Source organism: Pseudochaenichthys georgianus, chromosome 9, assembly GCF_902827115.2.
Source record: "Pseudochaenichthys georgianus chromosome 9, fPseGeo1.2, whole genome shotgun sequence".
NCBI lineage: Eukaryota > Metazoa > Chordata > Actinopteri > Perciformes > Channichthyidae > Pseudochaenichthys > Pseudochaenichthys georgianus.
The window spans coordinates 40,117,425-40,178,372 of NC_047511.1; the positions used below are offsets into that span (position 1 = coordinate 40,117,425).

Below are 60,948 nucleotides of genomic sequence, written 5' to 3' on the forward strand. Positions count from 1 at the left end.
CTTTAATCTTAATATAATTTAAATATATAGAGACAATTAAGATATACAGTGCAGTGGGAAATCATAAACCCCTTGTTTTAGGAAATGCATTTGAATTTGTTATATACAAGTCAAATAGTTCCACGCCAATGAAGTGGATGATCAAAACAAAAGCATTTAGCATTGTATTAAATAGGGATGCTCCGATCGATCGGCCGCCGATCGATATCGGCCGATACTCACTCCTATGAGGGCCTATGGGGGATCTTCCATTTAAAGCAGGGATGGGCAAATGGCGGCCCCCACCTCCTCTTTTTGCGGCCCTCAGATTAATTTCTAAACAACGTAATTAATTAAAAATAAATGTTTCTTTTTTTTACTTGTAGTACTGATACCGTCCACTAGACTCCTAGTTACGTCGCGAGCTGCGTACATGATTTCGTTCGGCAGCCAAATACCGCAAAATAATCTGACGCGTTTGTGTGTATTGTGTCTGTTTCCCGGGAAACACTCACAAGAAACACCAGCTGTTGTCATGCCTGGGCGAAACAAGTTTAATATTCTAAAAACCAAGACTTTGTTTATTTGAAATCAGATGAAAACAAACTGTCACGGACCCTGCCGTGTTATCTATGATTACTATACGCTTTTCATTCATAATGTCAGCGGGAGGGAGGGGGAGCGGCGCTGAGGAACAGCAGAGTGCGGGCTGACAGGTGTCTGTGTGGACATTCCCCTTGTTGTGCGTCAGCAGAGACAGGCTACAAGTGTCTTAGGTTCAAGTTAGACAACTAATGTCTGGGTTAGTGTTCATGACTTCATGCTTATGTCATCTTACTGGTTAATCACAATGCACACACATTTTCCGTGCTTTCCAATAGTTTAAAATAGTTTTATTCCACTGTTAAATAACCTGTTCAATACAAACATGCCACTTGTACAAATTAAATAACATTTCTGTGAACTGATATTTGTTTAGTGAGCTTATTAGAGGATGTTCCCTGAAAGATTTTCAAATGTCAATGAAGATGTCAGACTTAGTATATTTGTTAATAATTACATACAATACATGGAATTTGTGGCCAGTAAATACATTATGTGGCTCCCTCCACCATCCAAGTTGCCATCCCTGATTTAAAGTGATGTCTAAAACTCAGTTAACCTCTTAAGCCCTGAGCCTGTTTTTCAGGTTTCAGGCTCGAAAATGCCACTAACACAACAAAGACTATATCTTCACTTCTAAAAGGGGTAACTTAATAATCTTTTCTCTCAAAGCAAGGTTACATCTGTGAGTTGGATGTAGAAGTGTCAGAATCAATATATATGTTTTTATTTTAAAGTAAATTCAGATGGAACACAGTAAAAACATGTAAATTCTAATGTCCGCCTACAAAAAAAACATTACTTATAGTGAAAACCACCCTTGAATGGTGGGCTAGTAGACTAAAAGCGTTAGAAATCCAAACTATAACATATAATAAGTACCCTGTATCAAGATTGATGCAAAACAAGTGAAATTTGACCTTTTTAGAGAGGTTTAGAAAAATAAAGTCCAAGCGGACTCACTTCTGGGTAATTTGGGAACCATCAGTTCCATTTGAACTTTTTCACTGTAAAAATCATTTTATTACTTTGAATTATCACTATAGGTATTCATTCCATCCAAATACAACTGTTGTAAAAAAAACAGGCCTACTCTGTTATCCTCTTACAGTGAGCCTATCGTTTATGATCGTAAAGACACAGAATCTAACGGTGCCCACCTCAACACTGAAAGATACAAACTCGCGACGTTATCAACAAAAACGTACATCAAAACAAGTGGCGCTAGCGCTAACGCGCTACGCTAACATGGCTCACCTTCCTCTTTGTCTGGTCTAAACTGGTCTTCAATGGCATTAAAACGATAAAAATGATGATGTAGTTAATCCATAGGTTAATATCCAATGGGGCTGTGTCCCCTTTGAAATGTTCTGATAATCTATAAGCAATAAAACTGCAATTCCGTTATCTGCTGTCCGCTCTGTGCTCCGTGCGCTCTGGGTCCTGCAATTCCTGCTTCCTTACGTAGTAAACAATAAGTAAAGTCTGCTGTGTAATGTACTTAAACTGGCTGGCATTCTTTATACTTTACGCAGGACCATATCTCTGGAACCCATTGGTCGATTTGGGTGATTTACACCTTTTTCTTAACCATTACATCCAATAGAATCGATGGGCAGTTCCCAAATCCACGTAAACATTACCATTGCGGACGTAATAGAGAAGCAAACGAAACGTATCTGAAAGTACCAGCCTGGACGGCAAAACTTTATACCCAGTATATTGCCATACATATGATGATGGATTATTAGTAAACATTTCTACGTGACACAAAGACATTGGATTAACCTTGAGCGGCGTTTTTATTCCGTTGAACACAACTTTTGATCACAAATCAAAAAAGGTAAGACGTAATTATTGTAATATTTTTGAAACCGGATGTTGATTACTTTCTCTTTTCTGGCTGATAGCTCCAGGAATTCAAGGTCGTACAGTGATGACATTACATGTGTGGAATCTGTGGAGTCTCGGCTTTAAATCGTATATCTTGTTTGTGCAGTTACGATAGTAATAAGGGCATTTCTACCGTGAGTTCTATGTAAAAAAGCGTTCGCATTAGTTAGCATGTTTTCGCTCAATGCTAATTCAAAGGCTTGGTATTACTCTTGTGTTTTTTTTAGCTAACAATTGTTCTTATTGTCAGTTAGCGGAGTTTCTTACCTTTTTAAAAGGGTATGAAACATTAATAGTTTCATAAATGTTAAGAAGCCCTGAGACATAGTCTCGTAAAAACCGGTGGGAGGGGTCCACTGGGGGGACCTTCAGGCTTAAGAGGTTAATGGGGCTCATTCACTAGCGCTTCCACAACCAACATAATTATTACATTCAAATGAAGTACATTATTCAAGTTTACATTAACTTTGGAAAATAACACGGGAGAGATTAGCGGAAGTGCTCTCTTTTCCTCTCTCTCTCTCTCTCTGCCGATCGATCGGTGCTCTCTAAAAATGCAGATCGCATGACGTAAAATACACGACACTTTTCTCTGTGCGCGGCAAAACAAGCTCGCCAAAATGGCCTCACCAGTCTGGCAGATTTTAAGGTGTCCGAAAAGGACAGTAAAATAGCGGTATGCAACGTGTGTGAAGCAGAAATCCTGCAGCTCCGCCCGCTGTGACGGACCGGTGAGCGGAGCAACACACACTGAGTTAGACCTAACACACTTAGCTATTTCATCTACCTCTGGAACTAGCTAAACTAGTTATACATATATTTATTCTTCACTGTCGGGTCACTCATTACTGGATCAGTGAGCTGCATGAGACGATACTGACAGGCTGTCAAGAGAGAGAGAGAGAGAGAGAGAGAGGAAAAGAGAGCACTTCCGCTAATTTCTCCCGTGTTATTTTCCAAAGTTAATGTAAACTTGAATAATGTACTTCATTTGAATGTAATAATTATGTTGGTTGTGGAAGCGCTAGTGAATGAGCCCCATTAACCTCTTAAGCCTGAAGGTCCCCCCAGTGGACCCCTCCCACCGGTTTTTACGAGACTATGTCTCAGGGCTTCTTAACATTTATGAAACTATTAATGTTTCATACCCTTTTAAAAAGGTAAGAAACTCCGCTAACTGACAATAAGAACAATTGTTAGCTAAAAAAAACACAGAGTAATACCAAGCCTTTGAATTAGCATTGAGCGAAAACATGCTAACTAATGCGAACGCTTTTTTACATAGAACTCACGGTAGAAATGCCCTTATTACTATCGTAACTGCACAAACAAGATATACGATTTAAAGCCGAGACTCCACAGATTCCACACATGTAATGTCATCACTGTACGACCTTGAATTCCTGGAGCTATCAGCCAGAAAAGAGAAAGTAAACAACATCCGGTTTCAAAAATATTACAATAATTACGTCTTACCTTTTTTGATTTGTGATCAAAAGTTGTGTTCAACGGAATAAAAACGCCGCTCAAGGTTAATCCAATGTCTTTGTGTCACGTAGAAATGTTTACTAATAATCCATCATCATATGTATGGCAATATACTGGGTATAAAGTTTTGCCGTCCAGGCTGGTACTTTCAGATACGTTTCGTTTGCTTCTCTATTACGTCCGCAATGGTAATGTTTACGTGGATTTGGGAACTGCCCATCGATTCTATTGGATGTAATGGTTAAGAAAAAGGTGTAAATCACCCAAATCGACCAATGGGTTCCAGAGATATGGTCCTGCGTAAAGTATAAAGAATGCCAGCCAGTTTAAGTACATTACACAGCAGACTTTACTTATTGTTTACTACGTAAGGAAGCAGGAATTGCAGGACCCAGAGCGCACGGAGCACAGAGCGGACAGCAGATAACGGAATTGCAGTTTTATTGCTTATAGATTATCAGAACATTTCAAAGGGGACACAGCCCCATTGGATATTAACCTATGGATTAACTACATCATCATTTTTATCGTTTTAATGCCATTGAAGACCAGACAAAGAGGAAGGTGAGCCATGTTAGCGTAGCGCATTAGCGCTAGCGCCACTTGTTTTGATGTACGTTTTTGTTGATAACGTCGCGAGTTTGTATCTTTCAGTGTTGAGGTGGGCACCGTTAGATTCTGTGTCTTTACGATCATAAACGATAGGCTCACTGTAAGAGGATAACAGAGTAGGCCTGTTTTTTTTTTACAACAGTTGTATTTGGATGGAATGAATACCTATAGTGATAATTCAAAGTAATAAAATGATTTTTACAGTGAAAAAGTTCAAATGGAACTGATGGTTCCCAAATTACCCAGAAGTGAGTCCGCTTGGACTTTATTTTTCTAAACCTCTCTAAAAAGGTCAAATTTCACTTGTTTTGCATCAATCTTGATACAGGGTACTTATTATATGTTATAGTTTGGATTTCTAACGCTTTTAGTCTACTAGCCCACCATTCAAGGGTGGTTTTCACTACAAGTAATGTTTTTTTTGTAGGCGGACATTAGAATTTACATGTCTTTACTGTGTTCCATCTGAATTTACTTTAAAATAAAAACATATATATTGATTCTGACACTTCTACATCCAACTCACAGATGTAACCTTGCTTTGAGAGAAAAGATTATTAAGTTACCCCTTTTAGAAGTGAAGATATAGTCTTTGTTGTGTTAGTGGCATTTTCGAGCCTGAAACCTGAAAAACAGGCTCAGGGCTTAAGAGGTTAACTGAGTTTTAGACATCACTTTAAATCAGGGATGGCAACTTGGATGGTGGAGGGAGCCACATAATGTATTTACTGGCCACAAATTCCATGTATTGTATGTAATTATTAACAAATATACTAAGTCTGACATCTTCATTGACATTTGAAAATCTTTCAGGGAACATCCTCTAATAAGCTCACTAAACAAATATCAGTTCACAGAGATGTTATTTAATTTGTACAAGTGGCATGTTTGTATTGAACAGGTTATTTAACAGTGGAATAAAACTATTTTAAACTATTGGAAAGCACGGAAAATGTGTGTGCATTGTGATTAACCAGTAAGATGACATAAGCATGAAGTCATGAACACTAACCCAGACATTAGTTGTCTAACTTGAACCTAAGACACTTGTAGCCTGTCTCTGCTGACGCACAACAAGGGGAATGTCCACACAGACACCTGTCAGCCCGCACTCTGCTGTTCCTCAGCGCCGCTCCCCCTCCCTCCCGCTGACATTATGAATGAAAAGCGTATAGTAATCATAGATAACACGGCAGGGTCCGTGACAGTTTGTTTTCATCTGATTTCAAATAAACAAAGTCTTGGTTTTTAGAATATTAAACTTGTTTCGCCCAGGCATGACAACAGCCGGTGTTTCTTGTGAGTGTTTCCCGGGAAACAGACACAATACACACAAACGCGTCAGATTATTTTGCGGTATTTGGCTGCCGAACGAAATCATGTACGCAGCTCGCGACGTAACTAGGAGTCTAGTGGACGGTATCAGTACTACAAGTAAAAAAAAGAAACATTTATTTTTAATTAATTACGTTGTTTAGAAATTAATCTGAGGGCCGCAAAAAGAGGAGGTGGGGGCCGCCATTTGCCCATCCCTGCTTTAAATGGAAGATCCCCATAGGCCCCGCCCACTCGGTCGGCCCCAAAATTGGCGCTCGGAGCATCCCTAGTATTGAATATCTCTGAACATAATTAAAATGTTTCATAAAGTGATGTATAAATAAAACTGCAACACATTAAAGTTGAAATAATCCTTTTTGAATCCTGTCTACCGTTATTATTCCTTTCATTTACCTTCCTGTTTTCCAGAAATCACTTCCACATGAGAATCAGAGAAAAGGAAGTTGAAGTGGACCGGGATGTCAGTTCGCAGATCCTCAAGAAGTGCTTCTTGTTGACTGAGATTTAACAAAAGCACAAACTTTATTAGAGAAAAAGTGTGGTGTGTAAAACATCAAAGCGCTCACTTACATCACGTGTTATCGGAGGGTTAACATTATAAGGTGACGATCATTTAGCCCGACTGTACCTTTCAGGAAGGATTCTCATTCCAGCTGTGCACAGGATGTACAGGGGGGTCTCTTGGTGCTTATTTTTGGGAATGTGTTGGGCTGCAAAGCTCAGCAATGGGTAGATATAATCACTTGCTTTCTCGGGTGTTTTAGCCAATTCAGAGATACCTACAAAGACAAAAGATAACGAACAAACATATATTTAATCTGGGGTTTAGAATGAGCTAGCATGTTAGAATGTGTCTTCAAACAAACGGTGGTAACACTAAAGTCATTCTTACATATTCTACATAAAATATGGTTTAATATGGCACTAACCTGGTTTGATCTTCATGACCACTGGTTTGCGGTGTTGATCTCTCATTTGCTGAATGTCCAGCAGTTCATGGGGATTGCCATTATGCCGGGGCCAACAGTACACAAAAACCCTGGAGCCACTGCTGCCACAGTCCACCACCAGGCCGTAGTTTAGATCGGGATTACTTGTATCTGTTGCATCCACATCAGTCACCCTTGCCAAGTGCCTTTTGGACAAGAATTGTTAAGACGATACTGCCTGTGTTTAATGTAACAACAGATTTGGGGAGCAGCCATTAGTTTACCTGTGAAAGTGGTTTTCTTCTCTGAGAAAACTGGCGTGCCCCTTTGAGAGAAGCAGCAGGTAAAGCAGTCCAATGAGGCCGAGCAGCAGGCCGATGAAGAGCAGCTGTCTGAGGGAAGGTGTCAGGAGCCGAGGAAGAAACAGGGAAGACAGACTGAAATGCCATGAGGCTGGGAAAAGGCACGAAAAGCTGATCCTGCCAACAGATAAGAATCAGAAACAGAATTATTACCATGTAGGTTGACACGTACGAGGAATTCGACTTGGTGTGGTGATGCAAACATAAAAGTAAAACAAACATTTAAAAACACAGATAGAGAACTATTTTAAGAAAACTGTAAAAAAAAAATACAAAATATAGTAAACTATAGCAGTATTTTTACATGGAAATAGAATGGAGACCGTGAAAAAAGCATCCTTAAAAATGTCAGAGATATGAGAAAGTTCACAATCTATCCACATTCCCACAAATGACAGCTGACAGACCCACCTTCCCATGATGAGGATTGTCTTCCTCTTGTTAGTGTAGTTGGTTTGGAGATGTAATCAGTCAGCTGAAGATGTGAGATGTGGCTTGATCCACGGCTCCATCCCGTTTTCCTCACTTCTCACCATGACCTTTTTAGGGAGAAATGTCGATGGGTTAAATGAGAAGTACTCAGATAATGCACTTGAGTAAAAGTAGAAATACATCTAAATATACATGTATATAATGCAGATTGGCCCATTTCAAAAAAATATATAATATGTTTTGATTATAATGATTGATCATTGAAGTGTTCATCACAGCTGGTAAAGGTTGAGCTAGTTTGAATGACTTTCTATACTGCAGGGTAGCTTGTGAATGTTCTCCACGTGTAACTAAAGTCTTATTTAAATGTTGATTATATTTCACATTATTAATCCCAATGCTAAATTCCTTTACACCACTGTCTGAGGGTTTGTTATGAGAATGGCCTAAGGTCGCACAAAACTGTCAGACTAGTTCTCATAATTGGACAGAATGTTCTCACGTGGTTGGTATAGCTTGTTGCCTGTTGAATGACCCATTTTAACGAATTTAAACTGAAATCAACCCGATATAATGGAAGCTGGACAAACACTGTAAATATTAAGTACGTAGCGTCTGTGGAGAGTCACTATGCTAAGTGTTTGGCTGTAGCATCGAGCTAAAATAGCTAAAAGTACCACATTTCTACACATCGTCAGTGTCAAAACAGCACAGTGATATGTTCGAGGCATTTAAAAGATGTCATACTTACTAACTCATAAGTGAAAGTCCCTCCTTTATTGGAGAAATCGACATTTCTGGGCAGCCAGATGCTTGCTGCTGGCTAATGTTTTAGCGAGTATGTGGCAGGTCTCCGGTGAGTGACGTGGTTCTGATGCGGTGCGTTGGATTTTGTCTCCGCGTTGCCCGGATAACAAGCCGCAAAATCCCAAATCGCCCACCATTACTTCTTCGTATTTTCCATTTAATTTCGGGTAACAAACATGATTAAGATGCACTAGCCCCACCTAGGAGCTGGCATGTAGACCAGGAAAAAAAATAACTAAGAAATAAAAAAAACTGGAGATGCTGTTTTGTTAAACTTCAAAATGTAGGAAACACCCAATAACAACATTTACACTAGAAAAATTGTATTCTATCATTAAACAATTGAAATTGGGAATGGAACTTGGACTATTAGACTGGATAGCCTATGACAAAGAATTCAAACCAGGAAGCTATGACTGTAGATTCAAGTAATGGATAGAGAAGGGTTTAACAGCCATATTCACGGTTATCCAGAAGGGAGAAATTAGAAGCTTTCAAGACCTGAAAAACCTCTAGAAAACAAAGACTTATTCAGATATATGTAAATGAGTGACTACTATACAAACAATGTTAAGAAAAATTAAGATGACATACAACCTAAACGATTATTGCACGAGTTTACCATGATGATATTCCCAAAGTTGTGTCAACCCTGTATTTATGCTAGATGGAAGCCAACGATTCAACACTCTATGTAAAATCTAAATGGGGAAAATATCTAAACGAAAGGATCTCAGGTGAGATGTGGTATGATATGTGGAAAATGCACCAGACCACACAGTCACACGGATGGAGAGAATTTCTGTGGAAAAACCAAATTCGTTTCTTTTACAAACCCAAAATCACTAGTAAACAAACAAACACTCAATAATCATGCTGGAGACTTTGTAAACATCTGGAACCTCACCAGACACATGTGTTTTGGAACTGCAGTAAAATGCAACCTTTCTGGGACTGTGTACACTCTGTTATATGCAAGGTATTAGGCTATATATAATCCCTCAAACCTGTTTGATAATATACCTGGGACATATGGAAGGATCTGTAGGCTACATGTCGGAGATCAATACCAGGGCTGCAGTCGAATAGTCCAAAGATCAGCTCCTAAATTCTAACCCTATCGTCTATTCCTTGACCTCTGCGTGAAACGTCACGGGGTTAAGGGATAGTGGATAGGAGAATTCAAAAGGACTTAGGAGAAGAGACTGCGGTACTTTAGAGAATCCGAATGCACTTTCACTATCCGACGTGTTTATGATGCGCCAGCGGACGTCATGAATGTGCGTCTGCTGCTGTGGGGAAACGTAAGTAGAGGCTTCTCAATACTCAAATTTCCCCTCCTCGACTCCTCGACTCCTCGGTCCTCCGGTAGTGACCCGGAAATGAATTTCAGCGCGCCATTTTGAAGGACGTCTCATTTCTCTAAATGCACACCGAGGACCGAGGATCGAGCATCGAGGAGGCTCTCTGGAGGAGCTATAACCGAGGATACACTGATGGTTCCTCCACGGCTCCTCCGCGGATGCATTTCCGGGAACGGTGGAGGCGTGACGCACGGCCGGACTTATCTCAGCCAATGACAGCTCTGCATGCATCCCCTGGATATTATTTGAGAACCTGCTCTCATCGCAACGCGATGTTTACAGTGAGAACAGCTGTGAGGCCCGTGCAGAAAGCAGAGCAGTGTGTAAAATATATATCACTCAGTATAACAGACCTACTCTCTTTATTTGCTTTAGTTTAGTAGATATCTACAAAGAGTCCATATTTTTCTAAACCCATTTAGTGCTTCACAATAAAATACACAACGGCTGTAGCCTGATTATGCTTTAGCAGCTGTAGGTGTGTGTGGTACAGTATGTAGGTGTGTGTTGTACAGTGTGTAGGTGTGTAATGTGTAATGAATTTAACTTCTGTTGGACAGCTATATGCCATACATTTTTGCATACATTCACAGTAAATATTTATTCAGTATGATAGCTGTCTAACAGAAGTTAAATCCATTCCTCACTTATTCTGACAATGTACTTAACCCCAAATAAAAGAACCCAATAAAAAGAGTTGTTTAATAATAGTGAAGTCACGTTGTAATAACAATAACTCATCTCTCTCGGTTTTTTCTTTTTGAGCTTTGCTAAAAGCCACTGTGTCAAGTGTCCATCTGGTGTTGCCGTCCGGAGTTGTCCAACATGGCGGACCCTCTCGCACATGCGCAGAACCGATCGGGCAGGGTGACGGATCGGGTAGTCACACTATGGAAACTACAGTTTTCTATACAGCGGACTACAACATGGATGTTCAATGAGAACGAGGGACTACTGTAAACTCATCTAGAGACTCTGCACCGTGCTCTGATGCTGCTGCTTTGCTTTATGAACGTGGACAACAGAGAAGCATATTCTTCATGACCAAAGTTGGAATTGAAATAAAAAAGGAAAGTGAAACTTATGCTCGTCACCCTCTCCCTCCGGTCCACATTAATATCAATGATCCCAATACGTATGATTGTATGAACTAAAGATCTTAAAATCAATACGGATGTATTTATTATAAACGTTAGTCCTTAACATCTATCACTGTGTATATCACCATTCAAACATATTTTAAAAGTTGAACAAACTCCACACAGCTCAGTAAAGACTGAAATGTTGACTTTATTTGATAATTTCAGTAAAAACTAATGTTCATATTTCTCTTTTTGATTATAATACTGATGAACGTTCAAAACAAAGCACTTTGGCAACTTACCACCTATGTTTTAAAAAGCTTAATAAGCACCGTAACTTTCATGATATAATTTCTCGGTCATAATCGGTTGTTTCCGTGAACGGCCGACTGTTGAGTGACGGCAAATGCTGCGGCTGCAAGGCATTGTGGGGCAGCATTTTCGCTTCTCCTGTCGGTTAGGGAGGTCCAGCGGTTCCTAAGCTAAAGGAGGTTATAAAGGAAGTTTGAAACCTTTCAAACTTCCTTTATAACCTCCTTTCCTATCATTCTCATCATTCTAGAGAATTCGAACGGCACTTATCATGGCTGCCACTGAGGGACTTCCGGGTCATTTCACTCCCTTAGGAAGGTTCCTAAGCTAAATTGACTATTCGACTTCAGCCCCGATCAAGATCCTCCTAGCTGCTGGAAAGAATGCTATCACTAAAAACTGGCCGGCGGAAACACCAAGCTACAGACAATGGGTTAATATTATTGGTGATATCCTAATAATGGAGAAAATCACATACAAGTTGAAAGTAATGGAAGACACATTTCTTAAGGGCTGGGAAAAATGGTTACGGTACATAACAATAGTACATGTAGAACGTCTCCGTACAGGCACTGTTCTCTATGAAATATTTTTGTTTGTGTGTAATTTTACCTTTTGAAAAAAAATCAATAAAAGAAAGTTTAAAAAAACAAAAAATGCAGGAAACATAAACTCCGGTTGACTTCCCAGAAAACAAAAATAAATCCTAAATCTATATTCTGATCAGGCATTAAGCTGTCAAAGATAATGTGCCAAATAAAGCAAAAATACTGCGTAAAACATTGTTCTCGTCTATTTGGATTGACATCCCTCCTTCACCCAAAAAGGTCCCTTTATCAAAACATAATTATATAAGTAGATAACATAAGTATCTTTACTGTTCTAAGTTACACTGTTCTAAAGTAAATAACTGAACTACAGTAGGTGCCGTTAAATACATTTCCAAGACTTTGTACTTGAGGTCTTAGAAAAAGTGTCATATGAATGTATTTGTATTTCTTATGTGATGTTTGTGTACTGGATGGACATTGTTTTTCTGCATCAATTCATCATTAGCTATGAAAAACATAATACAAATATTTATTCAAAACAAAATGGAGAATTCCCGGTTTGTAATTAATTTAATGCACAATAAGAATGAACAGTTTTGACATGTATTGAGTGCATATTTAACATATTGCCAATTTACTGTCAAGGAAAAAGTTTTAAAGTACAGTTGAAGTGATACAAGTTGAAAGACAAATGTAATTTACACTACACTACAAAATGTGTGTATTTTTATTTGAATAATTTAAAGCATTATCCATCCCCCTTTAACACTGCTGCTCCATTATTGGAAGCTGACCATCTCTTCACTACAACCAGACAACTTTGACTTTACTGGACATCTTACAGTCCACCACCTCCAAGTTACTGATTTGCCAGCAGTAACTCACATCTACATTCTTAAGTCTCTTGCTTCGTTGCATAATGCTTTTCACTGTTATCATTTCCACATCAGTCCGCAGCATGTCAATGCGTTGTAACCGTGCGAGTGGCATGGGAGGTGAGTCTGTGGCTTCTGCAAAGAGGTTAAGGTCCAAGTCCAAAACGCTCAGTACATCCTGTAACACGCAGTTCAGAGGGCAGGGCAGGGACACCAGGGAGATCTTCTCCAGCAAAGGAGAACCAGCCAGGAGACACTTGAGCACTTTCTTCAGGGACATCCAGGACATGACGGGCTTCATTTGGCTGTGCTCGTAGGAGAAACTTGCGAAAAAATAGAGAGACACAAAGAAGAACAATTATTTGAACATGAAGTTATAGTACATTACTAAAAATGTAACATTAGTTCTTCATTGTTTTATGCTGCAACTTGATTGGATGCTGTCCGACTGGTTCAAACAAAGTGGATCGGGTGAATTGAGTGTGGGAATTATGTGATTTAAAAGCACTAAAGTTAGATTCAGGAGATTAAGGAAAATTCATCGATTTGTGGCAGGTTTTTATCCAACAGTTCATCCAACAACTCCCAAACAACAGTTTCTAGTGTACAACCTAGTGTAACTTAAACGTAGCCTTACTTGAGTGTGAGAGAGCAGAGGTGAGGCAGCTGAGGAAGATCCCGCTCTTCACGCTGATTCTCCTCCTCTTCTTCCTCTTCCTGTGGTGTGCTGGGAGGCTCTGCAGAGATGTGCAGGTCTCTGAGTCGGGGGCAGGCCTTGATGACCTCCAGCAGAGGAGTGTGAGGGCTGGTCTGCACCCCCTCCAGGGTGAGAGAGACCAAAGAGGAGCCTGCGACTTGCAAGGCAGGAAGGAGCTCCACCAGAGGGCCTGGGTAGTGCACTGTGAGGCTCTGCAGCTGGCCTGAACACGCCTGGAGGCCTGCAGCCAACAGAGAGCCCTGGCTTCTTCCTCTAGTATCTTCACCATCATCAATGTTCACAGATATGGAGCAGAGGTCGGGACATGCACGACTCAAACTGTCCAGAGAGTCACATGATAAGCCCTTGACGTCCTTCAGGCGTAGGATCAGGCGTTCATCACTTGACAAAACTCCTTCTCTGCTTTTTTCCTCTGCTTGAGAGCAACTCAGCCCTTCATCTCTACTTGTTTCTTCTTCGTTTTCACTACCATACCCTTCCCACAATGTCCTCTCCTCTTCATCTTCGTCGCCTGCTGCGGCTCCTTCCCTCTTTTTCCTCAAACTGTCCTTACTCTTCCTCTCCCTCCATAGATCCCACAGCTGGGGAACTCCTTCTCTGTTAGTGAACTCCTCTGTCTGTCCAAACTGTTTTTCCTGGATGAGACAGTAGGCCTGTGCAAGACCCTCCATGGCCACTCTCTCCAGGTAGGGCAGGGAGAGGAGGAGGTAGGCTGCTGCCGCCACAGGATCTCCTTCTTGTTCCCCAAAATCAATATCCAGAGCCAGCAGACTGCAGAGGGGGAGAGGAGACAGAGGTGCCGGGGGAGAAGAGGCACTAACAGATGGAGATGTAGAGGGGCAACCAGGTGACCTAGAGGGACAGCTAGAGGGTGAAAAGGAAACCCCACCACCAAGAGGAAGTAGTGCAGCCGGGGAGAGGAGATGACAGCGGGATATGTCCAGATGGCGCAGGAAACGACAGCGTTGGGCAATCGTCCTGATTACACATCTGTCACAAGGTGTACCGGCCAGGGAGAGTGAGCGCAGGACGGGAAGACAGCCGAGGGTCTCGGACAGGATCTTAGAGGACAGCTGCTGGGCTGCAGACAGGTCCAGACTCCACAGAGCCTGAGACAGAGAGAAGGACATTATAGGACAAATAATAGGTCAAGTGGATAATCCTGGGCTTACATTTTTCCGAAGCCAGGTGACATTATGTAAGGGAGAATGACACAATTCCCAAAAAGCAAAGATAATGTCTCAAAAAGAATGTGTCATAAGAAATGTGATAATATAATAATATAATATATTGGATAAATATGTAAGTCAAAGTATATCTGTTAGATATTCTCATAAATTAAAGGCTCTAAATGGCTCAAACAATGGCCCAGACACAAGATATCAAAGAAACAATATAAACTTTGACTTTACTGGTCAAATTCTGATAATGTGTCTACAGCTCTGTGGGTGAGGTTTTTTTATTAGCGGTGTATATATTTGTTTGATATAACCTACTGTCAAAATGCAAAATAAATCTGACCTGGCACCGTGCAGCAATGTGGGCGCAGAGGGCAGAGTTGACCAGGCCAGGACACTTCTCCAGAGAAAGGCCTCGGAGCTGGGGGACCAGAAGGAGGTGGAGGGCGGCCCGGGACATCTGCCTTCTGGAGCCCAGCAGCAGCGTCAGGTCCTCCACCAGCTCACCCGCTATACGGAGGGAAAAGCAAAGAAATAGAAACAGCCGGGGAAATATTTTAGCAGGAGTAGAAGTGATTAATAACCAGAGGTGGGAAGTAGTGGGGTACAAATACTTCGTTACTGTACTTAAGTACATTTTTCTGGTATCAGTAATTTACTCCACTACGACTTTTTACTTTTACTTCTTACATTTTTTTACACAAATACCTGTACTTTCTACTTTTCAAAACAGGCTGGTTACTTTAGTTTTTAATCCGCGTTGGGTGGCGTGATCAAGATTATTTAGAGTCATTGCGTGCCTATGGATTTTAACACGATCCGTGTATCCATCTTTTCCTGGTCTTCTCTAAAGAAGAGGGACCAATGCGAACTCGGCTCGAGTGAATTCGGTCTGAAGCAACTGCAGCGCCTTATTATCCCAAAGATGGATCTTTAATGTTCTATTAATATAAAGGGAGGTCAGGTACTCTTTAAAACAGCTGGTAGTTATGGGTACTTTTTACTGAAGTACATTTCGTAGCCCATACTTCTTTACTTGAGTAAAGAAGTTTAGTCAGTACTTCTACTTTTACCAGAGTATTTTTAAACACGAGTATCTGTACTTCTACTTGAGTAAAGGATGTGTGTACTTTTGCCCTCTCTGTTAATAACCCTGTAAATAACCTGCAATTAAGTAAAGCTGCAAAAAGCATGCATGTGAATTATAGTAATAACACCAGCCCTTATTCAACCTCTGATTCTGCACAAGAAAAAATTCCACCAGATTTTTATTTTCACTTAGCTTCAAAAATGTTCCTGATACAGGAAATCAGTATATTGCTCCACATTGGAAGAGTACGTAAAAGAGCAACATGTATCGTTGTCGGTTAAATGTTCCCCTCACACACTCACGCAGTAGGTTGAAAGGCCCCATGATGTATCTGAATGAGAAGTGATCCAGGTAGTTGTCGGCGTAGTCCTTCACCCACACTTCCTTCATGTTTTCTACCAGGCTGAGCAGACACAGCCGAGTCAACGACAGCACAGAGCCGTCTTCATCTGTTTTCCTGCAGCTCCCCATCCACTCTTTATTTCTCTTCCTCTGGGGCCTAGCTTTGACCCCGCCATGTTTACCTGGAGCTCGAAACAGAGGCATTTCCAGACAGGAATTGATGCTGTGTCTGTGTGATGAGGGGGCTTCCTCTGTCTGCTGGAGGGATGAGGGGGGAAAGAAAAGACAAGAGAAATTACATGTTTAGGGAAAAAACACGACTGTTTCAGATTTACAATTCCAATTTCTTGAAAATCCCAGAATGATTCTTACATTTAATAGCTTGTAAAAAAAAAAAGAATAAGGGGGAGGGGATCTTGTTTTGATTGAACATTGGATTATAGTCATCCATATTCAATCAGTGCTGACGAGTCAAAAGTATATAATAATCAGCAAGATCAATTGTGTAGTATTATATTGTAGACTTTATTGATCCAACATTGAAGTGACACATGAATGCATCACATTATAATCATTAACATAATACATATTATTCAGAAGTGGGCAAATCTGCATAACAATTAAACTACTTTGACTTTTGGTATATTAATTTGTTTATTTTTTTTTAAATGCAGGACTTTTAACAAATCATTTCTACCCTGTGGTATAAGTACATTTGTTACGGTAAGATCATTGTAGCTAATTTCCATCTCCACTGTTGTTCATAACTACTTCAATCAGCTGAGAAGAGAAATACAGTAGGCCTAGTAAGGTTAGTAGAGTGGAATGAAAGGAATATAACGGTAAATAAACTAAAGTGTATTATCCAATGAAGGACATATGTTGTATTGCATTAAGACCTACCTGTTGAATCACCTTAATGTCACTAATCCAATGCTAAGAAGCCAGGAGTGTAAAGAAAAAGCTGAGTGTTTGAAACAACCGTTGCTCAGCCTGATTTACAGCGGCACTTCCTGGTTACAGTCCAACGATAATACCACCCTGAGTTTTGTCTGTCAGGCACACTTTTTTATTCACATATTCGGACGACAGCCTTGACCCACAATCGTATTCATAATCCTAAATCAACTCCACAAAATCAGTCATTAATATTGAAAAATGTATATCTTTATCCTTAGGAATATCTATGCTGTTTTAAAAACGTCTTAAAAACAGATTATTTAATATTCATTGGCGGTTTTTTTCATGTCATTTTGACATACATTTACAAACATAAATAGTGTTGCATTTACAATCCGTGTATCTACCGTCCAATTGTTTTTCTTTATTAAACCCGTAAACGGAAGATTGTTTGAGAGGCCTTTTTGCTGTTTGCTTATTACCTTACTAAATGGTCTAATGGTCATTGGAGCGAGGGGCGGGGCCAAACTCACGGAAGTGATTTCAAAACAAAAGCCGTGATAATATTATAAACAAAGGGAAACAAGGTGAATTTAGCGATCACAACGAAAACGACCAAGACACATATTGAGTCCAGAAAATGGATGTTATTTAGGGCTGTAAATATAATAATCCTCTGTCTAAAATGGACAACATTGTTAGGAGATTTAAACTATACAGCTGTTCTGCACTGCGGTCAACTCCGCCGTCTCTCGCGTTTTTTTTCTTTCAAATCAGCTGCTCTTCATTCCTGCTATATTTGACGAGTGATACAAATATGTTTTACCACAAGTTCTTAAGGAAACTGACACTGTTGGACTCGGTTCTAGTTTGACTTCTACCAGAAATAGAAGTACTTTTGCTGTGTAGCTACTTTGTGAGTAATCCTCTGTCAGAGTCCCCTCCATAGCAGCTACATAATGCATGTAATCTGCTATCTTTGATGAATGATACTTGATATGATACACATATAATTTTACCATTAGTTCTTAATGAAATTGATACTGTTTGACTTTGTATTAGTTAGCCAACTACTTACAATCCATTGAAGTACTTTTACTGTGTATTGTTTGAGGAATACTCTGTCAAAGTCCCCTGCTGAGAACAAAATCAAGCCACTTCTGCTAAGTTTGATGAGGGAATTATTTTTTGTTGCCATTAGTTCTTCGTGAGATTGATCCCTATGGATTCTTCATCATCATCATCATCATCATCATCATCATCATCATCATCATCATCATTATTTAAAGAGACTCTTGGTCCATTATTACAAAACATACAACACTCAAATATAAATAAAAAAGGCAGTTATACCAATGTTTCCACAGAGGTGGTATCGTACAGCACTGAAACACGGATTTGAGAGCAGCATAATGACAGAGTTATGAGAAACATTCAATCGACAGATGAATTTGTACATCAGATTTCTCAAGAGAGCATGGAACGTGTTGACTCGTGCATTACAGAACATTTCACTTGCACTGCACCACCTTGGTTTTCTAAGCAGTATACGCAAACAGTCATTATATGCAACCTGGAGCTTCCGGAGGCTCGCCTTCTTATACTTGACCCACAAGGGGGCAGTATAGAGAGGATTGCAATAAGCTCTAAAGAGGTTCACCGTAACCTTATCTGAACACCAAGAGAGTTTTCAAGCCAACATGTTGGCTTGTAAATATAAGACACGCCGCTGTCTATACATGTCATCATCATCAGCCATTTCATCTGTGATGATGTGTCCCAGATACTTAGTGTTACAGCAAACAGACAGCACCTGTTGGACTCAGTACTAGTGAAACTACCCCCACAAGTACTATGAAGTACTTATGTGTACTTTTCCAGTACTCCTCTGTCAATGTCCCCTCCTGAGAACAAGAATGCATGTTTCTCTGCTATTTTGAATAAACGTTAAAACAAAAATTCTATCCTATCCTTCAGCACACTGACACGCAAAGACAGCAGCATCATAAGAGGCCAACAAGAGTGTCAGTCACTCTTGTTGGCCTCTTATAATGATGCTGTCTTTTAAAATATGATTATTTCTCTGCTCCTAGTTCATTCCTCGCAGATTCTTCCATCAGTCCCAGTCATTGCATGTCAGTCAGTATAGAGCTTTGAAAAATGTGTCCAATTCAACAAAATCTTTTTTTGTGAGTGAAGGCCAGAGCTAAATATCGATTGTTTGATTGTGTAATTACAAGGTGAGAGAAAATAAATCCACATCCTCCTATGAAATGTATTTTATTTCCTTTTCCATGTTATACTTATACTTACTTGCATTATAACATTTGCATGTTGAACTACATGATATCTTCCCCAGCCTCAAGGAAATACAATAAAATAAATGGATTCATAATTTTAAAAAATTGATAAATTAATAATGTTGTAATAAATAATAATAATGCATTACATTTTTTATTAGAGCGCTTTTACAGGTGCTCAAAGCGCTTTACAAGTACACATTACACATATTAGACATGTAAGAGTCATTACTGCGGCATGTTTTCCTCCTGGGTTCTTGTCTGGTCCTTTCCCCTGTGTTTTTCCTCCTGTCGTTAGTTTCCCTGGTGGCCCTTGTGTTTCTCCTCCCCTGCCCGGCTGTTTCTCGTCTTGTGATTACCCCTCTCTGTATTTAGTCTCTTCCTGTGTTCAGTGTTGGTGCTTCTTTTGTTTGTGACTAGTTCACCGTAGAGTGTTTTGTTTGTTCCAAGTTTACTCAAGACCTTGAAATAAAGGTATTATCAAGTGCTATCTGCGTTTGGGTCCTACCTGCTTCACTCTGCGTATCAACCAGCTTTGAGAACACTTTCATGATCAATCATTATAAAACATATCATATATTATTCTGAAATGGACCAATCTGCACAATGACTACTTTTACTGTCGCTACTTTCACTATATTTTGATGAGAATACTTTTCTACTTTTACTTGAGGAACATTTTGAATGCAGGACTTTTACTGTAACAGAGTATTCCTACACTCTGGTACTTCTACTTTTACTCAAGAACAAGATCTGAGTACTTCTACTTTTACTCAAGTACAAGATCTGAGTACTTCTACTTTCACTCAAGTACAAGATCTGAGTACTTCTACTTTTTTCTCAAGTACAAGATCTGAGTACTTTTACTCAAGTACAAGATCTGATTACTTCGACAACCTCTGATTAATGGTTGATTTCCAAATGTTCTGTTGGTGCGTGGATGATAAAATAATAGTGTTTGATTGTATTGCCTAACGCAGTGGTTCTCAAAGTGGGGTCCGCGACCCCCCGGGGGTCCGTGGCACTCTGCCAGGGGGTCCGTGAAAAGTTTTCAGATTCATTAATTTAAATTATCATGATATCATTTTTTTTTTTTCAACAAATAATATATATATTTTTTAATCTAAAATAGTTCATAGATTACGTTCTAATCTAACAAATAGATACATTTAAAAATCAAGCGCGTCACCCATTACCGTGGAAACAACAATAACTGTTACGTCAGTCAGAGAGCGCCGCTGCAAGCATCATAGAGATATAACACGGCTAGCATACTACGAAGATGGACAGATTTTTAAAACGACCGGTTACGGCTACAAATGAAGTAAATGAAAAACAAAAAACAAAAGTAAGGAAATACGATGAGGAGTATCTCCAATATGGATTTATTGAAGTGGAAGGGAAACCGAAATGTCTGATATGCCTGCGGTGTCTTGCCAATGAGGCGATGAAGCCTGCCAAATTGAAGAGACACCTCGAGACCAAGCATCCAGATTATGTAAAAAAAGACCGGGCTTTTTTTGAGAGGAAGGGTGAGGACTAACGCCAGCAACAACAACGGATGGTTAATGTTACGTCTGTTTCTGCTAAAGCGCAGCGGGCCTCCTACCTGGTAGCGCAGAGGATTGCTAACGGTACGTCCACACAGCAGCTTTACGGTACATCCACACAGCAGCTTTACGGTACGTCCACACAGCAGCTTTAGACGAATCTTCCACCGCTTCCAACGCTTCTCTGCCCATTGACTTTGAATGGGGATGACATCACTTTGCCTCGCTTTTCGCCGAATTGCATTGTGGGGGAGGGAAGCGAAGATTTCCAGGATTTCCAGGATTCAAAAGTTTAGCAATGTTCAACTTTTGAAGCTGAGCTGGAAGCGTCAGCCAATCAAATCACGTTTATCCAAATCTGACAGTAGAAGCGCTAGCCAATCAAACCACGTGTAAGCAGGGAGAACCAGACCGCAGTTCATTTCCTCATATTCCAAACGAGAAGTTACGGGAGCAAATCACCCGGTTCTTTACGACCAGAACTATTAACGGGATACAAACCGGAGGAACCAGGCATGGAGGGAGGTGGCAGAGACAGTGGGTGAACCTGGTAGGTTTCGCCTGTTTGGGGAGTTTATATATATATATATATATTGCTCGCATAAAATCCCCGGGGTTTTTGCTTTGTATGTCGGGGGCGGGACATTAATGTGATTGGTTGTTGGTCGCATTGCTCGCAAAAAATCCCCAAGCTGTCAGACACGCCCAGCTCCAAGATTTTCAAGATTTTTGAAAAGCTGCTGTGTGGACGTAACGTAAGGCGCGAAAGCCCCACACAATAGCGGAGGAACTGCTGCTCCCTGCTGTGGTGGATCTGTGTGAGGTGATGGTGGGGAAAGATGCGGCTGCCAAATTGAGAAGTGTACCTCTGTCAAATGACACCATCAGACGACGAATTGAGGACATGTCTGCTGATATCAAATCACAACTGCTGGAAAGATTGAGAGGGTCTAAATTCGCGGTTCAATTGGATGAGTCCACTGATGTGTCCGGCTCTGCGCAGCTCATCGCGCTGGTTCACTACCCGTGGGAAGGAAGGATTCAGGAAGATTTTTTATTTTGTCAAGAGTTGACGGGGCGAGCAACAGGTGAAGAGATTTTCAATGTTATAGATATGTTCATGGAGACTGGCAATGTGAGTTGGGAGAATTGCATTGCGATTTGCACGGATGGGGCAGCTGCCATGACCGGACGCAATAGTGGGGTGGTTGCTCGTGCCAAGGAGCGCAATCCAATGATGATAGCTACCCACTGCATGCTGCACAGGCAGGCTCTGGCGTCAAAATCGTTGAGTCCTGAGCTACACGACGTTCTCAGCATGGTGGTATCTGTGGTCAACCACATCAAGTGTAAGCCACTGTCCCGTTTATTCGGCCAGCTCTGCAGGGAGATGGGCGCAGGACAGGACACCCTGCTGTTCCATTCAGAGGTGCGTTGGCTCTCCCGTGGAAAAGTGCTACAGCGGGTGTACGAACTGCGCTCAGAGCTGTGTGAGTTCATCCGGAATGACAAGCCAACCACTGCAGCACTCTTCTCGGACCCCGAATGGATCGCACAGCTCGCCTACCTCGCAGATGTGTTCAACTTATTGAACGATCTCAGTTTGTCCGTTCAAGGCAGATATGTCTCTATCCTGGAGGTAAGCGACAAAATCCAGGCATTCTGTGCCAAAACAGCGATCTGGAGAAGGCAGGTGCAAAATGGCATTACAGACATGTTCCCCCAACTCACAGAGTTTCACATAACTAAGACTATAAAAGTGTAAAAAATAGGCTACGTCAGATTATTCCAAGGGACATACATGTCAAATCAAGTCAATTTTTATTTATATAGCCCAAAATTACAAATCAGAATGAGGGGGTCCTTGGTGTATTCTCTATCTTGTAAGGGGTCCTTGGCTGAAAAACAATTGAGAACCTCTGGCCTAACGTATGCAGCTATTTGCCTTGTGTTTAGAAACATAATTAAACATACCATGGACACACATTCAAACAATTTTCCATTTATTAAACATTGCAGATGAACAATTAACAAGTCATACAGCTGAAGAAAACTACAACAATAATTTTCTGTATGATGATATCATGGAACCTGGAATTTGAACACACACCACTTAACAATAAACAATAAACTTAACAATAAACAACTGAACTGCTGTCCACTTTAGGGTAGGGCCCTTAAAGCATCCAGTGCTGCAGACAGTCCAGCAACCTGGGTATACACTGGCTCCTGATCCCTGCACTTGCCTTTACACATATCTTCTTACAATGCCTATGAGATCCTTTATCCCGTTTTGGAATGGTGCTGCTATTGGTTTTTAAGCAGCTCGGACAGCTCTCCTCCGGCGCGTCACACCCCGCGGGGCGGTGACAGCCCTCTCTGTGATGCAGCTGTTAGGCATGATATCAGCTGGTCACGTGGTGATCCCCCTGGGTCTCCTTCACTTTTTATAAACGACAGGTAGCCCGAGTAAGCCTATACCTTCTTTCCCTGATGGAGAATATTCATTTTTTAATGCTATATTCCCTGGGAATGTGATGCTCCATTTACGCATGGCGAAATGGACATGGGTTATTAACTGAGTAGGTGTGTTTTGTGCTTCTGGTAACGGACGGAACCAGTGGGGCGTAGACTACATCCTGCTTCGAATTTAACCCAATAGCGATGGCCTTAGAGGGCGAAGCCTTATACGAAATAGAACTGGGGTTACGTACTGTAACCCAGCTTCTATGAGTATGGGCGAAGCCCTCTAAGGTTCGGGCCCCGCTGGCTCCGCGAATAGCTGAAGAAAAGCTGTTGGAGTGGATTGTAGGGCCTACTTCCTATTTATACGGAAGTGAGCCCGGAGGTGGGGCCCACGTCGTAGGTGGGCGTGGAATAAGTCAGTCAGTGCTGCACATGTGTAGTGGGGATTACCCAATAGCGATAGCCTTAGAGGGCTGCGCCTATACTCATAGAAGCTGGGTTACAGTACGTAACCCCAGTCGTCATACAATCTAAATGTAATGTTTTTTACCCCTCCTGTTGTTCATTGATGAGCCTGAAACATGCACTTGTCAAGGTTCAGAGACACATTGTGCAAATATGGCAGTAGCCATCGATCATCTTAAGTTAAGATATACTTTATTGATCCCAAGTTGGAAACATTTGCGTTACATCAGCATGTGTATAGTTGTAAATATGCAGTGGTGTTTATTTTTAAATCATTTAGTATAATCACACAAATTCTGTGTTTTATATTTAATAATTCTGTGTTCTTTATTTATTGATTGTTCAATACCTGACAAGGTCGGAGATGAAAAACTTTGGTCACAGGTTCCTCAACAGTGCATTACAAGACATCTATCAATATGTGTGTATACCTCCACCATGAAACTGTCATATTCTGCACATTTCTTATACTATCTACATACATCTTATAAGAGTATAATACATATGTATAATATCAGTTAAAATGAGTGCTTCAACATAGTTAACATTGCTGGAGGTATACACAAATATTGATAGATGTCTTGTAATGCACTGTTGAGGAACCTGTGACCCAAGTTTTTCATTCAGTGCATAACTACACCATAGTTGTGTAGGCCTATATGATATGTCAATAAACCTTAGAAAATCTTAGAATCTTGAAAGGGATGTGCAAAATAGTCATTATATAGAGTCTTTAATTAACAATTAGTAGAGAATAACGAGTAATGAACATACTTTATAGGGATTCTATTAATATCTAATAATAAAAATAATGAAATTCAATAACATGCTTTAACCACCAGGTGTCCCTTTATATCAGCTGTGCACCTTTATGGTGTAAATACAGCCTATCTACCAATTGGATCAAATATAAAAGTCAGCCGAATTAGTGTTGATACGGCAAAGAGACGTATTGTGTGAAAAGAAATGTAAGATGTTGTTTAATTGTTGATATATTTATGATCCACGTCACGTTTCCAGTGTTGGCGGCAGTTCCTCATGTTTGTCTAGAGGTCTTCTCATCAGGGCTCTATAAATACCGAACTACGGTAGATATGTAATATTTAATGCAGCCGAACCGTGTATTACAATGCCGTTATGTGATGACTTGCAAAGAGAAAAGCAAGCACACTCGGAATAAAGTGTTTTCGGTCTGTTCCCGGTATTTGTTAATGACGATGTGCTGTGAGATGTGAGACTGGAATTGTACAGGGGAAAATAACGTTTCTGCACCATTTTAGATGCGGATTTTGTTAAACTAATACATTTGCGCTGTGGACCAACACTATACTTTGACGGGGAAGGGGGTAGCAATAAAGATAACACCATTAAACAGTTACACAACAGAAATAATATCGATAGCAGCGTCCCTAGCAACCACCTTGGTAACAATGAAAACGTTGTATAGACACCATTTCCTGAAGTAATCTTTGTAATAACTAGCAAACTAAAGATCATGTACATCCACTGCACTAATCATCTGAAATAACAACTCATATTTCTCGCATCAAATGACATCAAAACGCATTTTAATGGCCAAAGTAACTTTAAATAGCCATTTTACACCGAGAATAAAACGAAGTTCGGCCATGTTTCTTTTTTCTGCAGGGAGAAATGTGAAGATCACGTGACATAGACGCCAGCCATTGGAATGAATGGGGAAAAAAACGTAGGGATCTTACAATTTCAGAGGCGTTTTTGTAGAAATACCACGTCCTACGTTGTGGACCAACATAGTTATTACACGTTTTTTTGTGAGATTGGGTTGGAAAGACACAACACATCGCGCAGAAAACCCTGAAGAAGTATCACTGCACCAGCCTGAGGAATGTTCTGATTATGGGAGACCTATGAGACACATGGAGGAGTCTCCAATGCCCGTCACCCCCTGTCAACGCCTTTGAGGATACTCTTCATTCATCCCCCAGCTCTCTCTACTCTCCGCTCACCCTTTCACCCTCGCCCACCCCCCTGGAGTTCGATGACCGCATGAAGGCAACACGCAGGGTTGGCAGCATGTCCTTTACCCCCGCCCCTCAACGACGCCCACCAAAATCACCGAAGCAGAGATGTGCACCATCTCCCCCGGCTTCATCACCATGCCTACCACAGTAACACGTAACTCTGGATTTGTTTTAATCTTTGAGGTGCAATAAACGACACAGCAGATTTTTGGCATGTTAAAACTATTATTTTCTGCCTCGCTCATGAGAGTAACAGCTGGCGAAATTACAGCCTCGCCTACTGATTTCAAATGTGTGCTCTAAAATGATATTTATAAATGACTATTATCATTATTATAAGCAAGACAATAAATGGCAAAGATATGTAGAAAATAAACGTATTTGAGATACGTTCATAAGAAACGTAACGTGGGAGAAAATACGTTTCTAGCTACACGTAACTGATAATGCAGTTTAGTTCTGTGGGAACGTAATTTTTAGGAGACAGGGTTGGAGAAAGTACAAAAGCACAGGCTAGTCAAGTTTGTAGACAAGGTAACTGTGGAGAAACAGACACAGACATTTGGGTCAGACCCAAATGATGACAAAGACAGCGTGAGGCAGCCTAGGGCTAGTAGGGTCACACAGGAGATACATGAGAGCACAGAGAATGCTAAAGAGACTAGTGCACAAAGTGACAGTCCAGTAACTATGTCTGACGACAGTAGCCAAACACAACCAAGTGGGACAGATGATGAATCTGAGGGTGGGAGATACACGACTAGAGACAGAAGGAAACCAAGTCACTTAAAGGACTTTGAAACTGAAGACAGTGATAGTGATGGGATTCATACTACCGTAGACTACTGCTACAGAGCAGTATGTGGCATTCCACAGACATTTAAGGAGGCTATGACGTCAATAGACTCAAGAGAGTGGGTCAAAGCCATGGATGACGAAATCCAATCATTAAACGACAACACATTTACCCTGACAAATCTGCCAAAAGGCAAAAAGACAGTGGGGGGCAAATGGGTTTACTCTATCAGAAGTGATATTGAGGGAATGGACAAGTAGAAAGCAAGGTTTGTGGCCAAAGGCTATAGCCAGAGGATGGGGATTGACTATGGAGAGACTTTTTCCCCCACGGCCAGCTTGACGAGTGTAAGAGTGTTGTTACAGAAAGCAGCACAGGAGGACTTGCTACTGCATCAGATGGATGTAAAAACAGCGTACTTACACGCTCCTATAGATTATGAAATCTATATCGAACAACCAGAGGGTTATGAAGAAAGAGGGAAAGGTCTAGTGTGTAAACTAGAAAAATCTCTTTATGGTCTAAAACAATCCGGTAGAAATTAGAACAGGATTTTGCACGATTGTTTAACTGAAGACGATTTTGCACAGACCCCAGCAGACCACTGTGTCTATGCCAAAGAGACCGAAGGTGGAAAGGTGATAATAATCATCTGGGTCGATGATCTGATCATTGCAGCTAAAATAATGAAGGAAGTGAAAGAGATGCTCTCTGCCAAATTTAAGATGAAAGATTTAGGCAGCCTAAAACATTTTCTGGGTATCGATTTCAAACAGTCGGATGGATGTGTAAAGATGTCCCAGGAACAAATATGTTAACAAGATACTGGAGAGGTTTAACATGCAAAACTGTAAACCCAGAGAAACACCCTGTGACCAAAAACTTGACTATACAGAAAAGGCAGTGAAAATGGATGATGTCAGGATGTACAGAGAGGCGGTAGGCAGCCTTATATACCTGACCACATGTACAAGGCCAGATTTAAGTTTAGTTGTGAGCAAACTATCACAATATTTAGCTGAGCCTACAAAGGAGCAGTGGGTAACTGTGAAACATGTGTTAAGATACCTTAGAGGCACTATAGAGAAAGAGTTGTGTTTCAGAAGAAACGATAGTGAGAAGCTAGGCTTACTAGCCTACAGTGATGCCGACTGGGCAGCTGATGTCACCAACAGGCGCAGTACCACAGGATACTGTGTAAGCCTCAGTAAGAACAGCTCTTTAGTCTCATGGAAGAGTAAGAAGCAGCCTACAGTGGCACTTTCCACCTGTGAGGCGGAATACATGGCTCTGGCCTCAAGAGTGTATATATCTAGACCAGTTACTGGAGGGGATCGATGATTACAAATATACACAAACAGTAGTGTATGAGGACAACCAGGGAACAATTGCCCTAGCCAAAAACCCTGTAAGCAGACAGAGGTGTAAGCACGTGGACATCACTTCATAAGATCAACTGTAAAGGATGGGAAACTAACTCTGGTGTACTGCCCTACTGAAGAGATGGTGGCAGACATAATGACAAAACCTGTAACTAAGCTGAAACTGAAGAAGTTTGCAGGAATCGTTTTTGGAGTTTAAAATGTGTGAGGAGGTCCACATTTTCATTTTGTTTACATTTTTGGAGTACAGCAACCTGAGAACAAGTGGGGGTGTTAAGGGAAATGTTTACATATGTCCTCAGTTATTGTATGTATAGACTAGAGATTGTGTCTATTCTGTACTATAGGGATGTAATACTGTTATTGTACCACTGTGAGGCACTGTAGTATTACGTGGTAATGACCAGTCTTGCGTTATGTAAATGAGGGTGCACGTGTACAGTCTATGTTTGTTCTCTTCTAAATTAGCTTGGCTGAGCGAAGGAATCACCTGTGAAGCAGAGGAATAAATCATGCTCAAGGGCTAAACAGTTCATCGTCTCCGTCTCCAATATTTCTCTCAGAGTTCAGCCTAAGAAGAAGCTGCCATCCTAAACCTCAACAAAGGCAGACATGGTTTACTCTCCTGTTTTGCCAATCCGGTGCTTAAACAATGGCAAGGCAAGTTTATTTATATAGCACTTTTCAACACAAGGCAATTCAAAGTGCTTTACAAAAAAATGAAAGACATTAAGAAAATGGCATTTAAAATCAGTCATTAAAAAGAAAAGCTAATAAAATAAACATATAGCTCTACACCCCTGGCCGACATGTCCTTAAAATGAAGTCCGAGTTTGAAATATATCTCAAATAATGTATGCACTGCCATTTCCCCACATAAACATAACAGTCTGCAACAACCTGATCTCACCAGAATGCGTGACTCCACCACGACTCCTTAACACCACAATGCGTGGTGGAGTCACGAACTTTGTTACATTTGCGTGTCGGCACCACGCAAACAACCCCAATGTAAAGTGAATGAGGCTCCTTTGTCGTGGTGCACACACGCATTTCTACAACATCCCGCAGTGAGCTTTTATTCTATACAACGTTTTAAATCTACTTTATAGCTTGTAGTAACTCACGGGAGGCTTCTTTTATTTTATTTGTTTCCATAATAATTTTAATTTTTCGTCAGAATGTAAAAATTACATTAGTTACGAATTTGTGTTCTCAAAAAACAGTGCATTGTGTGTAATGCAACTGTGATTTTTATTAAATTAGTTAGTTTTTAAGGAAGGCCAGAGCTTCAGCTGTGTCAAATAGATTGTTCCCTTTAGTTAACGTTATTTAAACGTTATGTCCCCTGTATTGTATTACGAGCGTCCATTCCCATTGGATAACGGAGAATTGTACACCCGGAAGTAAGTATTCTCCTTACTGTCGATTGATTTTACAGTGATATCTGCACTACTCATCGACTAAAAACACCAGATTATCCTTGGATAATCTGGTGTTGGATGGATGTTGTTTCTAAATTCAGGTGTTTAATAATCGTATAGCCTGTGGGATGAAGCTGTCTCTGTGTCTGGTGGTTTTAGTCCGGATGCTGTGGTACCGCCTGCCAGACGGCAGCAGACAGAACAGTTTGTGGCTGGGGTGATGGGGGTCTTTTATAATCCTGAGGGCTTTCTTTAAGGTTAACCTGGTATTTTTACTCCACTACATTTATTTTAGTTAATTTACAGATTTGGATTAATGATGTGAAATATAAACAAGTCTTAAATCAGACTTTAGTTACACCTGAGTGAAATTCAGTGAAGGTGATTGTCAAGTGCCAACAATCAGGCGAGATATTTGATAGTTGGTGCTTGAGAAGACTAAATATTTATCTGCAGATCCGTTTAAAGCATATTCATTACTCGTTATTCTCTAACAGTTAATTAAAAACTGTATATAATTGCTATTTTGCACATCCCTTTCAAGATTTCAAGATTTTCTAAGGTTTATTGACATATCATATACACAATAGTGTAGTTATGTAATGAATGAAAAACTTGGGTCACAGGTTCCTCAACAGTGCATTACAAGACATCTATCAATATGTGTGTATACCTCCACCATTACACTGTCGTATTCTGCACATTTATTATACTATCTACATATATAAGATTATAATTAATGTGTATAATATCAGTTAAAATAAGTGCTTCAACATAGTTAACATTGCAGGAAAGTTGATTGTCAAGTTCCAAAACAAACCATGCAATTTAGACTTTGTCAGGCTTAATATGTATCTGTAGATAGATACCCCCAAAGCTTTTTTCCTATTTAAAAGAAGACCTTAACCTAAAGTATTCTTTAATGTTTAAATAAAGCCTTATTAGTTAGCACATCCTCCTACATTTCCTTCCCCCTCTCCCCCGGAAGCACAGTGTCTCTACCGTCTCGGCCTCCTGACTGATCCAGAGTTCCTCCTGCTCCTCATTAATGTATGGAGGGGCTCTGGGTCCTCCTGGTCCAGACTGGAGCTCCACTCCTGCTGCTGAGGGGGAACCTCTTCTTTAACCACCACCAGCTGCTGGACGTCTGCTCTGTGGATCTGAAGCTGAGGCTGTAAAACAGCGTCCAGTAGTTTCCGGTGTCTCTCGTTCTCCTGTTTTGAACGAGACAGTTCCTCCTCGTACTCTGCTATCGTTCTTTCTTCTCCTGCTGCCTCCACAGCCGTGGCCCCCTGGTCCGTTCCAGGCATAGCCACCCCCAGCCGCGGTTCCTCTCTTCGGTCCCTCTTCTTTCCTCCGTAATTTTCACCTCCTTACTTGGTCGAATCCCACTTCTGACACCAAATGTGAAGCTGACCGTTGAGCGGCCCAGACCAAGCAAGGAGGCAGAGGCAGAACGTCCAAAAATATAACCCAGCGTGGGCATTTATTAAAATCATACACATGACACAGCCTCAATCTGCTGCTCCTGTGCACACATCCTGCAGCCACAAGGATCTCACACACACCCAGTCCTCCCAACAGACAGGGCAATAGAGCCTAAATACCCACACTCCCAATCATCACAACAAGACACAGATGAGGGGGGAGGAGACAACACAGGACACCAGGTGCACACAATCATCAGCCACAGACAACATATACTGTGCAAACACGCTAATAAAGTGCCCTATTACCCGGCCTGAAGCCGGCAGTCCATAGCAGAGTCCTGCACGGGTCTGATTTTCAAGACCCGCTCCCGCCCCGCACCCGCGACGTGCAATACCGAACCCGCCCCGCTACCCGCACATATTGCCAATTAGTTCCGCAACCCGACCCGACCCGTCGGCACAAGATCCGCAACCCGACCCGAACCCGCATAGCCTATATATGAGCAGTGAAAACGTGCAATTATTAACACATGCAGTTTCATATTTGTCTTAAAAAGCGTGGGATGTTGGTTATTTTCTCCATCTAGGAACCAAAAGCCCCCCAGGCGTTGGATTTCGCTCTTGAGGAAGTGTTATTGAAAATGCTGTATTCTCCTCTAGAGAGCTTTATATGGAGTCAGATTTGGGTCAATATTCTCGCGCGTAAAACAAGCTACTCATGAGCGGAAAATGTGCTTTTACACGCGCATAAAATGACCCTCGCGCGCAGATTAAACCCGAGAGACAGCTCTCTTGCTCGCTCGCGGGAGTGTCAGCCTCGCGGAGCCTGTCTACGCGCGCGTGAAAAGTTTCTGGCACTTTGGGGCGGAGCCACTGGACTTTGATTGACAGCTGCAAGGAAACCCGGGGTTGCCAGGTTTGATAAATGCCTGAACTACCAAGAGCCGAGGAGTGACGGCAGCAAAATCAGTTGGACTAGATTGAATGGTAAAGTTGTCCATAAAAAACTATTATATTCGTAAAGTGTACAGCTAATATATATATATATATATAAAAATGTATTTTATATAAAACAATATATTTTTGAGTGGGCTGTATCTGTCAAAAAATGCTAGCTACTGTCTGCTGTACGCACCTAGCCTACATTTATAAGCTAAGTAAAAATATTTCGGATCCTTAACAGCTATGCTGTGTGCCCATGTATGGAATCGTTGTACAGTACCAGGTCCATCCTCTGTTAGTGACTGACAGAATGACATCAGAAAATCAAGTAGAAAACAAGTTAACCTAGAGGCCGTAAAAAAAATATTTTAAAGCAATGAATCAATACACTAACAGGGCGTTGTGTAATGTAAAACTAAATACATATATATATATAGTTAGTTTTAAGATCATTGGTTGTCTTTGTAGTAGACATATTTGCATGTCCTCACTAAGCCAATTATACCAAAACGTTCCAGCTAATATATCTATATGCTTGTCTACTTTAACTGGAAAAGAAATCTGAAAAAATACATGAATTATCTATGAAATTGCAATATTAACACACGTCCCCCGGTTTGTTTCAACCCAGTCACGCCATACAAGCGATACCAAAAGGAAAGACGGGAAAAATGGCTCTGACACCTGAAGATATACATGTAAGTGATGATTTAAATGTTGTCTTTCTCAACAAAAGTGAGGTGTAGCGTTGGGCGTCTGCTCTCTGATTAAATAAATGATCTAAGCTAGCACTAAGTGAGTCTGTCGACTAAGATTTAATTATATGAAAATATGTTTATTTCTCTATGGTTACAGGGCATGCTCAGAAATGATTTCATTTCAAGACTGATAACTAAATTGGAGTCGGCTCTCTTAAGAAACCCTCTAGACCTGGACTTTCTTGATTTTGCGTGTCGCCAAGAGCTGTACCTCTGGGACGCACTCTCGAGACACGTTCACATTTCGCAAGAATGTATACAGGCCTTAAGGGAGTTTCATAGGCTGGTGAAAATCCATATTGAAGAGGCTGAGGATAGAAGCCATCACACTGAAATTGAATCTGGAGCAGGGTCCCAGGGACGTCCCAGGTACGATATTGAAAAAGAGAGACTGGAGCATCTGTTGGAACTGAATATGTCTGTGGAGAGCATCGCAAGGTTCCTATGTGTCTCAAGCAGTACAGTGAAGAGGCGGATGAGGGAATATCGTCTTTACAGCAGGCAAAGATACACTGATGCCACTGACCAGGAGCTGGACCAGGCAGTCCAAAGGATAAAAATTGAAATGCCAACAGCGGGCTATAGGATGGTGAAAGGCAGACTGCACGTCCAGTGGAGGAGAGTGATGGCATCAATGCACCGAGTTGACTCCCTGGGTATTCTATACAGGCTTGCAGGATTGAACTGCATTGTGAGAAGGACATACTCTGTCAGGGGCCCCCTTTCACTGTGGCATGTTGATACTAATCACAAGCTGATCAGGTTAGTACTTTTGGAGAGATCTTTTAAAATATCTTTGCTAAATTCTAAGTTGATATTTATATTTTCTGCAAAAAATCAATTAGACATTATTAACATAGGGCTGTACTATGTGTTGTTCACCAGGTACAACATTGTACTGTTTGGTGCAGTGGATGGCTACTCCAGGAAGGTAGGATTGCATGAGACACAAATGTTATTTTATGATTTGATATTCTCTTTCTAAGTAGGTTTTGCTTTCAGATGTACATTATATTTCACTGGTGTTCCAGTATCACAAAAACATTACAATATGCTCTTCCTTAAGATTTGCAGGGACCAGAATATAAGAAAGTGTTTTTATATATTGAAAACATTTCCTATAATTACATACATATAATTAATTTATTTTTGTATTGAGTTTTCAATTATACATTCATGGTAATCAACAGTTAAAAAGATACTGTTCAAATTATTTGTTTTAAAGTTCAATAAATGGATGTTTTCAAAGTCAATGAATAATCGTATTTAATAATCGTGATAGGCTATAAACTATTGACCAAAAATAATCGAGATTATGATTTTTGCCATAATCGAGCAGTCCTAGAGTGTGTGTGTGTGTGTGTGTGTGTGTGTGTGTGTGTGTGTGTGTGTGTGTGTGTGTGTGTGTGTGTGTGTGTGTGTGTGTGTGTGTGTGTGTGTGAGAGAGAGAGAGAGAGAGAGAGAGAGAGAGAGAGAGAGAGAGAGAGAGAGAGAGAAACACGAGCTATATTCAGAGCTCTGCTGCCTTGGCTACAATCTTTCATTGTTGTTGTTGTTGTTGTTGTAGTATGATTGGTGTTTAGCTACGGTATTTAGCGTCTACAGCACCTCCGCTTTTAGGGTTGTCGTAGACCCAAACTTCGCCCAGAGGTCCCCCGGTGTTGTTGTGGGAGCTGCTGCACTAGCTAACGCTCCACTAGCTAACGCTACATTAGCAAAACAAACGCTAATTTATTTTGCAAAAGGTGCAGCGTGCTTCAAACACGTTCCCTCCACTGGTTTCAACCAAGCACTACATTCGATGTTTTCCAACCAAATACGGTTGAACTGACACTTCCCCATATTTATTTGTAAGTAGATTCGAAGAGACATGAGTTTCTGACTGCCGCTAGCTGAAGCTTGGTTGCTAGGTTACTAGCTGGGTGTTCTCCGATAAGGGGCCGGAGGAAACAAAGTTAGTGCTTACTGGTTTCATGTTGATTTATTTCAATACAAATTGTTGGGGGGAACTGCACGCCTATTACCGTATTGGTTACTTTGCAGCCCGGACATTTCCCCCAAAACACATTTTAGACGCGATCGCAACACAGAAATACCTTTCAAATCCCATCATTTTTAAGACCTTCTAAATCATATTTAAGACCCTTCTTATTTTTTTGGGTCATATTTAAGACCTTTTTAATTCAGATTATCACATATAAGAGTTTTTAAAACGTTTTACGACCCTGCGGGAACCCTGTAGTTAGCTGTTCAACATTGGCAAAACATTTAATTAAGTAAAAACATATTTATTTAGACCCCTAGCTTGCTCACATTATGACAATATATCTGCTCACTGTGTTAAAAACGTTTTGTTTCTGTATAACTTACCTAGTGTTAAGACTCCTCCACTGACATCCATCCACCACAGCAGCCAGAGGTGAAATGGCAGTTGGGATATTTGATGGACAGTTGGACAGTTGAAAAATGATACATTTGAAATAACTCAACCGTGATTGGGCAGGACAGTGGATACACTAATGTGTTGACTATGTGCATTTTGTTTTTATACTAAGTCGAGCGAGGCCTGCGGTGGAAATGCGCCATTAAAGTCCTTGTAATTTTCAATTTCAAAGAAAAGAAAAAGAAAATTACAGAAGTATTTGACGAACTGCAAACTAATGGCATTCTTACGGAGAAGACCAGGCTTAAACTTGTCAAAGTTTGCATCTCTGACTTGGTGGAGAGGCATTGTATATGAATGTGAAATGTGTGTATATATAATTGTTGCATGTAAGTGATATATTGGTTGTAAAAATTGTTTTTTTATTTGCTTGATACAAAAGGACATTCTTTATAACCAATTGTTTTATTATCACACATTTGTAATATGTGTAGGCTATGCTAGAACCATAGACTGTATATATAAAGGCTAGAACCTTTTGTATTCTTTTTTTAAAATAAAAAATAAATAGCTCACTCATTCATTTTTATCCTTAATTATCCATCCAACACTGAAAAGGTGGTCCTTGTGAAGAATCTCATCACTATATTCCCTCAGCTGAAAGTCATTTACAACAATAGTTGGCTGAAGATTAAGTTTGTTTTATCCAAGGTATAAGTTTGTTTTAGGTGTGATTTTATGAATGATCTATTCTGTCAACATTTGATGAATTAGAAAAATATTAATGTTTTTAAATGTTAACAATTATTTTCTTAATGACATATTGTGCTAATGAAATCCTTGTAAATAAATGTCCAATGAATTTATTCTTGCATTCGATTTTTTGAATAAAAACCATATCCACCACCTGGTACTTCCAGTAATCATCATTGACACACAATGTGCAGATATAACACAATCAAATGTTAATTCTGGTTAAAGAAATATAACACAAAATGTGCAGAAATAACAAATGAGTGTGTTCATCTTGGTTACACATTTATGACACAATGTGTAAAATGTGCACATTTTGTGTGTAAAAATGATTTACACATAAATAAACACAACACGTGTTGTCCCTGAGCACACTCTGTAGGTGTGTTGAAATTCAACACATGTTGTGTCATCTTTGACACATCCCTTCTAAGAGTGTACAGCAGACAGTAGCTAGCAGTTTTCGACAGATACAGCCCACTCAAAAATATATTGTTTTATATAAAATAAATTTTTATATATATATATATATTAGCTGTACACTTTACGAATATAATAGTTTTTTATGGACAATTTTACCATTCAATCTCGTCCAACTGATTTTGCTGCCGTCACTCCTCGGCTCTTGGTAGTTCAGGCATTTATCAAACCTGGCAACTCCGGGTTTCCTTGCAGCTGTCAATCAAAGTCCAGTGGCTCCGCCCCAAAGTGCCAGAAACTTTTCACGCGCGCGTAGACAGGCTCCGCGAGGCTCCGCGAGGCTGACACTCCCGCGAGCGAGCAAGAGAGCTGTCTCTCTCGCGAGCGAGCGCAGAGCCGCTCGCGGGCGCAGAGCCGCTCGCGGGGGTTTAATCTGCGCGCGAGGGTCATTTTATGCGCGTGTAAAAGCACATTTTCCGCTCGTGAGTAGCTTGTTTTACGCGCGAGAATATTGACCCAAATCTGACTCCATAGCTTTAGCTCAGCCATTTCGAATGTGGCGCGCACAGCAGCAGATTGATGCGCTGCAGAGGTTATGATTATGCGCGGTCCCGCGGGGAGAGGTCTGAGGATTTAAACATTAAACTAAATTATTATTATTTTAATATATTTATTATGCAACACCCGCGACCCGACCCGCATCATCTTTGTTTTACCCAGAACCGAACCCGGAAAAAATCGTTTGAAAAAATACCACCTGCGAATCACTTTTTTTGCGGGTCACCCGGCGGGTACCCGACCCGATGCAGGACTCTGGTCCATATGAATAGCCCTAAAAGCCTGACCGTGTCCCTTCTGCCTGTAAAACTACATGGTGATTAAATAATGTTTCCTCTTAGGAAAGCGCGCACAGGACACACATGATGAGAACTTCTTTGCCACCATCGAGACTATGGAGGACAGGCGTGCCATGGCCAGCAAGGCGATGCACGAGGACCAGATGATGCTTTTACACAAGGCCCAGGAAACAGAGGACAGGGTGATTGCGATGATGGAGTGCCAGGATGAACGGGATGCAGTCTTGGCACAGCTAATGGAGCAACAAAAGGCTTTTCAGCAGGGGTTTCTGGGAGTGCTTTCAGAGCTAGTGAAGTCAAACGGGCCTTCCTCCCTGTAGTATTGTTTTAAATATTGACACACAGCGGTGTTTCCTGGACATGGAAACATTCAGGGCTTAGCCCACAGTTCAACTCTTACAGTGCTATTTTTATATATTTTTTATAAGTGTATTTTTTTTGTAAACATTCAGGGCTTAGCCCACAGTTCAACTCTTACAGTGCTATTTTTATATATTTGTTATAAGTGTTTTTTTTGGGTACATTTTATTTAAGTTGATTTTCTATTGTTATTATATATATATATTGCCACTGTTTTTTAATACTGACACCTAACTTGCACTAAGGCGTGTCTGTTACATTGTTTTGAACTTCATCTTGGTGAAGTTGATGCTGAATTCACTATTTAGTAGATAATCATGTGACACTTTAACTTTGCACTACGGTCTGTCTGCTGAGCCTACCTATTGTATTTGCCAGTGTTATGTTTTGATACTGACACTTATTGATCTGCTGCTGCTGATAAAAGATAACCTCCATGGCGATTTAACAGATAATGTATCTTGCTTATTTCTCCTCTGACACTATCTTTACAGTGACCTGTGTAGCATCCTATAAATCACATTTAAGTGATTATTCTGATACCATCATGTTTCATCGGTTATAAACTGGCGACGCTTTAGTTGTGTCCCACCCACAATGTGGCTTTGAAATAGATAATTTCATTGTATTTCAAAATGGCGTACATCAACACAAGCACTACTTATTTATTGAAAGAGAAATGGTTAAGTTTGTAATTACCAGTGTTGTGAGTTCAATATTTTAATTAATTATAGTAAGGGAACATCTTAGGAGTTAGTGTACCGAGTTCCTCTCAGGAGGAAATATAATAAAGGTGTGTTAACTGCTGAGCCTATTTAATGTGCATACGACACCTGGCAGTTTGTCATTATATTGCCACACTGTTTTGATACTGACATATTTTCTTTGCACAAAGATGTGTCTGCACTATTGTAATTGTGCCAGTCTTGAATGTGGTAAATAAAAGAGAGAACCAAATGCACTGTACAAAAGATCAAAAGATTTTATTGTCAATTTACAATATACAATTTAATCGATGTTGAGATGCCTCATAAGGGCTGTGCGCATTTCTTTCCCCCCAGCCTCGCCAATATTGGCTGGCACATCAAGCTGGGTCGCCGCTGGTAAGGCAGTCCATTCATCCCTGTATTCATCACCATTACTCTCACACAGGTTATGTAATATGCGACATGCTACCACCTGGGTTCTGATCTTGTCAATGTTGCGGTCGTTTCTTTTCATCAAGCAGCGCCACCTTCCCTTCAGTCTGCCAAAAGCATTCTCCACCACCACTCGTGCTCGGCTTGTTTTGAAGTTGTACACACGTTGCTCGGGTGTGAGCCTTCCATTGTCCTGGAAAGGTTTCATCAGCCATCTTTGCAGGGGGTAGGCTGAGTCACCAAGGATATAGTAACCCACATCATGTCCCCCAATATTCCTTGTTACATGAGGAAGTAGACCACCCCTATCCACAAAACTAACCAGTGAGGACATGCTGAACACTCAAAAACACTCCAAAAGAGGCCCCTAGCATCCACAACACCCTGCAGGACGAGCGAGTGCCAGCCTTTGCGGTTGAAATACTTGTTATGGTATTCCTCTGGTCTCATAATGGGGATGTGTGAACCATCTACTGCACCAACACACTGTGGCACACCCCATTTGCGCTCAAAAGTTAATGCCATCTCCTCTAACTTCTCAGAGTTCGGCCATGGCATAAACTCAGGAAGAAGTAGGCTCACAACAGAGGAGCAGAACTCCTGCACACAGCAACACACCGTAGAGATGCCGACTCCAAACAAATGAGAGATGGTCCTGTACTCTAAGTTGGTTGCAAGTTTCCAAGTTGCCATGGCGATTTCTTTTAGGCACAGGGACACACTCCCGGAAGTTGGTGTCGCTTCTCCCCAACGTTGCTCCCAGGCGACAAATTAGGTATTTGAAAGATTGCTTGGACATTCGGAAATCTTTCATCCACTGCTCATCGGTGTACGTTGGCACCACCGTCTCCCACCAGGCCGATGTTCTATTGTTCACCCAGAGAGAGCGCGGGACACGACGCGCTCCGTAGTATTGGCATATCTGGAACACATACAAAGGCACAAATTAGCTCTACATAACTCCATAAATCCTACGTAGTATTCATGTGATTTTACTGAACTTACCATCGCTGTTCTTAGGGCGTGAAAACGCTGATCGTCATCAGCCATCTTACGGCGAAACATGGCTATAGTGTGTGCCTTTCGTCGTCCAATCCTTTTACGAAAGCTTTTTAACCGCCTTCGATTCCGATCCAGCATTGCACTTACAGCATCCGACGAGTGGGTCAAATCCCTAGTTGGCTGCAATAACCCAGTTACAAAGCTGTATAACATGAGCACAAAGACAACAAGCTCATTGAACTCCATCATGTCTGAGGTCTGAAAGTAAACAAATGCCTCATACAGCGGGTGGGCTTTATACCCCCTCCCCCGTGTAGTTCTTCTTCTTCTCTCGTTTTTTTGTTGTACTCGCCGTGAAGTGGTTTTGCGGCCTGCCAGTAAACCCAGAGAAGAAGAAGACGAAGTGACGTCTTAGTAACAAAAGTAATATTTCTTATTTTTAAGTGGTATAATATTTTAAATGTTCGAAAATTTACAGTGCCATGTCTTCTACTTACATTAGTCTCAAAGATTGAGGGAAGAAGGGATGAGGAGACTGAGAGAAAGGAAAGTGAGGGTGAAGAAAGAGAGGATATGGCTAGTGAGGAGAGACAGGGAAGGCAGACACCACCCACTCAGCCAGCAGCCAGTCAGCATACGAGGGAACCAGCAGCCAGTCAGCATACGAGAGAACCAGCAGCCAGTCAGCATACGAGGGAACCAGCAGCCAGTCAAACAGATCTATTAAAACAATTAAAGAGAAAATTAAAGAGCCAAGAAGGAATCACCAAAAAAGCAAAGGCTGCACTAAGAAAAATCAGGAAGGAAAATGCAGCTCTCAAGACAACAAGGAAAATTAGGGACAAGAAATATAAGAAAACGTTTTCAAAATACCAACTTAAGGCATTTGGCAGACTCACCACAAAGGGGATGAAATGGAGCAATGAGACAATTAAGAAGGCTTTAAAAATTTGCTTTGGGTGCGGACCAACGGGTTACAAAACTCTGCAGGAATTGAAGATTCCCCTTCCAGGAATAAGGACACTGCAAAGAAGGATGCAATGTGTTATGTTTGAGCCTGGTGTGTTGACAGAGGTCTTTGATTTCCTAAAATTGAAGGCAGATATATTGACAGACCTTGAAAGGGAGTGTGTGTTGACCTTGGATGAAATGGCAATCACACCAAGTGTGGAGTTAGAAATGATTACAGGCAAACTGTACGGTGATGTGACTTTACCAGGTCACACAGGGGTGGCAACACATGCTTGTGTGTTTATGTTGGCTGGAAACACAACACGGTGGAAGCAAGTAGTGGCATATCATTACACTGGCAATTCTACCAATGGAGCAGAGTACAGGCCAATCATTATTGATATAATTCAGAGGGCAGCATCCATAGGGCTACATGTGCTTGATGTCACCACCGACATGGGTAGCCCTAACCGAGCCATGTGGAAATCCTTTGGGGTGGACCAAAATAAAACATCGGTGCCACATCCAGCAACACCAGACAGGCAGCTTTATTTCATGCCCGATGTCCCACATCTGGTAAAAATGGAGTAAGAGAGGGACTTGAAAAACCTTGGTGGCTCTCTACTCATGTTGTTACAGTTGTCTTGGTTACAGCTCTCAAGTTTTTTTTTTTGCCATTTCCACATCTTTAGAAAATATGAAATAAAAAATTGAAGTGAAATCAACCTCTTCTCTGGAGAACAAACTTTGATTTCTCTGTCTTGTGAGTTTGCAGTATTGCAGTTTTGCTCCTCCACCTGTAACATCACTGCCCCTCCACCTGCCATACAGTAGGTTACTAACAAGATTACTTATATAACACAGTGATAGAATACATGTTTAGTATGCTTACTTATATAAAACAGTAGTATTAAACTTACCTTGTGTTTTCACTCTCACTTAAGTCCCTCTCCCTTTGCCATCAATCCAGAATCAGCTGAGCTGCAACATTATACAGACAGGTAATAATCAACATAATCACAAGGACACAATATGGCTCTGCTAAAAACACTCACTCTTACACGCACCAAAGTTATATTTATCTAATATTTAACTCCCTCCACCCCCGCATACAATCCCGTTTAGAAGCCCCTCTTCTCTAATTCAACAACGTTGGACCAAATAGACATTAAGAGAACGGAATGTACAATTGAAAGGCTGTTCAACGTGTGTTGCTAACTTGCTTCGGTATCCTAGCTTAATCTGTTATCTGTAAACGTTCCCTAAATCTACTAATTTAGGGATAATCCACTGACATGCTTTAATACACATATATCTATATACAGATAATATCCGCAATATAAATCTTTAAACTTCTTCTTACCTTTAAAAGTCCGTCACGAACGGTCTATTATGCTGCAACTCTACAGCTCTGCTAGCCTGAGAGCCTGAGAGGCTCCACGATCCGCCATTGCTGTAAAAAAGTGGTCCATTGGAGTGAACGGAGATGTCATAACTCTTCTATTATATGGCTCTGGGTGATCATATCCAGAATTGCTTTGAACTACTAGTATCTTAGATAATAAGCAGAGTTGTGCAGCTCTGTTTATTGACCTTTCCAAAGCGTTTGACACCGTTGATCATCGCATCTTAAAGCAAAGGCTACTCAGTATTGGCATATCCAGCCTTGCAGTGGGGTGGTTTGTGAACTACCTCTCTGAAAGGTCCCAATGTGTTCATTTTGATGGACTGTCTTCTGAGTGGTTAAACATTTCTAATGGTGTACCACAAGGTTCTGTTTTAGGACCACTTTTATTCTCCATATATATTAACAGCGTAGGTGATAATGTGGATGAAGCTACTTTACATTTTTATGCGGATGATACTGTGATGTATTGTGCAGGTCCCTCCATTAAAGAGGCTGTTGTTAAATTACAGGCTGTTTTTAACACTATTCATACTCAGCTCTCTGAATTAAAGCTTCTTTTAAATGTGGATAAAACCAAGGTAATGCTCTTTTCAAAAGCAAAAAAGACACCAGAGCCTGTTTTAGATATTGTAACTACGCAAGGAACAAAACTTGAAGTTGTTGCCTGTTACAAATACCTTGGTATCTGGCTTGATGATTGTCTCTCTTTTAAACTTCATGTCAATAACCTGCTAAAAAAGCTGAGGGTTAGGCTAGGGTTCTTTTTCAGAAACAAGTCCTGTTTCTCGCTTGAGGCCAGGAAAAGGCTAGTCACTGTGACCTTTTTACCTGTGCTGGACTATGGGGATCTGGTCTATATGAATGCACCTGCCAATTGCCTGGTCAAGTTAGATGCTGCGTATCACAGTGCACTGAGATTTGTGACAAACTGTAAAGCATTAACCCATCACTGTACCCTGTATGCAAGGGCTGGTTTGCTTTCACTAACTGTACGGAGGCTCAGTCACTGGTACATTTTTATATACAAAGCCATGTTAGGGAAACTTCCATCTTATATCTGTTCCCTTATCTCACGGAGAATTGTAAGTGGCTACTGCCTGAGATCGAATGCTGTGGTTTTATTAAATGTGCCAACTGCTAGGACTGTCTTAGGGAAGACAGCTTTTAGATGCGCAGCTCCTCTGTCTTGGAATAATCTGCAAATTAAATGGAAACTGAACAATCTGGTTCCACTAAATGTTTTTAAAGCTCGGTTGGATGCTACTCAATCAGAAGCTATTGGTACCTGTTTATGTGGATGATTATGTAAATGATGCTGTATGATGTCCTTTTGTTGTTCTATTTATGTTTCATGTGGAACTACTTGAGCAGGTCTCCCTTGGAAAAGAGATCAATGATCTCAATGGGATTTTATCTGTATAAATAAAGGTTTGAAATGAAATGTAATGAACTCCAGGGACAACATTTGGCCGACTTGTCTGATCCTGGATCACAAAAAATGGGATTTCCAAATCTGATCGGATCTGATTGAGATTAAAAGTTTTGAACTCCTGGGCCCAGGAGACACCAACACTAACGGAGCGTCCACACTACAGCTTCAAAAAAAGCTTGGAGCTGGGCGTGTCTGTAGCTTGTGGATTTTATTCAAGCAACACGACCAACAACCAATCACATGAATCTCCCGCCCCCGACATACAAAGCAAAAAACCCCGGGGATTTTATGGGAGCAATATATATATATATATAAACTCCCCAAACAGGCGAAAACCTACCAGTTTCACCCACTGTCTCTGCCACCTCCCTCCATGCCTGGTTCCTCCGGTTTGTATCCCGGTAGGTGAAGACGGTCTGGTCATACAAAACCGGGTGATTTGCTCCGGCGATAATTAGTTTCTCCTCCAACTCTCTTTGAAATATAGAAATGAACGGCGGGATATCTCTCCCAGCTTAGACGCGGTTTGATTGGCTACGGCTTGAGCTGTCAGATTTTCCGAAACGGGATTTGATTGGCTGGCGCTGGCTGGCGCTGGCTACTCCGGCGTCTCCGGCGTCAGAAGTTGAACATTGTTCCATTTCTGACGCCGGAGACGGCGGAGACGGACCGCTATGCTACCCACAATTCAGTTCGGCGAAAAAGCGAGGCAACGTGACGTCACCCCATTCAAAGTGAATGGGCAGACGCTGTAGTGTGGACGGGCCGTAACGTGGCCGAGTGGACTCCGGAGTTTGCTGCATGAGTTGCACTGTATGATCTCTGGTGTAGCGGGCTGTCACTCAAAAACTGAGTAGCCAATGGGGACACACTCCTGAAAGTCCCGCCCACCTGGGATGTTTGTGTCAAAATCTCAAACAAAAAATGAGGGAGCGCAAAAGAGAAAGCTGCAGCGAGAGCAAAAGTCTGATCATTGAGAAAGAAGAAACAAGAACTGCAAACAAAAACCTATGTTAAAACAAAGAAAAAATACTCATAGTTTACATGATTACACAAATGATTTGTTTGCAACTTATAGTTTTATTTTTGAAATTTATTTTATTTTGCTTGACTTCGTTTTTTTTTCTTTCAAACTCATAGTTTTGCTTTATTCTGAGAAAGTGTTGCTTTATCTTTATGATACAAAACTAATCCCATATTTTCAACGGTTATCTGGTGAAAGATTAACTATGCTACTGGATGAAATAATATGACTGGTATAAGTGCGAACATTAAACACTTTTTGAAAAAAATATTATTATAAAATATTTTTATATTATATATATATATATTTATAATTCTGCAAATATTACGATAAACTCACAGCTACCGCGGACCGGGGGCTGGGAACCCCTGGCCTAAACTTTATAAATCTGAAATGCTGCATGATAAGTAATTTCACTTTTAATACTTTAGGTATAATTGATTCTAATATTTGTATATGTGATTTTAAATGCAGGACTTTAACTCGTAACTGAGTATTTTTACACTTTAGTTTCGTTACATTTACAACTCAATAAAGCAAGAATCCTTCAGGTAGTACAGTCTATTTGAAGTGGAGTGTAGGCCTTGATGTCAGTGAGACTTGACAACAGCCATCTTAATGTCACTTCTTCTGCTCCCTCAGCTTCTCAGCTGTCTGGCCCAGATGGTGAAGATAGTCTCTTAAAAAAGCTGTAGACTGGGCTGTTTACGGGCTGGAAGAACAGTTTGTTAATGCAAACATTGTACCAGTTTCTGATCGTCAAACAACTGCACACACACAAAGTATCCAAACAGACTTTGTTGTATTGTTTATTTCAATATCCATAGTGTGACCTATCAAAAAATACGTTTAACATGTAGGATTTGGTGTCATAGACTGATATGTTGTGATAAAAATTCAATATACTTTAGTAAAAAGGAAGCACAGGACAAACATATATTAAGCAATCCAATTAATTTCCCTTCAATTCCCAACATTCATAACAAAGATTATATCACATATATATATATACACAAGTAAAATACATTAGGTTGACAATCAAATAAATCAACAATCTCTTTAGTAAAACATGGATGTAACTAGTAGATAAGGTTAGTAATACAAAGCTGTATCAAAATAACTGATATTCATCATAAGGCACCATGTGAGTGTAATTGCGCTGATTTTGAAGTAATTGGAAGCACAGAGAACGATCCTATAACTGGAATGGACACTTTTTAACTAATTTGTGTATCATGAGCCCTTCATTTCACCACACATGGCGCTGCAATCAGATGTAAAATGTAATAAACTGAATGAATCATACTTAAACTAAAAATATTTCTATTAAATGGTTTTGTGCCATTATAGTTTAAACACCTGAGTGGAGTGTACAGTGTACAAACTAAAAGAGCAATGATTACAACTCAAGTCAATCCCAGTCTTTCATCATAAATGATGTTTAAGCTACACAAGCATGAAAATGAAATCGCCAAACCACTGAAGATAATCATGTCAGGCTCTGCAGCTACACTGAACAAAGTCCTATACGTTAATATGTTACTTAATGTTATCGAGATTTCTCCAGTTCAAATTTCTCAAGGCAACGCAATGAGATATCAGCATTCAACAGAAAATAAGTTGCAGTTGGCACGCTGCCATCAGTAGTACTTGTCTATGTGTTTAAACAAGCAGTTCAGGTTAATACAAGTCTACAACAATGTGAACATGCACTGCACATAAAAAGTGATAAGTTAATCAGCAAAGGGTTGATGCGTGATTGTGGTTTTTTCACAACATTTAACAAGGCAAGGCAAGGCAAGGCTAGGCAAGGCAAGGCAAGGCAAGGCAAGGCAAGGCAAGGCAAGGCAAGGCAAGGCAAATCAAGGCAAGGCAAGGCAAGGCTAGGCAAGGCAAGGCAAGGCAAATCAAGGCAAGGCAAGGCAAGGCAAGGCAAGGCAAGGCAAGGCAAGGCAAGGCAAGGCAAGGCAAGGCAAGGCAAGGCAAGTTTATTTATATAGCACTTTTCAACGCAAAGCAATTCAAAGTGCTTTACAAAAAACGAAAATCAGTCATTAAAAAGAAAAGCTAATAAAATAAACATAAAAAGAAAAAATACATGGATAAAAGTTAAAGTGCAGTCTAAGATATGAATAGTTCAATTAAAAGCAGCGACACAAAGAAAAGTCTTCAGCCTGGATTTAAAAGTAGTAAGAGTTGCAGCGGAATAATCCTGTTTTAAAGTCCAGTAGTTCCCCCTTTACAGCTTCAACAACAGACCCATTTCAAGCTCAGTGGACCACACTTTTGTATTGCAGTAGCAGTAAAACATGGTAATAATTAATTTCCTACTTTCTTTCCTATCATCAAAAGCAGACAGTGCAGCTGTGCAGTTCATGCAAAACTAGGGCATTTCCTTCTGATACTTCATTGGCTGCACATATTGTATCGCTCAGATGTTCATGTTTTTCGGTAGTAAGCATTTACTGTTTTGTAAATGGTACAACCTTTCTCCCGGCCACAAACACTTCGACTATGTTGCGATCATCACCTGTCGAAGAAGTCACAGAGACAAATACAATTAAAAGGGGGTTGTCACATCAAAGTGTAAAATTTGGACAAATAAACAGAAATTGACACTCACCCAAATTCAAGAACTTCTCCAAAATAATCTGAAATTGAAGTGACAATAAATTAGCCAACACTGAAAGCAAATGTTCTGCTTTAATTCATTTATGTGCAAAAAGATCAAGATTAAACCAGACTACCAACCTTTGGTTCCTCGATCTTGATGAGGTCGATAGGTCCATCAGCCGCAGCCACATTCACCCTCAGGGCATCAAAGTCTTTGCCCACTTCGAAATTCCCTGTCCGTTCATCCAGGGACAAAGCTATGGAGAAAATGCATCACAAAAGAAACTGCTTTATTTTCTCCACACCCGTAAAAATTGCAATCAGTCACCATCAACAATATCTTGTTCCCACAGTCCTTCATGTGTGCTGAATCTGGCGAGAATGTTGATGGAGAATATGAGTGTGTGTCTGAAAACATGTTTTAATTGAACAAAGACACTTTTGTTCCTGAGATGGTTTCACCTTGGCTGCCTCCCAGTGTGGCGAGCCTGAACACTTCCTCGAAGGTCAGCGTGTCGTATTCTGGGTCCTGGATGGTCAACACTTTGGACATGTCCAGAGTTCTCCTCACAGCGTCCAGCATAGAGGCCGAGTAGCCCCCCGCCACGTCTGATGAAGCACCACAAACACACCCCTGAACATTAATACAAGCATGCATGCAGACATACGATTACATGTTTTAAAGAGTAGAAGAGTAACAGCAAGCAAATGTAGAAAAAACAAGTGCACAACATGGAACAAAAATAAAAGGCAACATTGTTAAAAGTAAATATGTAAAAATACTGAGGTAGCTGCATCAACAGTGCTGTTAAGCATGGACATTGAAATAGCTGTTATCGTAGCAGTAATGAAGTAGCAGTACTACCGTGAGTAAAGCTGAAGTATATCAATTACATTTAAATGAATACCGACCCTTATGTATAGTTTTGTGTATATTGATATAGGTGGACTGTAGGAGCCAATTAATTGTGGGTATAAAGGTAGGAACCTATGTGTGTTGGTGAGAGGTTCCGCCGGAAGGCCCATACAGTTTTTGACCACACGGAGAGCACACACGGAGAACACACACGGAGAACACACACGGAGAACACACTCACAAGGAGCACACAAACACGGGATTAAAAACAAAGGAAAAGGTATTGTGTAAACCATAAATATCGTGTGGTGAATGAAACAAAGAAACCAGTAAAAAAGGGAAATAAACGGACTATTTCAAACTGGAAACGTTGGTTCTGACTTTTATTCGGCAGCAAACAAGGTGTGCGTCAATTACACACTGTGTCCCGTTATTATTTACCACAGGTGATAGTGCTGTGCTTTCAGGGCACATGGCCAAACAGAGTTTAACTTTAATTTTTTGACCATGTAATCATGGTGACTTGTCTTTTAGTTTTGCAACAGCATTTTAGTTATTTATTGCAGTGTTATAACAAATGGCCGACTTCCGAATCATCAAGGTGGTAGTGAACCGGTTGAGATGCAATTTGGATGGAAATAAAATGGCTTGACGCTGGAATTGACTTCCAATAAAACAATGTTCAAGTTTTACTATAGGAATACATTGGGTCTTCACAAAATGTTTGGAGTTCTGAATAAGAAATAAGATATCCTTGTTGACTAAGTGTCCTGGGAACTTAGAAAATGTTTAGACAGCTAAAAGCTAATAGGTATTTGGATCTAACTTTCAGTTAGAGATATAAACCAGATCAGATCACCCATTAAAAGTAATCAGCTGATGGTTAGCCAGCCTGCATGCCACACCTCTTTGTTGACTGCACTAAAACATTCAAATGATGACGGCTGTAAACACAACACAAGTTAGTAGGAATATCTTTTTACTTATCTCGTGCACGTTTACATCTACAGTGCATGGAGTTCCCAAAACAAGCCAAATCATCAAACATAATTGTCATGCTTCTTTAGTGTCCCAAACACATTTTGTCAAGAGTGCAAAAAAGAGCCATACGAGTTATACATAAAACTACGTACAGAGAACCAACAAATACATTATTTATCAACCTAAAAACACTAAAACTAAGACCTGGTTGACTATAAAGCTATTCAAATGATGTTCAAAGCCGCAAATCAACAATGACCTCATAATATCCAGGGACTTTTCCCACGGAGAGAAAGCATGCACAAAACTGCATTTTCAAAAGACCTCCCGTACGAACAAATGCCAAACTACATTGCATCGCAACAAAAGGTGTTAGTCTGTGGAATAACTGTAACGATGCACTGAAATATTGTACAAGTCTCTCTAAACTGAAAGTATTATTTAGGAGCCAAATCATGAATGGTTATGAACAGGACCTGTACAATCCCATTTGTTATTTCTTGTAATTGTAAAAGTAATTTCTTTCTGATTGTTTTGTAAAAAACAAAAAAATTAACAAGACAAACATGTCGCTGATGACGATGACCTAATATTTTATTTATAAGGAAAATGTATGCTAGAGGGGGAGGGCCAGAGAAGTTTTTTTTAAGCTTCTTCTTGCCCCTGTTGAACATGACAGAGACTACCTGAGAATTATTTTTATTATTATTTATTTTTTGTACTTTGTTATAATTATTATTATGAGTAAGAAAAAAAAAGAATATATATATTATTATTGTTGTATGTTTTGTTTCTGACATGTTGAATAAATTGACAAAAATAAAATCTGGTAATGCGTGTAAATGCGTGTAAATGCTCACACCTGTTCCCAGCCCCAACTTTACGTTGTGTTTCAGGACGTTGCGGACATTCAACATTCCACTGCACAGCCTGAGTCAATAGAGAAAGAGAGAGATATGATAAGTTTCATATGTTGCATAAGGAAGTCAATCTGTAATGCTTGATTGCTTTCCTATTGGAAACATGACATTCATCAGACGTCGGTCACACAGAGACTGTTTTAACAGAAATGCAAAGGCAAATAGCTTTGGGCCATGTCTTGTCAGCTGACTCACACACACTGTAACAGTTAGACACATTAAGTATATTCAAGTTTACAACTGTGTAATGCTTTTGATAAACTATTGGAGACTTACGAGATGTTGGAATTGGGACAGTGAGACAAAGAGGCTCCTGTCTGTCTGAACAGAGCCAACTCTTCATCACTGAGGTAGCAGCCGTGAGCCATCACTGTCTGCGAACCATCATCATATTTAGCACTTTAATCTGCATTTATGATTTTCTACAAAACGTCTGCTTGCGTGTGTGCCAGCAGAAATGTTACTCACCTTGTCAGTGAGCAGGTTGTGTTTGTGATACACATCTGTATAAGACTTATATTCAGGAAACAGCTCCTTTACAAGCTTCACTTCCTCTACGTTTTCACTGATGTGACTCTGGAAAAAAACACATTCAACTGTTACTTTAAGACAGGGGTGTCAAACTCAAGGCCCGGGGGCCAAATCCGGCCCGTGACTTCATTTTCTGTGGCCCCACAAGAGCTTGCAAAGAATATTATATGTTTATTATACGGTTACATGATTTACAGAAGCACATTGCCCATAAACTACATGTCCCACAATGCATTTCAAATGAGACTTTTTTCTCAGAATTTCACTTTTTTTCTTCTAAATATGGCTTTTTTCTTAGAATGTGCCCTTTTCTCAGATTTTTTTTTTTAAGATGTTATTATTTTATATATTTATATGGTTATGTATTTTTAAATAGTCTTGAAGTTACAACCGGCCCTTTGAGTGCAGCCATAATGCTGATGTGTCCCGCGATTAAATTGAGTTTGACACCCCTGCTTTAAGATAATCTGGGGTGTAGCATTCAGATTTTTCCGCCTGAGGTGTGCAGGAGAGTATCGTTGTGCATGTGTGTATTTGTAATTCATCTTCCAAAACCAACAGTGAATGGTATCCACGGCGACAGTCCCCTGTGGAGATGGCCCGGTTTGGTTCCCACAGTGATCTCACCTGGATGTGCAGGTTGTTAATCTTAGCGATGGCTCCCAGCTGTCCCAGCAGGGCTCCTGTGCACGAAAGAGCGAAGCGGGGAGTCACCACCGGCCTCACCAGAGGATACTACACACACACCAGAGAAGACAGGGTTTCAGAAGATGTCTTTATAATGCAGGCCTACCTTGAGTTTGACTGTTTATTGTAATATAGAATCTTACCTTTTTGTTCAAGAGCTCTGCAATGAACCTGGAGGAAAAAAACAAAGATTTAACTCGTTTTTAGCAGCCACATTTGAACATTTGAAAATGCACCCTTTTTCTTTTTACAAGAATGTCTATGTAAGTTACATTTTGCAAGGGATTGTAAAGGTCTCCATATAACATCTTCATTGTTTTATTGGCAAGTACAACGGTTTATGAGGCAAGTGTGACTGCAGATTAGGTGTACAGTCTCTGTGATGTGCACATGTGTAATTCAAGTATCAGTCAACGTCAAAAAGGGATTTTCCTCACCCATAGCTTTCTCACATTCAGCGTCTATGGGTAAAGTCTGCATAATTTCAGGGTTGTAGGTCATGTGGAAAAACGGGTCTAGAGGGACATATCTAATCTGTAACATACATCTTCACGGCAAAGTACAACCCAACTTTCTGTGACACATCTGTCTCTATCTGTTCAAGATATACTGTGGTAGCTTTGAGTTGTACGACTGAAAACTTCACTCACACACATTTTATACATTCAAGTCTCAGTGATATTTTTATGACTGGAAAAAACATTCACTACTCTATTCTAAATGAATCATCTATTATCAATGTTACGCAATGTTTCAAAAGGCTCACTCTGTATTAAGCCGCATTTCCTGTTTAAAACACATCACTATTTTAGTAAAAGTCGATACCCACCGACAGGTTTCGTCCTGGGACTCCTGATTGGTCTCTTTGTAATGTTTCACAGAATTGTTCCTGTCCATACACACTTTCCCAACCAAGGCACGCTGCCCAAAGTCATCTGCAAGACGAATAAGGATGGTGAGTAACAAGAACAGGAAAACACAGTAACCCGTTAAGCCAAAACCCCCGGTTACCTAACCCTAACAACAAATGTGTTCAAAATATTTGGCAGTGATGGAAGAAGTACTGAGTTCTTTAACTGTAAGTTTCAGAAACCGGCTCGAGATACACTTTTTGTTATATTCCATGGAATGCTCTTAACATCCCGATAGCAATGCATATCTTAAGTGCTTTGACAACAAATCCATAAACAAATTTCATCTGTAGAAGCCGTAATACTGTAAAAAGTACAATGGCCTCCCTGCCTGTCAGCCTCCCATCAGGGCACAAACCTATCTCGTGCCCTCATTGGTCATGTGCGCGTCCGTGTGTGTTGGAGGAGGGGCTCTGTAAGGAAGTGGCAGATTTTCTCCGGTTGTGTATTTTCAAATTCTAGCGATCTCGAGCCGGTTTCTCAAACTTACCTACCCCACCTTTAAGTATTTTTAAATATTCTGGTACAAGTAAAAGTCCTGCATACAAAACCGTACTTAGGTAAAAGTACAGACGTATTACCAACAATATATACTAATAAACCAAAAGTACTCGTTATACAAAATGACCAATCGTGTATCACATTTTACATTACGGCATGATGCATTAATGTGTTCATCACAGCTGGTAACGGTGGAGCTAGCTTTACTTTACATACTGATGCTGGATATTTTAAGCAAAATAAATTAGTCCTCATTGAGATTCCAAAGGTTTTTGATTTCTCTTTTGGTAAAAACAATGTTGTCATTATCATTCCATAGAGCAGTAATTGTGCAACGATTAAACTTGCACTTCAACAATCTTCATAGTTTCACCTGTCACCTGCAGCATGTAAAAGCATTCCAGGTCCTTCATGTGTCAGACTCAAGTCCTGCTGTCACTCACAAACACTAATCCCCGTATTTTTGTAAGAATGCTCCCACAGACACTAAGTACCAATACATGAGTGCACCACACAGCTAAGTACCTGCATCTCCATCAAATACACGCCGTATTCTTACAAAAGGTCATGCATTTGAAAGGTTATCACTTGAACCATCACGATCAGCATGTTTTAGCTTCTGATCTGTTGGGAACATTTGGGACCGTACTAAATATATGTCAGAACAAAAGGAAATAATTTGATTGTAAACATTTTTTATTAATCCTTCCCAAACAAGGATCATTTTTTTTGTATGAATCCATTAACAGTCGAAGCCACAACTGTATTAAGATGGACTTTTATTAATCACTCGTGGGGAAATTGTTTCTCTGCATTTGACCCATCCTAGTGTTAGGAGCAGTGGGCTGCCATTTTCGCCCGGGGAGCAGTGGAGGGAACGGTGCCTTGCTCAGGGACACCTCGGTAGCACTTGGTCTTGCTGGGACTTGAACTGGTGACCTTCCAGTCGCCAAGCCAAGTCCCTATCGACTTCGCCACCACCGCCCTATTCCGGGGACATTGATGTGCACGGCCAACACTTTCTTTATAAACCTCACATAGATGATTTCACATTTCAAGCTCACAAGAGTGAGTGTGCAAAGGCTGATTGCATCACTCTGACTTTCCTTATCATTCTTATTGGTGAATTTGATTCAGAATATAGTTAATCAAGTCTTCCATCTGAGTAGATGTGTGAAAGAGCTTTTTTCCCAGCAGGCATTTTGACTACTAGCAGGAAAAGGACAGGTAAAGGTATTGAATTCAGGTGAGCTTGAGGAGATTCAGGGTCCTGCAATGGGCAGGCTGGTTTCTGGCACTTGGTAGCAGGACCTATAAATGATCTACGGACATTACCAATGTCATGTCATGTTAACCATTTATACACAATACAAATGATGTATGTGCTTTAAGAAGGTTAATGTTACACATACCACACATCAGTTCACTCAGGGATTGTGAAAGAGCTTTGTGCGTCTGTGACCGAAACGTTTCCACTCAAATCAGGCAGAACATGTGCATGTATAACGGATTTCTCTGCTGAACTTTGAAACCAACAAAATTCTTGCCTGAGAAAATATTACATAATGGATTTTGTATGCATACTTGGTTTTCTTCATATACACTTTTTTAAATAAAAACAAATCCAGAAGAAAATGAGGCATACATACATGCTAAATAAGTGTTTGAAATTCTCCAACATGTTAATCAACACAGTCCTCACACTGAATACAAACACTTTTGTAGAAAGTAGGACAGCTGCTCGTGACAGAGGACAAAGGTGGGGGTTCAACAGCCCTGATGACACGGAGTGACTCTGCACGGCTGCTAAAGCCAGCCAAGCCATAAGGATTGGGTCCCTTTACATTCAAGCAAGGGTGTGTATTCAGAATTACACAACATGACAACATGGTGATAAGAACAACACATAAAGGGTGAGCCAGAAACATTTTCATATAAGCCAGTTGAGACTACCAAGGGAAACGGACTAGTCTAACTTCAAAGAGAAAAACATGTCAGCTGATTGCTCTGCACCACTTTGAGGGTTATAAACACTCAATTATGATTAAAGGGCATAATCTGATAGATCGCCATATTACATACTCTTCACCACACACAAACAAAACAAATAGATCCAGTAACTCAATGTGTGCTGTTCTTAAAATGGCGACTACAGCTTGAATATGTCCGATAAAACCATCTCTGTCTTTATGCACCACATCACTTTGACTAAGAACTGAATATATCACAACAAACTTACATAATATGACATACATTCCTAGATGTTGATTTATTTTAGCAAAATCTCCAATTGTTTCAAATAAGGGCACAGCCTAAATTGGTAACCATCCATTAGTCACCTGCCCTGAGGCTAGATAATGTTTACAGGAGTATGGGCGTAACCCCTTCTGGCATTTTGTGTGTGTGTGTGTGTGTGTGTGTGTGTGTGTGTGTGTGTGTGTGTGTGTGTGTGTGTGTGTGTGTGTGTGTGTGTGTGTGTGTGTGTGTGTGTGTGTGTGTGTGTGTGTGTGTGTGTGTGTGTGTGTGTGTGTGTGTGTGTGTGTGTGTGTGTGTGTGTGTGTGTGTGTGTGTGTGTGTGTGTGTGTGTGTGTGTGTGTGTGTGTGTGTGTGTGTGTGACATCTTACTTGCAATCTGGGCCAACAGCAAAGAGGCATCTGTGTGTATGGTTGCAAAGTAACATGCCGTGGTTGTTCCATTCCTCAGGGTCCTTTTCTGAAAAACACAGGGATTATATTACACGAAGGTAAACATTCCCACATTCAAGCACTGTCTATCTTTTCTATACATTGTTAAGCTTTTAAACGGTTCACACCCTTCTCAAATGATATTGTCTGTGCAACAATGGAGGAAACCGTACTTACTGAATTTCTACTTTTGCAAATGGCAAAGTCATCAACATTTCAAACCTGATTTACATGCCCTGCGTTACATAATTCAATTTTGACTTCCTGTGAATGATCCACGGCAGCTCTATAATTTTTATTGGCCGCTTAAATCATGATGCCAGAAAACTCACCACTACTTGAGAGTAGACCTGTTGGGCGAACTCCAAGTCCTGGAGTCACTCTGTTGGTTTCTGTCAGAGTGTAAATAAACCAACCCACTGCTATAATCACACTCTCGACCTTGTTCTGACTTATGGTATTGAAATTGAGCAACTATTAGTCGAACCGCATAATCCTGCTTTATCCGACCATTTCTTAGTAACTTTTGAAGTACTGTTACTAGACTACAAAGCATTAGTCAAAAGCTCTTGCAGCAGAAACCTATCTGTTAGTGCTATAGCCACATTTAAGGAAGAGATTCCACCAATACTTAACTCGATAGCATGTCTGCATGTAGGGGAGGAAACTTATACAAAATGTACACCACCCCAAATTGATCATGTTGTTGATAGTGCTACAGATGCGCTGCGAATAAAATTAGATTCTGTTGCTCCTTTGAAAAAGAAGAAAATAAAACAACATAGATTAGCTCCATGGCATAATGCCGAAACCCGCAAAATAAAGCCAAAGTCTAGACAACTTGAAAGGATATGGCGTTCCACTAAACTTGAAGAATCTCGTTTAATTTGGCATATTACTCTCAATGAATATAAGAAAGCACTGCGTAAAGCGAGAGCAGCCTACTACTCTTCATTAATAGATGAGAATAAGAAGAATGCAAGATTTCTCTTCAGCACTGTAGCCAGGCTGACAGAGAGCCACAGCTCCATTGAGCCTTCTATTCCCATAGCACTCAGTAGTAATGATTTTATGTGCTTTTTTAACGATAAAATTGTTACTCTTAGAAACAAAATTAATGACCTCTTGCCTTTGACCAGTATAGTGTTATCAACAGCTCCCGGAAACGTAAGTTCTAATATTACACTAGATAGTAAACTAGAATGCTTTTCAGCCATTAACCTTGAACAATTACATTCAATGATTCTCTCTTCTAAACCATCAACGTGCATGTTAGACCCAATTCCAACTAAGCTGTTGAAGGAAGTTTTTCCATTAATTAGCACTTCTTTATTAAATATTATGAATATGTCTTTATTATCAGGCTATGTTCCACAATCATTCAAAGTAGCAGTGATAAAACCGCTTCTTAAAAAGCACAACCTCGATCCAGAGGTTTTAGCCAACTATAGACCTATTTCTAATCTTCCGTTCCTCTCAAAAATTCTTGAGAAAGCGGTCGCAAAACAGCTGTGTGATTACTTAAAAAACAATGATTTATTTGAAGATTTTCAGTCTGGCTTTAAAACACATCATGCTTAAATCATGATGCCAGAAAACTCACCACTACTTGAGAGTAGACCTGTTGGGCGAACTCCAAGTCCTTGAAGCGTGACTCCACAGGAAAGGTGTATTTATTGAGCCACTCCAGTAGGGGCATGTCCAGGGCCGTGCCAGCGTAGCTGTACTGGGGCGCGTGGATGTGGGTGTCCACCAATCCGGGCATGAAGAACTCACTGCAATGCAGCAAGCCATTAGTATGGTTCAAATACGCTGAATTATGTATGTGTTATATGCAGATTGCTGATCTAATAGCCACATATTAATGCAGCATATATTCAGTCATTCATATATATACATTCAGATATATATATATATATATATATATATTCAACTTACTGCTGTGCCAGTTGAATGACTTCTGAAGGACTGAACCCAAAGGTCTGAGAGAGGCTGTCTAACTCTGCAGCTTTCCCAATGAAAGCAATCTGACGGCACAATGTAAAAGAGGCAATGATTAGAAATAAGTGGTTGTATGCAAAAGAGAGTAAGCTGTTAACTTGGTAAAAAAAACATCATACTTATATTTATCATTAAGGTTACATATTCATTAACACATGTTCTAACAAATTGCATCAATGTTACATTCTGTACAAAAACACACGTTTTGTGTAAAGGTCTTCAATATACTCTTTACACTGTATCCACGTCTGTAAATATCAGTGTAAGATTTACACAATGTCCGGAAAAAATATTTTGTATTGAAAAGAAGAGAGAAAGACACGTGTGTGATTGCTTGGGGTGTTTGAAGGACTTCATTAGTATTGTTATCCCTTTTGTATTTGAAGAGGGTAGCTTATTGAGCTATTTCAGGGTCATAAGTTTTGATCATTCAAAAAAATACAATTTATTTGAAAAAAAGCAATGCGTTAAGCCTTTTTCTCTTAATTAATAAATAGGTTTAAGCTAAAAAAATACAATGTATTTGAAAGTTCAAGTTTTTATCCTGAACTTTGAAAAATACAATGATGTATTCAAAATAAAAATAAGTATTTGAAATCATTTTTCAGGTTGAATATTATTTTGATTCAGTTCAGCATTTTTTGGAATAAAATATTTATTTTCAGATTTCACTTTTATACATTTTTTGATATTTGAATCCTTATTTTTTTCAGTTGCAGATTTTTCGTTTTCAGATTCAAAACAATTATTTTTTCGGTTTCAAATCTTGTTTTTTCAGGTTTCACATTGCTTTTCACCTTCAGAGGGAGGCCTGCCACTCAGGATGCCAAACTACTCTTTGCTAAGCCCCGCCCCCTCAAGCAACATCAGGGTCAAAAGTCTGAAAGTGAAAAACGATCTGAAAGCGAAAAACGATCTGAAGGTGAAAAGCAATGTGAAACCTGAAAAAACAAGATTTGAAACCGAAAAAATAATTGTTTTGAATCTGAAAACGAAAAATCTGCAACTGAAAAAAATAAGCATTCAAATATCAAAATATGTATAAAAATGAAATCTGAAAATAAATATTTTCATTCAAAAAAAATGCTGATCTGAATCAAAATAATATTCAACCTGAAAAATGATTTCAAATACTTATTTTTATTTTGAATACATCATTGTATTTTTCAAAGTTCAGGATAAAAACTCCGAACTTTCAAATAAATTGTATTTTTTTGAATGATCAAAACTCATGACCCTGAAATAGCATAGTAGCCTACTTCAAACTGTTATGTGGTAATTTCCAAGGGCCTGGCGTGTTTTAAAGTTGCTCAGCAACAGCTTAATGTGGTATACAATTAAGATATTATGCAACAGATTTACGCCTTTTCCGTTTGGAAATCCATTTGTTATTCCTGTGTGCCAAATTGTGTCTCTTTGCGCAAGGTTATGGATGAGTCACAAACAACGCATTGCTTTTTTTCATACACTGACATTAATAGCATAAATAGTAACACTTATTTATAGTAATCAGACCTGAGGCAGTTAGACATTCGAGTGTGACAAACCTTTCCATCTGTATCCACTCCCAGGACCTCATCTTCCAAGATCTGCAGCGGTGTTTGCTGGGTAGAGTGGATAAATGTTCCCCTGTAGACGTAATTAATTTCGGTGGTGGGTCCGTTAGAGTTTGCCATCCTTTCACTAGATCAGCTGGAGTCGAGCAGTGACAGAGAGATACCTGCAGCAGCTACAGAGCACCGGGGTTTGTCTTCGGAGAGCTCCGATCAACGCATGCACCAGGACGCGCGACTCCCACAGAGACAATCTGCAGCCAATCAGAACACAGGGTGAGTGTCTATGCGTGGGAATGGGTTTCTCGGTTTGAAACGTCGTTTTAGTATAACTACGTGCTTGTCACAGTCCCCAAGACTGACTGATACGACAACAAAAAGACGTCCCCAGTTTACTTTTGCTTTGCTTTTTTCAGGACTAGTGAAATAGCCACTAAATAGTAGGCTAGGTGCGGCCCTCAGTCCCTGGGGCTGATAGGTTTGGTAGGCCCCCTATTTTTTTATTTATTAAAAAAAAAGAATATATTTTTTATTGTATTAAAACAACAAATCAAAGTCATTTATAGCCTCGGCAGGCTCAGTGATTGCACACAACACACACACACACACACATACACACACACACACACACACACACACACACACACACACACGCACACACACACACACACATTGCACTATTCATGTTGTTACCGCAGCAGTACTTGGAGCGGCCAAAAAAGCAGAAGAAAGGCCTGCATCATAGCAATAATTCATGACTCATCATATCAAAAATAGTCTTTATTTTTTTGGGCTAACACCAAGGCAAGGCAAGGCAAGTTTATTTATAGAGCACTTTTCAACGCAAGGCAATTCAAAGTGCTTTACAAAAAAAAAAAAAAAAATGAAAGACATTAAGCATTAAGAAAAGCTAATCAAATAAACATTAAGAAAAAAAAGACATGGATAAAAGTTACAGTGCAGTCTAAAATATAAATAGTTCAATTAAACATTACAAGAAAAAGTACATGGATAAAAGTTACAGTGCAGTTTAAGATATGAATAGTTCAAATAAAAGCAGCGACAAAAAGAAAAGTCTTCAGCCTGGATTTAAAAGTAGTCAGAGTTGCAGCGGACCTGCAGGTTTCTGGGAGTTTGTTCCAGATATTTGGAGCATAATAACTGAACGCTGCTTTACCATGTTTAGTTCTGACTCTGGGGACAGAAAGCTGACCAGTCCCTGAAGACCTGAGAGATCTGGATGGTTCATAATTTAGCAGGAGGTCAGAAATGTATTTTGGGCCTAAACCATTCAGTGCTTTATAAACCAGCAGCAGTATTTTGAAATCTATTCTTTGACACACAGGAAGCCAGTGTAAAGACTTCAGAACAGGAGTGATGTGATCCACTTTCTTAGTGTTAGTGAGGACTCGAGCAGCGGCGTTCTGAATCAGCTGCAGCTTTCTACTAGATTTTTTAGTGAGACCTGTGAAGACACCATTGCAGTAGTCGAGTCTACTGAAGATAAAGGCATGGACAAGTTTTTCCAAATCCTGCTGTGACATTAGTCTTTTAATCCTAGATATGTTCTTTAGGTGATAGTAGGCTGATTTAGTAACTGTTTTAATGTGACTGTTGAAACTCAGGTCAGAGTCCATGACTACACCTAGATTTCTGGCAGAGAAGAACGATTGTCGTGCGTTTTTCAATTCCAAATTATAAAGGCCAAGTCTCTCTTTATACATTTCAAAGTGAACCTGGAGATTTGTTTTTCGCCACCTGCGTTCAGCTTTTCGACATTCTCTTTTTTCTGTTTTAACGGTCATGGCCTTTCTCCATGGAGATATTTTCTTCCCAGTCACTTCCTTTACCTTAATTGGAGCAATGGCATCTATAACATTTTTAATTTTTGAATTAAAATGATCTACTAGCTCATTTACTGAGGTGTTAGCAGGGGCAAGTGTGGAAGAAAAATTCTGAGTAAACATTTCCCTAGTATTTTCAGTTAAACATCGCTTTGTGGTTACCTCTTTTTGAACACTTGTGTGAACAGAAATAGAGCTCTCAAAGAAAACACAGGAATGGTCAGACAGTGCAACATCAGTCACCACAACCTTAGAGATATTCAGACCCTTTGAGATAATTAAGTCCAGAGTGTGCCCCTTATTGTGCGTGGGCTCCGTCACATGCTGAGTCAGTCCATAGCTATCAAGAACACAAAACAGTTCTTTAGCCTCTCTGTCCTGGGGGTTGTCAACATGGATGTTAAAATCACCAACAATGACTAGACGGTCAAAGTCAATACACATTATAGACAGCAGTTCAGTAAGGTCATCAAAAAAGCTTGCACAGTATTTGGGTGGCCTATAGATATTTAGGAACAGAGCTCGAGAGGAGCATTTCAGCTGAAGGGCCACATATTCAAAAGAATCAAAGTTTCCATACGATGTCTTCCTGCATTGAATGGAATCATTGAACAGAATAGCAACTCCACCCCCTTTCTTATGCATTCTTTCCTGACTCATAAAACTAAAGTTGGGAGGGGTTGATTCGATAAGAACAGCTGCACTGTTATTTTGTTCAATCCAAGTTTCTGTTAAAAACATAAAATCAAGATTGTGCTCAGTGAT

General features: G+C 40.2%; 3 protein-coding genes across 5 annotated transcripts in view; all 3 read right to left on the reverse strand.

Annotated features, from left to right (window-relative positions):
• entpd4 (ectonucleoside triphosphate diphosphohydrolase 4) overlaps positions 1-8,585 on the reverse strand; it is a 16,103-nt gene extending 7,518 nt beyond the window's left edge. Inside the window, exons 1-6 of one of the 2 annotated variants that reach the window (XM_034091013.2) lie at positions 8,388-8,585; positions 7,616-7,743; positions 7,127-7,321; positions 6,843-7,048; positions 6,542-6,692; positions 6,307-6,410 (exon numbers count right to left, since the gene is read on the reverse strand). In XM_034091013.2, coding sequence (XP_033946904.1) covers positions 6,307-6,410; positions 6,542-6,692; positions 6,843-7,048; positions 7,127-7,321; positions 7,616-7,623 — 664 coding nt within the window. In that variant the 5' untranslated portion in view covers positions 7,624-7,743; positions 8,388-8,585. The remainder of the gene's footprint in view (positions 1-6,306; positions 6,411-6,541; positions 6,693-6,842; positions 7,049-7,126; positions 7,322-7,615; positions 7,744-8,387) is intronic. The other variant, XM_034091012.2, reaches the window with a different exon arrangement.
• A 3,726-nt stretch (positions 8,586-12,311) lies between these two features.
• On the reverse strand, positions 12,312-16,972 carry LOC117452489 (uncharacterized). 2 transcript variants are annotated; one of them, XM_034091164.2, is made up of 5 exons: positions 16,859-16,972; positions 15,916-16,210; positions 14,867-15,033; positions 13,265-14,454; positions 12,312-12,950 (listed from the first exon to the last, which is right to left on the reverse strand). In XM_034091164.2, the coding sequence occupies exons 2-5, from the start codon at positions 16,157-16,159 to the stop codon at positions 12,557-12,559; spliced, it is 1,995 nt and encodes a 664-aa protein (XP_033947055.1). In that variant the 5' UTR covers positions 16,160-16,210; positions 16,859-16,972; the 3' UTR covers positions 12,312-12,556. The 2 variants fall into 2 exon arrangements, with proteins under 2 accessions (XP_033947055.1, XP_033947054.1); XM_034091163.2 differs by having other exon boundaries at positions 15,916-16,213.
• A 27,924-nt stretch (positions 16,973-44,896) lies between these two features.
• gda (guanine deaminase) lies at positions 44,897-58,552 on the reverse strand. Its single transcript, XM_034091461.2, has 14 exons — positions 58,334-58,552; positions 56,724-56,812; positions 56,389-56,560; positions 54,726-54,813; positions 51,518-51,623; positions 50,832-50,859; positions 50,629-50,736; positions 49,939-50,046; positions 49,747-49,844; positions 49,413-49,480; positions 47,176-47,322; positions 46,852-46,970; positions 46,724-46,751; positions 44,897-46,630 (listed from the first exon to the last, which is right to left on the reverse strand). Exons 1-14 carry the CDS (start codon positions 58,460-58,462, stop codon positions 46,563-46,565), a joined length of 1,356 nt encoding a protein of 451 aa, XP_033947352.1. The 5' UTR covers positions 58,463-58,552; the 3' UTR covers positions 44,897-46,562.
• Positions 58,553-60,948: the final 2,396 nt, after the last annotated feature.

Excerpts from the sequence above, each read along its gene's own strand:
- LOC117452489 (XM_034091164.2), bottom strand. The coding sequence starts at position 16,159 with ATGCCTCTGTTTCGAGCTCCAGGTAAACATGGCGGGGTCAAAGCTAGG. Across the intron at positions 14,455-14,866 it reads ACATTGCTGCACGGTGCCAG|GCTCTGTGGAGTCTGGACCT; the intron begins GTCAGATTTATT and ends TCTCTGTCTCAG. Across the intron at positions 12,951-13,264 it reads CTCTGCTCTCTCACACTCAA|TTTCTCCTACGAGCACAGCC; the intron begins GTAAGGCTACGT and ends TTTTTTCGCAAG.
- gda (XM_034091461.2), bottom strand. The coding sequence starts at position 58,462 with ATGGCAAACTCTAACGGACCCACCACCGAAATTAATTACGTCTACAGG. Across the intron at positions 54,814-56,388 it reads AGGTCTACTCTCAAGTAGTG|AAAAGGACCCTGAGGAATGG; the intron begins GTGAGTTTTCTG and ends TGTGTTTTTCAG. Across the intron at positions 47,323-49,412 it reads AAAGTTGGGGCTGGGAACAG|ACGTGGCGGGGGGCTACTCG; the intron begins GTGTGAGCATTT and ends GTGCTTCATCAG.